Consider the following 64,009-nt stretch of genomic DNA (forward strand, 5'->3'; position numbering starts at 1 on the left):
TTAGCCCAGACTCACACCTCTAATCCAAAATATACTACATAGGAAGGGCCTGGTCAGCCTGGGATACAGTTTCAAAAACAAACCCAAACAAAGATGGAACAAGCTGTGCGACTTCTTCTTTAGTTTATTTTATTCTCATGCAAACGTCCCAGAATATATTAATACAAGCTAAGCCGGTCACCTCATCAGTAAGCAATCTCATCATAGGAACCACTGTTATATTTTTGGCCTGTGTGCTGACCAAACACTGTTAGGAAGCCAGGACTATACTTCAGATTGTGAGGACTATATGGCTTGGTGGGACGAAAGAAAAAGCAAAGGAATTCCAGTAAATTGGAGAAACAACCCTTCAAGTGATTTCTCTCCACGGTGACTAAAGATGTCTTAACACAATGTTCCAGGCCTCTAGCACTGTCATCTGAGGGTTTAAAAACTAAACCATGTGGATGGGTTTTAAACATCCGTCTAGCCAGGCGGTAGTGGCGCACACCTTTGATCCCAGCACTTGGGAGGCAGAGACAGGCGGATTTCTGAGTTCGAGGCCAGCCTGGTCTACACAGTGAGTTCCAGGACAGCCAAGACCACACAGAGAAACCCTGTCTCGAAAAACCAGGGGAAAAAAAATCTGTCTAGTACACCTTTTTCTTCCACTTGAAATCTCCAGCTAGCTTCCTCTGCCCGACAGACTCAAACCCACACTTACCAGCATTCTATTTACGACACCATCCAAATTTAGTTCGACCCATGGAGGTTCATCCAGACATATTGCTGGGAGCGGTCAGCCACACAGGCGTGAACATTTATTATTACTTTATATTTGAGTATGTTTATTTTTACAGAGGTCTATATTTGTTCCCCTGTCACCTGATGTCCATCTACTTAAGTTATTCATCAACAGCTTTATGGTGATACAAAGTTCCCTGCTGGTAATGTTTCTTTTTTTCCCCCCCCCCAGAACCTAAGTTTTGCTATGCAAGCACTCTACCACTGAGCCATATCCCCAGCCCCATAACTGGGTACCTTAATCTTTTACAGGCTTACTGTTCTCTGACAAAAGGATTACACCCTATCCCTAGCCCCATAACTTGGTTCTATTTAACTATGTGGTTCCTTAAATCTCTTACAGGCTCACTGTTCTTTATAGATAAGATCCTCACAGGATTGCTTTAAAACTAAATATGCCACTTAAAGGAATACACATAAGATAACCCCTAGCACAATGTTTTCAGTATCAATAATGTGCTACTGCCGGGCGGTGGTGGCGCACGCCTTTAATCCCAGCACTTGGGAGGCAGAGGCAGGCGGATTTCTGAGTTCGAGGCTAGCCTGGTCTACAGAGTGAGTTCCAGGACAGCCAGGGCTACACAGAGAAACCCTGTCTCGAAAAACAAACAAACAAAAAAAAAGTGCTATTATTACTCAAAAGACCAGCTAGCGAGTTACTTTTACACGTTTCCCTGAAACTCCTCTGACAGAGGGATTTAACGTCTCCTTCATTTATTTTTCCCTCAGTTCAGTATTACACTGCTTGGCTGTCTTCACTACACAATGTACTCCCTGATGCCAAGTGCCTTGAATAACCCATCTTTGTCTCAGGCGAGCATAAATCACCTGATCACATGAGAACTTCAACTACCTGGTGCTGGCACTTTAAAGTCTAAGCTGACCACCGTTGATACCCAATAATGTACCACTGATATGACTTAATAATCACAATAAAACCACTCTGAGAAAGTCTGGACTGAGCTGTCAGGGTGGCTGATGGCTGTGACCTCGGACTTCTTCACTTAGCATTTCGAATGCCGGACCAACACCGACCCCGCACACTTCGGGAGCGAACGGCGAGGAGCGAACACCGATGAGACCCCCGGAGGGGCGGCGTGGAACGCGGGGATCTGCATTCTCTGCATCCCCGCTCCAGGCACGCCAAACGCCCATTCCTCCACCAGGGTGAAGGAAGGATTGAATGGGCAGCCCTTTGCTCCTCCTCCGCTTCCCGCGGAGGTAGTTATGTCGCTAACAGGTGAGAGCCACAGTCTTGGCCGAGGCGTCCCCACCAGGACTGACCTGTCCATGGTCGCAGCCGTCTCCACCTAGAACCTTGCAACTTTGACTGCAGCCCGGCCGCCGCGTTTCAGCCTTCCCGCTCTCCGGAAGCAAACCCTTCGACCCGGAAGCACGCCCTGGCTAAGCCCGCCCCAGAGAAACAGGTTCCTACTCGGCGCACGCGCGACTTTCGTCTACAGCCGCAGGCCCAGTGGGCGCAGGCGCGGAAGTGTGCCAATGCGTGACTGCGTGGCTGGGCGGTGCCAGCCAGGCAGGAAGGGGGCGGGGAAGGGGCGGAGCTTGGGTGTGGTGCCTTGTGGAGCGGGACGTGTGGGCGTGGTCTGGGTGGGGCGTCCTACAGGAAAGCCGGAAGTCTATAACCTGGACTTCAGGAAACTGTCGGAGAGACTGGATTCAGAGCTTCTGTTTGCGGTTCTGTGTCATTCTACAGGATCTAGCCTATCTCAGGGCGCTCACCTCTTTCTTTGAACTGTGATGTAGTCTCATTGGACGGGTTTTGAGGTTGTTTCCTATCGTTGTTATTTATTTCTCGTTTACAGAATCAGCCGTTTTTTAAGAAATCCAAAAAAAGCAAAGCATAAGAAAAGCCACATGGGTTCACGGCCTGTAATACGAACATTTGGGGGAGACTGAGGCAGGAGGATCACCATGATTTTGAAGCAAGCCAGCACTAAGAAAGCCTGACAATAATAATAAATAATAATAGCAATTGTTGCTGTTATTATTATTATTATTATAAATTTTAAAAGTTTTGGGCATGGGGATACTTACCTGTTGCAGCACCTCAGAGTGTTAGTCTCAGGTCCTCCAAATGTCTAGAAATAAGCTGTGGCTGAACCATTTCTGATTTCTGGCCGTTAGATAAAAACCAGCGTTCCTCAGGAACTTGTAAAATGCGTTTTCCATCGGTCTTCTTAGTTACTCGTCCCCACAATCCCGACTCTGCACTAACTTCTATGCTCTGCTCTCTCATCTTGCTCACAAACTCTATCTTGAAGAGCTCCAGCAGGCCCTGGCATTGCAGACACAGCACCAGCAGGTGTGGCTCCTCTCCCTTTCCCCCTCCCTTGCTAAACCGTTAGATTACATTCCTAAACCTAACCACCAAGGTCTCTTCCCTTATTTGGCCACATCCTTATGCCTGACTAAAACTCCAAGGTCCAAATATCAAAATTCACTAGCTGGCTATCATGTCCACTCAGGACTTACCGACTAGCACAGCCTTCTCCCTTTTCTCCTTAAAAACCACTCCTGCAGAGACACCTGCTGCTTTCTTTGGCCAATCCAGAGGCAGCACCCACTGCTTGTCCGTCTGGGGTAATACATTTCCTTTGTGCTGAGAATTTGGTGTCTGGGTGTGTTCTGTGCTGACTTCCAGGTTACTTCACGTCTCTGGCCGACTTGAATATCCTCTCCCGTTCTCTAGCTTCCCCAGTCCTGGCCATGTCCAGTCTGTTTCTCTTTCAGCTCTGGACACTTCCAGATGACTCTGGATCTTTTCTCTCTCTTACCCACATTAAAAACCTTATCCCTAACAGAGCAGTCATGGTGGCAGTTTCTTTACTGTGCCCCCTCCCATGCACAGAGTAAGGTAGAGGCAGGGATCAAGGTCATTCTCAGCTCCTTCTAAGTTAGAAGCTATCGAGGTTTTGTCCTTCTAAGTTAGAAGCCATCGAGGTTTTGTTCTGGTTGTTTTTTTGTTTTGATACCCTGACTCAAAAGAAAAGAAAAAAGTAGTTATATAGTATCCTTTCTAATTCAAAGTGCTGTCTGAGTAAAAAAGCAGTATCTTCAGCACCTGAAGAATTCAGTTCAGTTTCTTTTATTTCCACTTTGAAAGCAGTCATTATTTATTAGTGACCAGATCGCAAAAATAATGCTAGAAGGACCAGCCAGCCAGCAGCTCGCCCTGCAATTCTGATGATCTAAGTTCTGTCCCTGGACCCCTGGTAAAGATGGAAGGAGAAAACCAGCTACACAAATTGTCATCTAGCCTTCAAACTCAGCCCCATCTCCATAGATGCTCCATTCACACACAAACACACATGTGCACATACACACACACACACCCCAATATACCACACCACACACACATATGCCATACACACATACCATACAATACACACACCACACACATACATGCACACGCACACATGAATACATGTATGCACACACAGCTCATCTATTTAAAAACCCTGTTGATATGATATTTCCTGTTTCAATTACTAAATAAAAATCCTTTGGTGTGGATGAGCTCTTCCATTCGGCCACAACAAATTAGATTCAGCAAGATAGAATCACTTCAAGGGCTGGAGAGATGGCTCAGTGGTTAAGAGCACTGACTGCTCTTCGAGAGGTCCTGAGTTCAACTCCCAGCATCCATATGGTGAGTTGTTTTTTTTGAAATTTTTTTCATTTACTTTTTTAAAGATAGATTTATTTATTTGTTTATTTATTTATTTATTTATTTATTTATTGTACACTGGTGTTTTGCCTTTATGTATGTCCATGGGATGGTGTCAGATCCCATAGGACTGGAGTTACAGACAGTTGTGAGATGCCATGTGGGTGCTGGGAATAGTACAAGGGTCCTCTGGAAGAGCAGCCAATGCTCTTAACCGCTGAGCCATCTCTCCAGACACCCCCCCCCCAATATGGTGGTTTACAACCATCTGTAATGGGATCTGATACCCCCTTTTGATGTGTCTGAGGACAGCTACAGCGTACTCACATTCATTAAAAAAAAAAAAACAAAAACCACTCATGAAAGTTCCACCTTACTAAAACAAGGCTAAATTACCCCGATTTCCAGGGAATTAAAGACAGAGAAGGGAGACAACCAGATTTTTCACATAGACCAGTTTTGATTGGCATAGTCAGAATGTCTCTGCTTTAGTTTTACAAGAAAAGTAACCCCATGCTAACTACTCAGTTTTCAGTTTGTTTGGCCTTGCTGTTCTGCCCTATGCACATGCTCACTTTGAGATTTCCATTCTATTTATTGTTGGTTGGTCCTTGGACACATTTGGCTACCTAGCCTACACTGGCCTGGGATGTAGAGTTGCAGCATCCCATCGTAGACCGCTGCGGTGGGGCCCTGGTGGGAGAGTCTGCAGCTCCCCTTTCCTGCTCTTCCTGGCCTTTCTCTGAGCAAGCTTCTTCTGCTCAGCTCACTGGAACACGTCTCTTCTACAGGGTGGACTGTTGCCTGACTCTAGGATTGTAAATAAAGCTAATTAAAACCTTTAATTTAAATGTATGTACATTTCTCCTTTGATAGTAGGCTATCTTCATTCCCTCTCTTGGAGAGTATTATTTGAAGAGTCACAAGAAGTTTATTATATTTGTCAGGTGACTTAGTATTTATTAAGAGAGAAGCTAGGTTGACTGACCATCACCCTGGCATCTGCTTGTCTTTACCTTTCAATGCCACTGTCATGGGCCTGTGTAGCTATGCCTGGCTTTTACATGATGTGATGGTTTGTATATGCTCGGCCCAGGGGATGGCACTATTTGGGGGTGTGGCCTTGTTAGAGTAGGTGTGTCCTTGTTGGAGTAGGTGTGGCTTCTTGGAGTAGGTGTGTCACTGTGGGTGTGGGCTTTAAGACCCTCAACCTAGTTGCCTGGGAGCCAGTATTTTGCTAGCAGCCTTCAGATGAAGATATAGAACTCTCAGCTCCTCCTGCACCGTGCCTGCCTGGATACTGCCATGTTCCCGTCTTGATGATAATGGACTGAACCTCTGAACCTGTAGGCCAGCCCCAACTAAATGTTGTTCTTTATAAGAGTTGCCTTGGTTGTGGTGTCTGTGCACAGCAGTAAAACACGTAAGTGCTGAGATTTTAACTCAGGTTCTCATACTTGCAAGGAAAATGCTCTTACTGAGCCATTGCTCAGATCCCAGTGTTTAATATATACATATATGTGTGTACATAAATATATATACATATATATGTACACATATACATAAATACACGCACATATAATCATAAGAGTTTGGGGTAAAGAATTAACCTTATGTTCAAAGAAATAAACTGTTAGAAAATGTACTGGAATCCAGCTAAAATTTTTTTCAACTTAAATTTTATGTTTAAAATTTATATGTATAAATGTTTGCCTCCATGTATGAAAGTGCATCATGGATATGTAGGGCTGGCAGAGGTCAGAGGGAGCACTGGATTCCCCTGCAATTTGGAGTTGCAGCCAGTACCACGTGGATGTTGAGAACTGAATCCTGGTCCTTTACAAGAACTGCAAGTGGTCTTAACCACTGAACCATCTCTCCAGACCTCCCCCTCCCCTTTTTTAAATTACATTTGTTTATTTGGGGGCAGGGCACATGTCATGTAGGGACTGTGGAGGTCAGAGGACACTTGGGGACAGTTGGTTCTTTCCTTCTACCACATGAGTTTTGGAGATTTAGCTCAGGTCATGCAGCCCTGGTAGCAAACACCTTCACCTATAGGCCTTTAAAATTTTGTATTTAAAAATTATAATGATGATGATGTGTGTACCTTGGTGTAAAAATGGAGATCAGAAGGTCAAATTTATTTCTATAGATACACAGAAAGACACTGTCTCAAAAAAAAAAACAAAAAACAAAAACAAAACCTTAGTTCTACCCCCTGGACATCTTGCCCACTGAACCATCTCATGGCACTTTGAACTTGTAGACACTAACATCACAAAGTCCCCTAAAATATTTACATCATACACAGCCGATCACTTTAAAATTCTGTGAAATAGGGCTGGTGAGATGGTTCAGCAGTTAAGAGCAATGACTGCTCTTCTGGAGGTCCTGAGTACAAATCCCAGCAACCACATGGTGGCTCACAACCATCTGTGATGAAGTCTGATGCCCTCTTATGGGGTGTCTGAAGATAGCTACAGTGTATTTACATATAATAAATAAATAAACTTTTGGGCCAGAGGGAGCAGGGGCCAGAACGAGAGGAAGAAGAAAAGGGGAAAAGAATTCTGTGAAATAAACTCCTTGTACATTGTATCCATGCTAACTTTTTGTTTAGGGTAGACAGACATATCTAACTTAAACAAAAAAAGCATGCACTGGAAGGGTATCAAGAGCTCATGGGAAGGGGTGGGGAGCTGGGAAACACAGGAGCTCCTCTGAGCGGCCAGCCTGTAGACACAGAACCAGAACTTTCTGACTTGCCATACTCCTTACTTTACCCTCAGCAGCCTCAGTTAGCAAATACAAGGACACTTCACTTCTAAATACTCCTGCTAAATAGAATTGATGGGATGCCACTCAACAGACTGGATTAAACCAGAAAGAAGTCATTCATGCAGTGGCCACAGAATCACACTGCATCTAAAAACAGCGGAGAGGCTGGAGAGATGGCTCAGTGGTTCAGAGCACTGACTGCTCTTCCGGAGGTCCTGAGTTCCTAGCACTTACGTCATGCAGCTCATAACGGCCCGGAATTTCAGGAAATCTCACACCCACTTCTGATCTTGAAGACGCCATGAAGACATAGAGACACACAAACACATAAATAAAAACAAAAATCCTCAAAATGAAACGAAGCAGGCCAGGGGATTTATAATAACAATTAGAAGTTAGCCAGTAGGATAAGGTAGCCTCTTCCATTTTAAGCTTGCAACAAAAGTAACTTTGACATAATCCATCTGCCTTTTCTATTTCTGTTCTATTTAGCCCTTTTCTGTTTAAAGAGCCAACCCTTCCGTAGGGCTTTGAGCCTCCCTCCATTTTGTGTGTTAGATGCTGCCCAACTCATGAGTCACTGATAAAAGTCAGTCAGATGTTTAATATTTGTCTTACTTAGGGTTTCTATTCCTGGCAAGAGACGCCATGACCACAGCAACTCTTAGAGGAAAAGCATTTAATTGGGGCTGGTCTATACAATTCAGAGGTTCAGTCCGTTATTGTCACAGCGCGAAGCATGGCTGCGTGCTGGCAGGCATGGTGCAGGAGCAGAGAGTTCTACATCCGAATCGGCATGCAGCAGGATGAGAGACACAGTGGGCCTGGCTTCAGCATCTGAAACCTCAAGGCTCATTCCTCCAAGAAAGCCACACCCACCCCAACAAGGCCCCGCCTCCTAATGGTGCCACTCCTTATGGGCCTATGGGGGCCCAGCATTCAAACCAGCACGCTATTCTCGTTGAAATTGTTTTTCTTTGACACTTCTAAAACCAGATGTTCTGCTAGTCACAAGAGTCATTCAGAACATCAATATTGATAATATGACATAATTAGAGCTAGGTTTGGTGGCACGTGTTTGTAATCCAAAGAGCCCAGGAGGCAGAGAAAAGAAGACTGCCAAGAGTTTGAGACAAGTCTGGTCTACTTAGTGAGTTACAGGCCAACCAAAGCTGTGCTATCTAAGTCATGTTTACATACATACATACATACATACACACACACACACTCATGTACAAATACACACTTGAACACACAAGCATACATACATACATATACACACACACACACACACTCTCACATACACATTCGAAGTAGTTACTGAAATCAGCAAGGATGTGCTTGATTTGTATGGCAGCCCCTGTCATATAGGGTTTAGTTTTTCTAGCCTTTGAGTGTGTTCCTGCAGCCTTTGATGTACTTCCTGTAGGCCTACTTTGGAACGCTTGTCCCCCATCAAGTGATGCTCTGTGACAAGAGGCCAGTGCTTTCAGTGCCCCTGGGTCTTCAGCAGAGGCCTTTCCACCAATGAGTAAGCCATCAGTGTCACTCTCTGTTTGACTGACCGCATTGCCATCCACCTTGAAGCTCTGGCCTCTTTGATCTCCAAGATCTTGTTGAGGATGAGGTCTGGGTAGATGATTATCCTGGTGGCTGTGGCTCTTAGCAGTGGCCAGAAACTAGGCCTGAACCTAGTGTAATCAGAACTATCTTTTCCCTCTATCTTTTAGCAAAGTTTTGCTGAAGTGGTAATTGCTGTTTTCTTTTTTAAAATGATTCATCTATTTTTACTCATGTATATGTGTGTGTGCCTGTGTGAGTTTATGTATTTGTGTACTTTTGAGTCTACGTAGCTCTGTCTGTCCCGGCGTTTGCTATGTAGATCAGGCTGGCCTCAAATTCCCAGAGATCTGCCTGCCTCTGCCTCCTGAGTACTGGGAGTAATGGTGTGAGCCACTGCTGCCTGTTGCCTGTGTGAGTTTGTGTTTGTCACACGTGTGGAGGCCAAAGGGCCTCCAGTCCCCATCAGCTGGAGTTACAGGCAGTTGTGAGACACCTGATGTGGGTGCTAGGAGTCCCAGTAGGGTCCTCTGGAAAAACTGTGTTAAGTTCTTAACCACTGAGCAATTCCTCCAGCCACCGAATGGTTTTCTTAAGATGAAAACGTGTCTCTCAGAAAAGTAAGGAAATGTACAAGAGCAGGAGAGAAGACTGGGCGGTGGTGGCGCACGCCTTTAATCCCGGCACTTGGGAGGCAGAGGCAGGTGGATTTCTGAGTTTGAGGCCAGCCTGGTCTACAGAGTGAGTTCCAGGACAGCCAGGACTACACAGAGAAACCCTGTCTCAAAAAAAAAAAAAAAAAAAAAAAAAAAAAAAGAGCAGGAGATAGCTAATGAAAGGATTCCCATGATTCATTTAGGCTCTCTGTGACTATAATTCCAGGAGATAAAGCTTGGGTGTGGTAGGCTGCACTGTAACCCCAGCACTTAGGAGGGAGAGTCAAGAAGATTACAACGTCTAGGCAAGCTTGTGCTACAGAGTGAGTCCCTGCCTCAAAAATAAATAAGATAAAAGCTGTAGAGACATAGGTAAAATATTAAACCCTAAACGGAATGTTAAGGCCTAACATTAAGGTAACATTAAGGTAACTGTTCAGGTAACAGTTACCTGGCTAGACTGCCATGGTAAAGAAATTTTCTCATATGTTTCTGCGCTGTTACTAGGAAACTTTCTAATACTGAAATGGATTACATACAATTACATGATTGATTATTATGTTCTGTGCCTGTGGAAACCAACCACAATAGAAGTCAGTGGAAGTGTTTTATATAGTTACCCACAATAAGCTTGGACCCAGCAGGACTTCCTGCACTTCGTATAAGCGTTTATAGTATAAGCTGCCCCTGGGATGGACCCCAACATAAGAGAGAGACACCTGCACCAATATAAGAAGCTATTTGAAATAAGACTTCTATTTTGAGTAGTGTTCTAGTAAAGTTTAAGTCCCCAAGACCTCCCTGGGAACTGACATCCTACTTGGCAGAAAGAGACATGTAAATGGGTAATGGACATCCTGGTTGGCAAGTTAAGATATGAACGTTAGACAAGCCCCACCATGATAGACAAGTTAGAAGATGAATATTAGACAAGGCAAGTCCCCTGCCACAGTTCAGTACCCCAGCCAATGCGAGCAGGATAAGTGTACAACAAAGACATGTTCCTAAGGAAACCCCCTATCCATAATCCTAATTGGTGAAATAACTTGGCACAGATGTTTGTGGATTTTTAGGCTTAAAAACCCTTTAGGATCTTAACTCCAGGTCATGGTTCAGTTCCTGAATCTGGACCATGGTCCTTGGCCAACCAGTCCTGGGGTATATGTTCAATAAACTATCCCTGTCTGACTGAAATCGGTGTTTGTGTGGTTTGTGAGGTGATTCCTGGACCCCAACAAAAGCTAGCCACTTGAATGCAGCTAATTGACAGAATTAATTATTGTTTATGTCAGCACTTTTTTATATTGGCTTTTTATGTAGTGAAAACAAACAGTAGGGAGCATATTGCACAATTAACATGAACAGCTCTTGTGACAATCTTTCATCTTCATTTTTGGTAACGGGGCTGAATATTTCGAAGATAACACTCCTTTGGGGGCAGTGGTGGCACACGCCTTTAATCCCAGCACTTGGGAGGCAGAGGCAGGGGGATTTCTGAGTTCGAGACCACCCTGGTCTACAGAGTGAATTCCAGGACAGTCAGGGCTACACAGAGAAACCCTGTCTCAAAAAACAAAAAACAAACCACTCCTTTGGTTTTCATTTCCATTTCTTCATGCCTTACCACAATTTGACTTCTCCCTGCTCCTACTCACACCTTCAATCCAAGAGCTTTCTGCTTGAATATTGTCAACAGGATTAAATAAACTCAACCATGGGTCAAGAGGAAGAACAAGCAACCAGTTGACAGGAAGTAAATATAGGATTATTAAGAAAAAAAAATCATAGAGAGTAAGAGAGAATCAGGAGGATGGATAGAGAGAGACACAGGAAGTAGAAGAGAAGACCACTGAGTTGAAGGAGGTTGTTTGGGATGGCATGAGCTGGGACATCAGCTGAGGAGGAAGGTCAGCTGGATGCTTTCTCTGCTTCTAAAGGATAGCAGGCTTTCACCCCAGCGTCTGGCTCCTGAGTCTTCATTGGTAAAATACAATTTTGTTAAAAACCACACTGTTCTAGACAAGGTCACCAACAGGCTCTGCAGGTTTCTCTTCCTTTCTCCCCATGGAGGCCCTGATGATATTGTTGGCTAATCTGCCTACCTCCTCTCCTGCACTGAGATGGCTCAGTGGCTTTTCCTGCTTCCTCAGGCTTTCCTTGGCTTACTTCCGCTGCTGGCTGGAGAAGTCTGCCCTTCCCTTAAATACTCTTTTCCAGGTCAGAACTAAGCCCTCTTTAATTCTCCGATATCTTTAGCTTTAACCACCACATGACTCCTGACAATGCCTTGATTTTGTCATTTTGATAATGATTTGATTTTGCAGCTGCCCTTATGAATATATTGTACATATTCACCATACACACACACACAAACACACACACACACACACACACACACACATGTAAAATGGAGAACCTGCCTCTCCCATAATTTTCATTTTGACACATGGACGCTGTAACAGGGTCCCAGGCCTTAGCACAACTGACACCATGATGAAAGTGCCATTCAGTACCATTCAGGCTGTAGTAAACTCAGCATAGACAGCTCCACCTGCCAAAACTAAAACAAAAACCTAATCCATCAAAGTCCATATAGTTCTGGGAAAGTCTCAAAATGTACTAACCTTGGTCTTCAGCTTCTCTAGTTCCTCTTCTGGCTAACTTTTCTTGTTAACTGAAGCTTGTCAACCCAGAACAGGATCTTTGTGCTTAAAAGCTCACCCCAAGAAAGGCTCAGGGCTACACTGGGATCCCTGGCTAATAAAGACTTTCTATTGGCTTAAACTCAAGTCTGAGCAGTCTTCTCGGGTGCGTGGATATCTCACCACAGTCATGTCCTGATACCTAAGCCCCAAGTCTTCAATAGGACCCCAAGTCCCACGAGGGCAGAGGTTCTGTCAGGGGCTGTACCCCAGGGGTCAGCAGAAGGGTAGGTATTCTCTCTTGTCCAAGCGTCTGTTTTGTTACCAACTCTTTAAAATGTATTGTATTGCTTGTGCTTCCTCCATAGTCCCAATTTATCACAGCGCTCAGGAAAGGCCTCCATCCTCTCAGTAGAGTGATCTCCAAAGCCAGCCTGGCCGTCAGTCACCTTCCAGCATTCTATGGCCACTTGATACATTTTCTCTACTCTTTCCAAGGATAGACAGAAAGATTGGCGAGAGGAGAACCTTGTGGAGTTGGTGCTGGGGATCGAACTCACTTTACCTGTGGAGCTAAGGAAGCAAGCTTGCCTGGAGGGTGAGAGCAGTCTCAGACGTCAGGGTTCCTGAGGTTGAAGATATATGTCTGGTGCCGGGGATCTAACCTGCAGTATTCGATATGGCACACAAAGGCTCTAACACTGAGTTACACCCTCAGTCTGAGAAGGTATTTATTTATTTATTTATTTATTTATTTATTTATTTAATGTATATGAGTACAATTATAGCCGTCTTCAGACACACCAGAAGAGGGCGTCAGATCCCATTACAGATGGTTGTGAGCCACCATGTGGTTGCTGAGAATTGAACTCACGACCTCTGGAAGAGCAGTCAATACTCTTAACCACTGAGTCCTCTCTCCAGACCCAAGAATGTATTTTCTTAGGACGGGTATGAGATCTAAATATAAAAATAGCACCAGAGAAAAATGCCTAGGAGCTTGGATCTCAGAGCTATATCGCCTAGGGTCATCAGTCAGCTCTATCCCTTTCAGCTGTGTGGCCTTGGTTGTAATAATCAGATCGTAGGATTATTAGGAAAACTGAATGATCTGTGTGTACGGCTTAGAATAGTATGGGGTACTATAATATCTGTGATGCGGTGTAATGTTCAAACACAACCTTTCCTTTGTTCATCACTATTTCAGCTTTAAAAAAATTAGATGTATGTATGTATGTATGTATGTATGTATGTATGTATGTGTTCATGCCATAGTCCCATATTGGGGAGACAGAGGATAACTTATAGGAGTCGGCTCTTGCCTTCTACCATGTGGGTTCTGGGCATCTCACACCAGGCTATCAGGTTTTACAGCAAGTACCATCACTGTCCCATCTCTAGGAAGATCACTAGCCCACTGGTCAACATCAGACTTGATACACTGTGCCAGAGATATCAGGTGTTTTCTGAAATACTGGACCAGTAGCAGAAGTATTTTTTTTTCTGTCGGAAGAGTTCAGAATAGTTAACATGTTACATTTACATGTTTGCAAACTCTCCCTTTGTCCTCCATATAAAGAGTCAATTTTTCAGAAGAACCCTTTGCTTATCCATTCATAAATATTTAGCCATCTGCTAAAAGCCAGGCCCTGTGCTTGGATCTGAGCGGCAGAGACTGAGGGGAAATGGTCTGTTCACTCTTAAATCCCCTGCGGCCAAGTAAAAAAGCCAGGCACGGCTGTGTCTAACTGACTTAAAAACAGCAAACAAACAAAATGAAAAAAACAACCAGCTTCCCCCGTGTACCAAGAAGTTAGCCATCAATCAGTAACCTGAAATGAAACAGAGCTGAGCTACAAATGCATCTTCAGAGGAACCCGCAAAACTCATACTATAATTGTTCCTCAGACCTAAGTAGGTCCCAGACCTTAGCACGACTGACTCTATGATGGAAGTACCATTCAGGACATAAAACTCAGCCTGTAGACAGCACCAACCATCTGCCAAAATAAAGACAAAGACCTAATCTATCAAAGTCCATAGTTCTGGGAAAGTTTCTAAGTGTACTGACCTTGTTTTCGGCTTCTATGGTTCTGATTCTGGCTAACTGTTCTTGCTAACTGAGGTATATCAACCTGGAATGCGACTTTGTGCTTAAAAGCTTACCTTAGGATAGGCTCGGGGCTACCCTGGGATCCTAAACATCCAGCTTAGGTGCCAGCTGGCTAATAAAGACTTTCTATTGGCTTAAACCCATGTCTAAGCAGTCCTGTCTGGTGGATACCTCATACATACAAGTATGAAATGATCATGTCATTTGCTTTCATTTTGTCACATATACACTTCACAATACTACATGACACCCCAGTGGTACCGTTATTATCTTCTCACAGGGCCCAGAAGCAGGACAAATTCCATTTGTTAGCTTGTTTCATAGACATCTTTCTTTCCTCCTCCTCCTCCTCCTCCTCCTCCTCCTCCTCCTCCTCCTCCTCCTCCTCTTCCTCCTCCTCTTCCTCCTCCTCTTCTTCTTCCTCCTCCTCCTAGAATCTAGCCTGGAATTTCCTAGGTGAGACACACAATCCGTGAGCTCCTAGCAGTCCTCTAATCTCCACTCCTCAGTGAAGTGATCACGGGGTAAGTCACCTCGCCCGGCTGTTTCAGAACCTCTTTTTCCTTCTTTTAAACTGTGTTCAGCTTGAAGATGAAAGCAGAGTGGAGAAATGTGAAGTGTTTTGATTTTAAGTAACTCCATTATGAGTGATGTTTTAAGTCTTTGGGTTTGCAAGACAATTACTCTACCAGCTGAGCCATCTCCCCATTTTCCTCAAACTTGTGACTGTCTTCCTGTCTCAGCCTCTTTAAGGCTAGGATTACATACCCCGAATCAAAAGGCTTTTGTAATACCAATAAATATTACGTATAAAACAAATGTTAAAAAAAAAAATGACATCTGAGCTGGGCGTTGGTGGCGCATGCCTTTAATCCCAGCACTTGGGAGGCAGAGGCAGGTGGATTTCTGAGTTCGAGGCTAGCCTGGTCTACAGAGTGAGTTCCAGGACAGCCAGGGCTACACAGAGAAACCCTGTTTCAAAAAAACAAAACAAAACAAAACAAAACAAAAAAACCCCAACATCTGCATTGATCAAGGTTTTGTCAACTTGACATACACCTAGACCATCTCTGGGACGAGGAACTGCCTCCATCAGATTGGCTTGTGGGCTAGGTGGGGGCGGGGCAGCCTCTCGATTCATAGCAATAGTAATCTTAACTAGGACACCTTTCCTCCCACGTTGCTTTTGATCAGTGTTTATCACAGCAACAGAAATCAAACTAGGACGACGTCTGATAGACTTTTAATATGAAATAATAAATACCAGAACGCTTCCTAGAATTCTGCCATTAATTTAATGCACTGCTTTGCAATATAGATATTTTTAAGTCGTGTGGTGTGTGTGTGTGCATGTGCGCGCGCATAAGCATGCCATGAAATGAATTCAGGTTGTCAGAAGCACTTTCAGGCCATGCTGCCCGCCCGGTATTGTGTTGCGTTTTACACCTTTTCACTGTGCTTTTGCCTCTAGTACTGTAAGCACAGTGTATTTGGTGACATTCTCAAAGCAGTGCGAATCTGCTGACAAAAGACTGGCCAGACAAGTAAATCAATCGCAGTGACCCCTCTCTACAGACACTGCAGGCCTCATCCATAGTGGAAATGATCTCAGGAGCAACTGAAAAACGAAAATCGTTAGCAGGGGACGTTCTCTAGCTAAACCACAAAACCCATTACTGCGCGCTCAGCTTCCGCGTTCCCGTCTTTACGTCTCTGCAGACACAGACATCCTGTAAGCCCTGCACACAGCCACACTCTTTGGAGGACTTATTAGAAAACAGTCTGGCTGTTTGATTAGGACAGCTTTTGTTCCGTCTGGGTGGTATTCTGCGAATTCGGCTGGCATGGTCTTTACTCATTGGGAAATGAAAGTCACACTCAGGTTTTTTTTTTCTTCTCTGGTCTTCAGTGCTACCATACCCTTATTCTGCCTGGTTTGAAGGGTCTGGGAAAATGCCGGAGTGTCTCTCCAGAGTCTGGAGGGTCCTCTCCTCTGCTCTTAGGAACACAGGTGAATCTGGGCATGGTGACAGATGCCTTTAATGCCAGCATTTAAGAGGCAGATAGATCTCTCTGAATTTAAGGCCAGCCTGGACTATATAGTAAGTTCTAGGCGAGCCAGGGCTACAATGAGGCCCCATCTCAAAACAAACACACAAAATGAAACAAGAAAACAAATCAATAAAAAAAACACAGATGAAGCCCGAGTGGTGGCTCAAGCCTGCCATCTCAGCACTCAGGAGACTGTGGCAGGATGGTTACAAGTTTGAGGCTAGCCTGGGCTACATCTTAAAACACCACTACCACTTGTGAGTGAGGTTTCTCATCTCTGGAGACTCCAAGCCTCAGAGGCACAGGCCGGGTAAGATGGACTGGGAGTGAGGTGCAAAGGGACAGCAAACACTCATTATCGCCTGAAAACATGATATAACTTCAAAAAAGAGAGTTATTTTTATTTATGTGCAGTGTGCATGCACATGTGTGTTCAGGTGCCTGTGGAGGCCAGAAGAGTGTCAGACCCCCTGGAGCTGGAGTGGTTTATGGGTGCTGGGAACTGAACTCGGTTCTTCTGCAAGAGCAGCAGACTCTCTTACCTGCTGAACTATCCTTCCAGCCGCCTGGATAGTAACTTTGAGAAACAATGTAACAAAACTGTGACAACTAGGTGTTACTAGATAGTATGGTTAACTCTGTCAATAGTAAAATACCTTCTAGAGCAGTGAGCTTTCTCGACTTGTGGGTCGGCAGGGGTCCCACATCAGATATCCACTTTACCGTTCATAACAGTAGCAAAATTATAGTTAGGAGGCAGCAGTAAGATGTTATGGTTGGGGTCACCGCCCCATGAGGAACTGTATTAAAGGTTCCAGCCTTAGGAAGGTTGAGAACCACTCTTCTACAGAATTCAAGAGGATGTACTCTTAGGGGTTGTTATACAGTTCTGTGGCATAGTGCAGCGTCTGGTTCAATCCCCAAAGCTACAAACATAAAGAAGTCAATTTAATTCACAAATCAAGAGCAGAAATTGACTTGAAAAAAATGCCTTGTAAGTGCACATTTATTGACATCTGAAAGAAAATTATGTGGGTTCTAAAAATAGAAGTGTATTCCAAGCACGGAAAGATGGGCCCTGAATCTTGACCCTTCGAGGAATGCCCTTGACGTCTGCTTAGAAACTTGAAGCCCTCAACAAAGCCCAGTAAGAAAATTCATGCTCCAGAATCCATCCTGGCCCCTTATTTGCAATTTAAAATGATTTGAGTTCCATCTTGAGGAAAAGCTGACAACCCTAGGGCACAGAGAAGGATTGCTTCTCTGTCCTTTACAAGATTGACCTGAGTTAGCTGTATAAAAAGACTGAATTTCAGGTAATATCGGAAAGCTAAACTCTTGGCTTTTTTTTTGAAAGATTAAAAAAAAAATCCTAAAGTCACAATGCTGATTGCATTATTTGTGAAATTTAAAAGTATTTTTACATAAGGATAACATAGGAACGTCAAGGAAGAATATATTCTAGTTATCCATAATTCTGATTTTACAAGTCACCCTCCACATATCTATATTTACATATATCTATATGTATAATATATAATATATATTTACATATAGATACATATGTTTACATGTAGACATATACGGAACTCATCTCAAATAGAAAACTTGACAACTTTTAAAATATCTTTTCACTTGTTTTTCCCCTCACTGAAGCATCTTAGGAATCAAACCTTTCTGTAAAGACAAAGTCTTGCCAGGAACTCACTTTGTAGACCAGACTGCTTCCAACTTACAGTACCCCTTTTCTGCCTCTAGAATGCTGGGATCACAGGCATGTGCCACCATACACTTGGTATGCCCATTTCCCAGCCCCCTCAGCCCCAAGACAGGGTGTGTGTACGTGTGTGTCTGTATCTCTCTCCAGGCTGCCCTTGAATTTATGATCCTCCTACCTGAGCCCCTGGAGGGCTGGGACGGCAGGCATGACCCACCACTAAACGTCCTGTCTAACTTGCATACTGATTACTGATGTATGTACGCTATGCAGCAATCACCCATAATTTGTTCAATTAGTCTTCCTATTGATAGGCACATGGTGCCAATGTTTAATCAACTTGGTATAAGACCTCTTCTCTTTAGGGTCACCTGGTGAAATAGGTATAGTTTGAATTTTAATCACTATTTACATATAGTTCCCGATTTTTGGCTTACCTAAAAGTTTCTCTAATTCACACTTCACCAGCAAGGACTTCTTATGCTCTAACCTTGGGCCTCTCCTTGTAGTTTTCATCCATATGTGAAGCTCTTGAGTATTTACGTTGATTGACGTTTCTGTGGCTATTAAAACACCGGTTTATGGGCCAATTGAATTCATTTGTGTTTCTGTTTTTTTTAGGTTCACTTATGTGTGTGGTTTCCTGCATGTGTTCCATGCGTGTGCCTAGTGCCCAACAGAGGCCAAAAGGTGTTAGGTCCCCTCCATCTGGAGTTACAGTTGTGGGCTGTCATGTAAGCACAGGGAATTGAACTTGCATCCTCTGGAAGACCTCTGGGTGCTCTTAGCTCTAGTCTGGTTTGTGATTTCAGACAAGGTTTATGGAGTCCAGATTGAAAGTCACTATGACGCCCAGGCTCTTAGCCTCCCCACAGCTAGATTATCAGCTGTATAACCCTCTGGCTGATATAAATGTGTAGTCATCTTATACATATTTCTTTTGGATTGATTCTTGACAGCTCTTATTTTCTGTGTATGGTAATCAGAGGACAATTTTGTTCCACTTCAGGAGTCCAGGGAATCCTCCCCTTCTTGCTGATGTTTGCTCCACTGGGGACGCCTTCTCCCAGCCTTTCTGACATCAGAATCTAGCTTCTTAGCCAGGCTAACTCCAGTACTCAGGAGATAAGAGACAGTCGACTCTCTTGAGTTCAAAGTCAGCATCACCTTCAGAGCATCTGGGGCTACACAAACATACAGAACCCAACTCCTTCAGTCTTCCACACATAGTGAGGAACAATGATTTCCCAGGGATCTCCAGGCCGTCAGCACGTCAGGGCTGCTGAGACGTCCGGCTTCACCGACTGGCCACTGGGTTCTGGAAACCCGTGCAGCAGAAAGCTAGTCCCTGTCGGAGGTAGTCCCCTGGCTCTATTGAGCACATCAGTCTAATACGACCTCCTCTGAGACACCTGCCACTGTCAGCCGTTTCTCTAAGGATACCAACTAATACAGAGTCATTACAAAATCTGGTTCCTAAAAATTATTACCTGTCCTTTCCAGAGTCAAGCAGTCAGGACATTGATGGCAAATTCCACTGTTCTAGAATGAAGTTTAGGAGTGACTGAGCCTAAAACGACAACAAAACATAACCTTCCCTTTGACTACGTTGGGAAGATGGACAGTGTGCAAGTGACAATTCTGACAGCTAGAGAAGGTGGCAATGAAGATATATCAACTTTCTAGGCTGACACGCTTGGTATATCACTGTATCCACCCTGTTTATGTGACATCCCGAGGGCAACCAAGTCAGTACTTGTCGTCGGCCACATCCTGTCTAGATGCCTTGGCTAGAATACTCTGTACTGGTTCAGAGCGAGTGGGTGGATACCACTTCCTCCTGAGGAAGTCCTTTAAATATTGGTGCAATACAATTCGTGGCATGTTAGTGGCTGACAGTATTACAGTCTCTATTTTTTTTTTTTTAAAGACATGGTCTCACTCTGTAGCCCAGGCTGAGATCAGCCTGCTTCTGCAGTGTTAGGATTAAGGTGTGCACCAACACATCTGATTCCAGTTCAGACTTTATCAGAACCATGCCGTGCTTTACTGGAGTCTACATAATTATGGGAAAAAGCAAATTTTTTCTTCTACAATAACTGATGATATTTGAATCAGACCTTTGGTGATACACACCATCACTTGGTAGAATCAAAGTTTATTTTCAGGATGTGATTATAAAAGCAGAAATCCCAGCCCTAATGTTGGATGCACACCCCACCCCCAATCAGTGAATAATCTGAACTTGTTCAAATCTTCATGGTGGTAGGGATCAAACCCAAGGGCTCATACAAGCTCGGAAAGTGCTTTATTAATCAACTTCACATAACCCACCAGAGAAGGTCATTTAATTATATTTTTTCCCTAGCTCGAGGACAATTTTATCAGCTTAAGAGAAAAATACAGTACAGAGAAATGGAGGAAAAGCCATGCATTTTATGTCAGGCATGGAATAGAAAGATCATTAAGAAAAGAATATTGAGAATGGAAGCGGGCTGTATACTGGGAAGGAACTCCAAAACCAAGGTCATTTAATCCTTCCACACCCATCTCCCTTTTGGAGTTCGTACATCGTCTTGGGCAGAGGCTTTAGCAAGGAGCCAGGCTTAGTCAGGGCAGGTGCCCTTCTGTCTCCTCCTCCTGAGCACTAAGAATTTAGGTGTGTGTCACCGTACCCAGATTACCTCTCATTTCTTGAAATAAGTCCCTACTCTCAGGCAGCAGGACAAGGCAGAATTAAGATCTCTCTAAACACCATCATTCGGATATTTTCCTTTATTATGGAATGTCTCATGGGTTAGTGACTCATGGATGTCTCACCTAATCCTAGATTTGCTCAGAATCCCTACAGAGCGCTTTAAATCCAGGACTGCCTGAGGTGCTTCTGACCTTTACAGAGGTCTGTGGATTTAGACTCTGGCAGACAATGGCCCCCAAAGGTTAGGCTGACATCCCCATCAAAAACCTTTGATGCTACCTTCAACTGGAAAAAAGGGGCACCTGCAGATGCAATTAAAGGTTTGGCAAATCACAGTGGGTTATCCAGATGGGCTCTGAATGGCACCACAAGTATCTTTAAATGCCAAAGCATGGGCTCTCTTCCGGCGCCTGCCTCTAGCAAGTGTGCAGTCCTGTTTTGATTTGGGGATGTGAGAATGTACCTCTATGGCTTTCCATCACCACGTCTGTTAGAACATCCCTCCGTTTAGGACACAAATGTTTCCCCAGAGAATTAGGTAGACAGAGCTAAAGCTCATAATGAAAACAGTTAATAATTTATCTTTAAAACATTTCTGGCAAAGTACCAAAGTACCATTTAAGAAAAACGAGGATTAAAAAAAAAAAAAAAAAGGTATGGCCATTTTTGGGAAAGCGTGTGGCAACGCTGCCGTGTCACATCTGCTGGTGGCCTGTACCGATAGCTGTGGCACGGCTCAACCTGGATGCTTGCTTGCACCAGCCCTGCGGCACTTTGTAGAGATTGACACAGGCCTGGTGTCTTGGATCAGGAGTCAATCCTCCACTAGGAAGTGTGACCGAGAGCAGTGACTGAGGTGTGTGGTGAGAAGTGATGACCACCCCTCTGCCCAACCATCTTTAATTCAAACCTGTCCGTGCCAAGTCTGCTTATACCAGGCTTTCATGCTTAGTCCTCATGAAAGCAAGTGTCACCCATACTGATTAGGAGGGGCAACTGTTCAAATGTGGCTACCTGGGGAAGACAATTATTACTCATCCTTCCCCAAGGTTTTTTTTTCCTTAGATGCACCCTAACTACAATCCCTTGCCAGCTTCTCTACTTTATCCCCATTGGTACCCAACCCCTTGGCTCCTCACCAACCCCAGACCTTCGTTCCCAAGCCGTTCCGGAGGTTCTCAACCTGTGGGTCTCGACCCTGTCTGAGAAACCTCTATCTCCAAAAATATTTACATTACCAAAAAAAAAGAAAAAAGAAAAAAAAAGACGTTATGGTCGGGAGTCACTATACCATGAGGAACTGTAGTAAAGGGCTGCAGCATCCAGGAAGGGTGAGAACCAACTGGTTAATGATTAACCAGTTCTCTAGTCACTCTTAATTTTTTGGGTTTCTTTTTTTACCAGAGCAATACACCCAAAATCACTTCAGGGTTAAGTCTAGTTCAATGGTTCCTCACTGTCTCTGGAGTAACTGCCTTCTCCACAGCATGGTCACGTGACTGCAAGTCTTTCACTTGGTACTGTATCCGACTAGTCCTTCCCACTGATGAGAAACTCAGTAAGTCTTCGGCAGATACGTTTACTTCTTCCCTGTACCTGGAGCACATTGCAGGTTTGACAGTAACAGTGCCTTGTTCTGAAATGATCCTCACAAGGCACATAGACTACACCACACTATAAATAGAAATCTGAATGGGTAAGAGGCAGACGACAAAACCGTGAAAGACTTTCTGTTTTCTGCCTTATTTAAAAACTGCTGTGACCTTTTAACTTGGGTTGTACGTTACTCACACAGAAATCCTCTAAGGTAACTGCGTAGTTTCCAGAAATGTCAAACGCTGAAGAGCTAAAGGCTGCAGATGGACAATTACCTCACTTCCCAACAACAGTGAGGAAGACGAGGCTAGCCTAGGTCCATCAGAGAGGGGCTAACCTAGGTCTAACCAGCCATCAAGCCAAACAGTAACAGTTCTGCCCACTCTTCCCAACAGATGAGATGGCTGACAGCAAATGAGAAAAAGCCTTGGAACTCGTGAAACTCGATAGCAGGTTTCCCTAAACTAACCAGACCATCGAGATGGAAGGCTCTGGCAGGTTTAACATACGGCTGACAGAGCTTTGCTGGCTGCACTTCTCCACACAGGCAGAACACTCGTGTTGTCTTCAGCACAGTGAACCATGGCTGGAATACAGCAGACCGGCTGGGAGGCAGCAATCAGGTCGGTATCTCCAATTCCAGATAAAACCTTTAGTTCCTAAGATCAGTAACTTACAAGCTGCTAAAAGGGGATGTATGGAAAACAGGTTTAAAACGCATAGGATACGTCGGGCGGTGGTGGCGCACGCCTTTAATCCCAGCACTTGGGAGGCAGAGACAGGTGAATTTCTGAGTTCGAGGCCAGCCTGGTCTACAGGGTGAGTTCTAGGACAGCCAGGGCTATACAGAGAAACCCTGTCTCGAAAAACAAAACAAAACAAAACAAAACAAAATGTATAGGATATATAAAAACCCCAGGAGTCAGAAAACAGATCTGGTTAGCAACAGTCATTTTGTGCCTACTAAGGTCGGCCAGGTGTGGTGGCCTGCACCTGTAGCTTCACCATACACTGCTGAGCAAACATGGCTAGGATGAGATCAAGGCCGTCCTTGACTACACAGCAGGTCTGAAATCAGCCTGGACTAAAAGAGACCCTATCTCAAAACCAAAGCTAAGCAAATAGAAATCGGTCATAACAGTACAGACCGATGCCTGTATTGTGTATGGAGCCTCAGCCTAAGCGAGCTGGTTAAGGGTGTGGGAGGGGGCTCCAGCCACTGTCAGCCTGGGTACCAGTCCCCAATGCACCTCTGCATTTTTCTTTCACATCGGCTCACCACAATGGTCATGTGTATGTCAAGTGCGATGCACTGTAAGCTACAACTGATTTAAATAATATATCTGTCTTCTGGACCACAAAGTTAAGGCACACTGGCAGTTTAAGAGAGACAAACCAGTAAATGCTTAGAACTATTAATTATAAAATACACCCCCATTTCCCAGTACTTCTTTGTACATGCTGGTAAAGTACACAGAGCTACACCTCCAGCTTGGGGTTTACACTCAATGAACACACATCATGAAGTAGCTAAAAAGAACACTTGTAGCAATGTCTTATGTTTGTAATCCACACCGAAGATGAGATAGTAAAAGAAAGCAAAACCTAATTTTGCAATGGAATTTTTAATGTCAATTTATGGTAAAGTCTTAATTGGGGGGAAAAAAACCCTGAACATAGAAACCAAACAGTGCCTAGGGACCGAGAGGGCTACATAGGAAGCACGGTGCTTGCCCTGCAGCTGGGGTGCCACCAGTAATCTCAGTGCACAGGAGGCAGAGAGAGAGGACCAGGACAGTGTAGCTAGCTAGCTAGACCAGCAGAACTTACAAGCTCTGGTTTCAACTGAGAGGTGGTGGCCTGATGTAAGGCGGGAATGACTTCAGAGAACATCTGATAAAAATCTCTAGCCTCCACACACACTGGAACATAGCATGTGCACCCACACATGCAAACAAGTATTACACATGACACACAACTCACACAGATGCAAAAAAAAAGCTAACCCCAAAGTTTATGGTTTTCCCTCAGTGTCCAGCTTCTCCAGCTGTTCTCGGGACACGACCAGGTCTCTGTTCCTTGTCCTTTTTATTATCTTCCTATTATTCCATTCAGGGGCGTGCATCTGCATGTTAATTCCCATACCTCATACGCGGCTTCTACTTCTGTACAAGAGAAACGGTGTTTGTTATAAAGCACGGCCCTTTAGGATTGTGTCACGGAACACAGGGACCTATAGGACTGCACTAGCATTCACTCCTATGGATGCTGTCAGCATCCACCTCTAGCACAGGACACAGACAGCGCAGGTGGTGCAGCCTTGCTACAACTCACGGGGCCCTGGGTTTGCTCAACAGTACTGGGTGGTACTGGGTGTGGACAGCTTGGGTCACACGAGAAAGGACACCTGGCCATGGTCACATGGAGGGAATCAGACTGGTAGACTAGAACTCCAGAAAACCCAGTTGTGGCTCTGGATCCCACAGTGATTCACTATATTAAAGTGATCACGCCGTGCCCCTGATCCTTGTTTGCAGCTCAGTGCTCCCCAGCAGATCCCTTCTTACCTAGGGTGATCTCGAGGCCGGCACAGCTGCGGCACATTTGATGTCTGGAGTCCTTTTCTTTACTGTAACTGGGTTATCACAGCTAGTGGGTGTTAGTTTAGCATGATAGGGCAAGCCCCATAATACATTACCTGGCACAGAACGTCAAGTGTCCAAGTTAGAAATCTTACAGGCCTGGATTCCAATAGGACAGCACTTTGGTTGATCTCGGTTACACTTGCTATTGCTAAGCTCGTGGATGGAAAGAGGAAACTGAAATGACTTTAGTACCCCAGTTTTGAGGGCATCCCCAGATAATTATAAAAAAAAAAAAAACAAAACCAAAAAAACCAACAACCCACGCTTTACTAAACTATGTGTTTCAAGGACTAAAAACCGAGAACATGTACAAGATTTACTTTAGGCCTTTCAGTGCTTGCAACTCTGTAATTTAAGTACATTAACGAGTAAGACCATCTTAAAATGAAAGCCTTTAATGTCCCATTTCAAACAGCACGTGTTGAGGATTGGCACACCTGCAGACTAGAAGGTACCCTAAGCAGTTGCTCCAGCAGCTGGTAAATACTATGAAAAAGTTTAAGAGCTTCTTTATAAATTTCACAGAATTCAATTATAGTACACACAAGACAAAAATGATAAAAGTAGCATGAATCCACATCAAAAATTGTATAACCATACTAATATTTTAAGCATAAATGGTGGAAATTTCTTTGTATTAATTCCCCAAAGATTTGCATTCTATTGGGAAAAAAATCCATAAGGTAGTACCCAAAGTATTTGAATCCTTCCCCCTTTCCCACCCTAAAGAGTTACTGAACACTAGCCAAAGGCATTTGTTCACAAGTAATACTGTTTCTTTTTTTTTTTTTCTTTTTTTTTTTTGGTTTTTCGAGACAGGGTTTCCCTGTATAGCCCTGGCTATCCTGGAACTCACTCTGTAGACCAGGCTGGCCTCGAACTCAGAAATCCACCTGCCTCTGCCTCCCAAGTGCTGGGATTAAAGGCGTGCGCCACCACCGCCCGGCCGAGTAATACTGTTTCATTTATAACATTCTTTCTCAAGGAAACGTTCAAAGGGTGGTTTTATATGGATAGTGTCAAACAACTCTAGAAAACAAAACCAAAACTGAACCCTGATATCTTTCATTCATCATTCTTGGAATTAATTAAGAGTCTGGTTTACCTATATGTTATAAATTATGAAATCACACTGTGTAAAATAACACCTATTACATTTAAAAAGGTAAACCCATATTTATTTACTAGCACTGTTAAAACATTACACAAAACACATTCAAGTGGCAAATAACTATAATGCAAGCCCTTGCACGGCAATCCAAATTTATTGAACTACGGATGCTAAGTTATACAAAATTGCACCACTTTAATTAAGGCTTTTAGTTTACATTTGGCCACCTCAAAGTCGTTGTAACATCAGGTTGGTCAATTTAAATACTGTGGCTCCCTGTTGGATGGACACACAATCTTTACACCCAAACGTTAACGCATACAAAGCAACAAGGCATTGTTAAATAAAACAGCAACACTTACTGCAGATTAGGCCTTGTGACCAATTACACATGATTAAAAGTACTCCCCACATTCACATCCACAGTACTCGTCCACCAGTTAACATCTCAACCGAAACGTTACACATGGGAAACAACCACTAACAGGCAGAGACACTAACCCTGTCTATTTGGTATTGCAGACACACGTATGCATGAGCAAGCAAGGGAGGCACAGTGAGAATCTACAGCTGCAGAAGCCTGAAAATGATTTACAAAACTTGTTAAATCATTAAAAAATTGTTTGAAAATATACACTTCTTGTTGTAGACCCCCACTGTACACACAACTATAAACATTGTTCCCTATGTAAACAAAAAAGGAAACATAGAATAAGGAGATTTGAAAAGTCTGGACATTTCCTTCCCAACAGATATTAAAGGCAACGTCTTTAATCTAAGACATTATACTGAAAGGACTATCATATTTTAAAGACAAGATCACTGTCTCCACAGGTTTTTGAAAAATTAAAAAAACTATATAGCTGTGTTAATCAAAGCGCTTATTTTGTATAATACAATGATAATGACCTTGAATTTAAAAAAAATTACAATAAGCTACAAGTATCAAAGAAGCAAAGTTATCTGGAGTAGTCTATATAGGAGCTCTTTGGACTTTCTTTTATTATGCTAAAATAGTGGTGCTTTTAGGATTTACATTATTGTACTCTCCAATACAAAGTATGGGGTGTGTTAAAGTATACAGTACACCATTTTCATACATGTACAACATTGGTGGATGAAGAATGTCTCTTAGCAGTAATACTGGATGTAGCCTCTGGTTTTACCAGCTGCATACTCTAGAACTATTATATAAGTAAAAATCTCTCGTGATACTGGAAAGTGATTAGAATGTGCAAACTGATAGAGTAGCTTTCATCCGCCTCTTACAGGGTACCACCACAGGAAAGTCCGTTTAAGATGTTGGTAGGTTTAACAAAGTTGGAATGCTGGCACTGTTGAATTGGGCAACAGTTCTTCAGACCTGTGGAAGGGGGAAAAATACATGCATTACCAGAAACAGTACAATAAAGAACAAAAGGAAACAGTAAGAAGTCTTACTGTTTTCTAGTCTTTTTTTTTTTTTTTAAAGATTTTTTTATTTATTATATATGAATACACTGTAGCTGTCTTCAGACACACCAGAAGAGGGCATCAGATCTCATTACAGATGGTTGTGAGCCACCATGTGGTTGCTGGGATTTGAACTCAGGACCTCTGGAAGTGCAGTCAGTGCTCTTAACCACTGAGCCATCTCTCCAGCCCTGTTTTCTAGTCTTTATATTAATGACAGCTAAGACATTTTTGCACCTCTATTCAAAAAAAGATGGCAGTCTATACTGCTGCTGTCCTAGAAGCCAGACCAATGAAAACTCTAGGCCAAAAAGAGAAGGGGAAAAAAAAAGTTATGCACAAGCCAGGTGAGGTGGTGTTCGCCTTTAATCCCAGCACTTTGGAGGCAGAGGCAGACAGATCTGAGTTCAAGGCCAGCCTGGTCTACAGTGTGAGCTCTAGGAAAGCCACAGCTACACAGTGAAACCCTGTCTTGAAAAACCAAATCAACCAAACAAAAAGCTCTGTGCAAATTTCTGTATTACTTTCCAAAGATTAAAAAGCCAAAGAAATTGGGGGCTAGAGAGACAGCACAATGGTGAAGAGCACTGGACGATTTTCCAGAGGACCCAGGTTCCATTCTCAGTACCTACAGTTGCTTACTACTGCCTTAACTCCAATTCAGGGGCTCCAACACCCTCTCCTGGCCTCCCTGGACATCAGGGACACATGTGGTACTCATACATACATGCAGGCAAAACCACCTCCCCGACCCCAAAATAAATCAATCTTTAAAAAAAAAAAAAAAAGAAAAAAAATCACATTAAAATTTATGGTCAAACCAATCTTACTAGAATAATTAGGGTTAATAGACAAACGGCAGTACTAACAAACTGGGAAAAAAAAACCCTTTGTTTCCTTTTTAAAATTTTTTTTTTTTGAGACAGGGTCTCTTTGTGTAGCCCTGGTTGTCCTGGAACTCAGAGCTCTGCCTTCCTCTGTTCACCAAGTGCTGGGATTATAGCTGTGCACCGCTGCTGCCATCACCACCACCACCACCACCACCAGGCTCCCTTAGTCTCTCTTTGGTTCTCCCTGCTGAGGGTCCTTCCTCCAGCACTGCTGACGTGCACCTCACAGCTCAGCGTTTCAGGACAAGCTTGCTCTAGGTTCTGACTTTACAGAAGTTGGTGCCTGCCCTGTTGTTTGCCTCTTCAGAACCCACTGCAGCATAGCTGTGAGCATGGACACAGAAGCTGGGCAAGCTGCTGAAACACTGGCTGGCTCTGCCAGTGTCACTCACAGCAGGGCGTGGCACTGTTTACAGTCCTAGTTAGGTGAGTGCCTGTTTTGTGCCTGACCGTCCCAACCAAAATGCAGGAATACTGGGTTCTTGCCGTGAGGGCTTGTTGTAGGCATCCTCCTGACTGAGTAGAGATCACAAGCCCTAGTCGGCAGCACACCATGCACGTGTTAAAACAGCTTGTCTCTCTCTTATATTATGTCTCAGTTACCTAGACAGAACTAAGAGGGAAGAGAAGCTGGCTCTGAACAGCAGCTTCAGGGTCCCGCCAGGATAGAAGCATGTGCTGAACCAATACACGCAAAGCACCTTACTTCTTATGATAGGTAAATGAGATACGTAATTTCAGTTACTAGGATTCCCACACCAAGTCATGATATCTATCAGTAAGGATTAACACCGTTTAGGGACAAGAACGTAACGTACCTGGCTCAGAGCTACAATGCATTCAGTACATTAAAGCAGCTGACACGATGACTTTTTGCGGGCCTTCCCAGGCACTGGAGTTTTTCTGTTAATTTGCCGCACTAGGTCATAAAAGATCTGCAAACAGATTATTATTATTATTATCATTATTATTATTATTACTATTATTATCACTACTACTTGTTTTAAGGAGAAAAAAACAAACTCAAAACTCAAAAATGAAAAAGTGAAACAAAAAACTCCTGGCAATTCCCACGGCTATAAAAAAAATGTCCAGAACACAAATATTCTTTTGCAGAATGAGTATAAAGCCAGTGTTCTTACAAGTACCAAGTTTTGTTGTTTTTTTGAGAAATTAAAACAGTTTCCCTTAAGCTGAAGAATTCTACTTAACTCAGATCTCCTACAACAAAGCAGGTCCCCTTCACTGTCTGCCTCAGACGGCTCCATGCCTTTGCTCTATGGGGCTTCGCCTGCTTCAAGAACCATGCGATCTTTCTGAGTTTTAGCCTTTTATATAAATTCTCTCAAATGCTCAATGAAATTAATGGTTTCTAAAATGAGCCTTCTGCTTAACTTTCCCTTTAACAATAATTTCACTCTGTATGCATTTCAAAGAAACCGAAATGTTGTTACTTATTTGCATGTATATGCTGGACAAGATTTTTTTGTTTGCCCTATAAGAGTATATATTAACTTGGAGTTCTTCATAACACTTTTCTTTAAAATTTAATTAATTAATTAATTTTTGGAGACAGGGTTTTTCAGTACAGCCCTGGCTATCTTGGAACTTGCTTGGTAGACCAGGCTGGCCTCCAACTCAGAGATCCACCCACTTTAGCCTCCTGAGTGCTGGGATTAAAGGCATGTGCCACTACCATCTGGCAAAAATTTAATATTTTTATGTGTGTGTTTGGGTCATGAGTTTATGTGCACGATGTACACGCAAGCTCCCAGAGATATCAGAAGAGGGTGCTTGGATTCCGTGGAATAAGAGTTCCAGATGGTTATGAGTCACCATGTCGGTCTTGGGAACTAACCACAGGGTTTCATACTGTAAGCTCCTCGGTGCTGAACCCCCTCCCCTCCCAGCCCTCGGCACTCATTTACCTGCACTGAGTAGAAAAGCTCTTCTAAGTGCACGCGCACATACCTCGTTAACGTTTATCTTGGACTTTGCAGAGGACTCTAGGAACGCGCAGTTGCTCCACTGTCTCGCTAGGTTCTGACCTTGCTCCTTTCCTACAACTCTCTCATCTTCCAAGTCGCACTTATTACCAACCAGAATCATCGGGACCTGTGAAGACAGTCGTGAGGGTAAGACAAATCATACACAACGATGGCCCAGCTAGAAAGTGCTTACAAAAGAGGGGAATTTACACCACAGAGAACCCAATCACAGACATCAAAATAACACTTCTAAAAGAAGTACAGAGGGCGTTACCATGAAAGGTCGACAGATTTCAACACTTCAAAATGATTAAGGGTGTGAACCAGCTTCACGTTTTTTTGGTTTCTGACACACGTTAATGAATTGCACAATACAAAAAGGAGAAATTAAGAAGGTCCCTAAAGCAGAAACTTCAGCTTCTCACAGTCCTTTATGTAACCTCTCATTTTATATGCTATGAAGAAATAAATCAACTCAGTAAAAAATCAACACTTATTAGAGGCCTCTCAAGTTTGGTTATATCTAATGTTTATAATTTTAAAAGAGCAGTACAGGGAAAAGTAATGCAAACCACTAATGGCCATTAAATTTTTTTTTATAAATTTCTAAAAAAATTCAAATAAAGAAAATAAGAATTTAAGCTTTTAAAAGAGATTTTAAGGGCTGGAGAGATGGCTCAGCGGTTAAGAGCACTGACTGCTCTTCCAGAGGTCCTGAATTCAATTCCCAGCAACCACATGGTGGCTCACAACCATCTATAATGGGATCTGATGCCCTCTTCTGGTGTGTTTGAAGACAGCTACAGTGTACTCATATACATAAAATAAATAATTCTAAAAAAAATAAAAATAAAAAAAAAAAGAGATTTTATAAGATATTTTTTACATAAATAATTAATGCAACTCTAGAAAAACAAAACCTCCTTGATTCTCAGTTACAGAAGCATGGGAAATGACAGCATCTACCATAAAGGCCCTTAGCTCTCTCAATATCAGCTTCCATTAACCCTATGACTTTTTTTTTTTTTTTTTGAGATTAAGAGTCCACTATAAAGCTCTGGCTGTCCTCTGCCTCTCGTGCATATCCATCCGCCCAGCACTACAATGGTGATCAGAGTGTGGTGCTCACACCTGCAGCGGCATCACTGACAAACTTGTCAGAAATGCAAACGCTCAGGCCCTACACTAGCCTAGTGAGCGGAAAGTTCTGTAGCAATTCCTACTGTAATTCTGATATAAGATCAAACAAACGTAAGACCCAATGCCACAGGTAATGAGGGATTAAAGCCATCTTCCATTATGCCTCAGTCTGCAGGGACACCTAAATCTAATCTATTAGAACCGAACATACTGGTTGTTTTCCTTTACCATTATGTTCCTTTTTCAATACAGAGACATACTATAGGCATATGGTCATAGATAAATGTGGCTACATCTTATGTTAAAAGGATTATGCCCATCAACCCAGCACTTGGGAGAAGGCAGGAGGACTGCTCCAAGTTCAGGGCCAGCCTGGGCTATAGGGAGAGTCTACTGTGAATGTGGCCACACAGAGCTTGCTCTATTAACATTTCTCTCTCACATCCCCACTACCTCTACACAAACGCATGGCCTAAAAATAGGAGATATGAAGCCAGGCAGTAATCCTAGTATTAGGAGATCAGACAGGAGATCTTACCTGAGCAGCAAACATTTAGACTGCTTTAAAAAAAAAAAAAAAAAAAAAAAAAAAAAAAAACTAGGAAAAAAATAGATAAAAGCAAGCCAGGTGGTAGTCACAGACATCTTGGTCTCCCAGCACTTGTGAGGCAGAGGCAGGCAAATCTCTGAATTCAAGACCAGCCTGGTCTACAGAGTGAGTTTCACAATAGCCAGGGCTACACAAAAAAACCCCTGTCTCAAAGAAACAATTAAGTTGAGTATTTACATTTTAAAACTGAATATTAACTAGCAGTTTGAAATACACGTCAGCATTCATTATGAAGCCTGCTTACATCATCAGTGTCTTTAACCCGAAGGATCTGCTCTCTCAGGTCTTGTAGGTCATTAAACGTGGACTGTGCTGTGATGGAGTACACCAGAGCAAAGCCTTGTCCGTTCTTCATGTACAGATCTCTCATGGCTGTAAACTGTTCCTGTAGTAGGAAGTGTCAAAGGCAACAATGTGTTCTGATACCACATTAGATCACTTAAAACCTACACTAACAGCATAATGAAGAATATTGTAGCATCACATAACACTTCATAAAATTATATATTACAGAAAGATATTGCTTGAAAAATTATATTAGAAGTTCTTTTAAAATTATACCAGATGTACATACAACAGATGTTCAACTGGAACAGAAATACAGTATCTCTAAAAGCAACCTTTACCCTACATAAGGTGCTGAGCACCCTCGTCTATCCCACAGGTACAGGATGACGCAGGGCCATCGTTCTGTGGGGCTGTCTGCATGCAAACTTGTATTTTACTGTTTTATCTACACTTCTTCACTAGAGTGTGAGCATGTGTGGAAAAGAACTGTGTCTGATGTTTTTGTACCCAGAATCCTTCCCTTACTTTTGGATACCTACAAAGCTAATTGGTTGTTATGGTCTCAATGACTGAATAGTCCCAAGGGCTTCATATGCCAAAATTTAACTCTCATTCTGAGGTATCCAGGGGGGCAGAAACTTAATCCCATGGACGTCAAAGGTGAGGCCTTTGGGACGTAATTAGGGTTCAAGTTGTTAGGTGGAATAGACTTACAGGATGGGGAGAGACACAAGTATGCATGTTCTTGTGTCTTGCTACTTGTTACACACTGCCTTGAGGTTCTGTCAGGAACACAGCCACCACCAGACTCAGTTCCTAGACCTTGTACCTCCACAACAAACTAAAACATGCCTACATTTACCAAGTTAGTTGGCTATAGGCATTTCATTACAGTAACAGAATTGACAGTTACTTCAAAGTACTTCTGAGGACAGCTACCAAACATAACAATTTTATAACATCAAAGACTGCACCCGAGCACTGTCAACATTATCTGAAATATGTAGTAAGACTATCTTAAATGGACTAGTACAACCACAGACCATGAAAATTTCCACTCTAGCATTTAAAAAATGTCTTTGTTACTGGTATACTGCATTTAGAAAGAGCAACATTTAAAAACCAGTCCTGTACACTGCATATCTTTGATAATTTCATTTTACATACCGTTCCTGCAGTATCCAAGATTTCAAGCATACACTGCTGTGCATCTACTTCAACTTGCTAAAGAAAAAAATAATTAAAATATTCCTTTATTTTTAATGCATGTAAAACTACTTTAAAATACCCCCAACAGTAAAAAGCACAACAGGTAACAAGTTACAGGAACTTTACAGGGTAATACCAAACAATACTTAAAAACTATCTAAGTCACTGTGGCAGTTTTACTAAGCATGGTTTATGGCATATGAATGTGTGACTCCCACTTGGTGCTGCTATCTGGGAGGTCTGGGAGTGGCGGAAGTACAACCCCGAGGGCCAGCTTGCTCTCTGCTCTTCCCCTCATGCCGTTATGACTGTGGCCTGCTGCCATGATGGACTGTAACCCATGAAACTGTAAGCCCAAGTAAACGCTTCCTTTTTCAACTTTCCTTGTTCATAGTGTTTTAGCACAGCAATAGAAAAGTAACACAGTCAGCAAGCTTCAAAGCACCCTAAATTCTAGCCAGGTGCCAATTCTATGTCCCAGTAAGTCACTCCACAATGTGACTCACCCAACACTAACTTTGGAATAGAAATGTCTTCAAAACAGACACGTAGGAAAGCAACAGTTCAACAGTGCAGCGTGACATGCCTGCCAGCTTTCCTGGAACACCCTGGGTGTGCCTTTCTCTCCCTGGACACTCTATTGTCTCATCACTGGGACACAATTTCTGGAGGCAAGGAAGCCGTGTCATAATTATGAAATAAAGTGCATATCCGTGTTATCCTTTCTAACATTTTCTAGGAATAAAATTTATTTAGAATTAGATACAGAAGGAAAAGACTACTTCTGCTTCACAGCTAGGCTGCAGGAAGGAGTTTCTAGTTTTGTGGTAGGCAAGTGGTAAAATGGAAACGCAGATGTTCGTAAGTGGAGGGCCAGGTGCTTCAGAAAAGTAGAGGGACAACTCTCACACTATTAAATTAAAGATGTCTGCATACTGTTTTATTAACATGTGCCGTGTTAGCAAACACCAGCCTCACTTCTCTGCTGTGGCAGTCTCAAGGAGGCATGAAGTAGCAAGGATGGGAAGCCACTGGAGGCCACCTCCAGAGGACTGAGAGAGCTGAAGGCTATCTATCAGTCTGTCCAGTGAGGGAGGCCTGGGGATATGGGGCTGCTCCAGTCACAATTCTCAGGTCAGAATAAACTTAAAAGGTCTACAAACGCCTGTGTATAGATGCTTATGAATCACTGGCAGTAGTGGGGAAGCAATGACAAGAAATAGCATATGAATTTTCCATTAACAAACATCTTTTCATTTTAATTTATATAAAACATTTGATATTTGAAAACTAAAAAATGAATCTTTTCATTTGTATTAAAACCAAAGGCCTTTAGAAAGTAACATACCTTTCTATAAGAATCTTCTATCGTGGGATCATATTTTTCAACAAAAATTCCTTGAACAAACTGTACAGTCTGGAAAAAAATTAAAATAACATTATATTCCAAGAAGAAGAACAAATCAGTCTGTAAACTTTTATTTTTTTAAATTATTTATTTTTTTTTAGATTTATTTATTTTTATTTATATGAATACACTGCAGCTGTCTTCAGACCAGAAGAGTGTATCAGATCCCATTACAGACAGTTGTGAGCCACCATGTGGTTCCTGGGAATTGAACTCAGGACCTCTGGAAGAGCAACCAGTGCTCTTAACCGCTGAGCTATCTTTCTAGCCCTTTATTTTTATTTTTTGAGACAGGGTCTCATCATGTATCTCTGGCTAGTCTGGAATTCAATATGTAAAGCACTCTGGCCCCAAACTTGCAGTGACCCTCTGGCCCCTCCTACCCAAGTGTTGGATTATAGGTCTGCACCACTATGTTCAGTTTAAATCTGTAGTTTTAAATTACAGTTAACCATTTGTATCTGTGGGTTCCATAACCAACTACGAATCAAAAGTATTTCAGGATAAAGACAAACCAAACTGTGTGTGCACTGATCATATAAAGTTTGTCACTGTTAACTACGGCGTAACAACTACTCGCTATACTATACAGTAAGTACAACAGTGACTCAAACAGCATTTGTGTAGTATTGGCATTGTAGTTTTAACCCACAAACACAGTCAACACATCTCTCTACCACTGCAGATACAAACAAAAAAGCAAATCAATATTATATACACTTTTCAGTTTTGATCTAAGGGTGGGTCAAGTTCTACACAGGTGGTCTTTTTGTTTGTTTTGTTTTTCAGACAGGGATTTTCTGTGTAGCCTGGCTGTCATGGAACTCACTCTGGAGACCAGGCGGCCTTGAACTCCTGTAGATCTACCTTCCTCTGCCTCCTGAGTGCTGGAACTAAAGGCGTGCACCACCATGCATAGCAATAGGTGGCCATTTAAAATGACCAAGTAAGATGGTTTATCTTATTAACAGTAAAGAGAAAGTCAATACACAGTTCCCTGCAGCCCAGGCTGGCCATTAACTCTGGATCTTGTTTCAGCCTCCAGCGCTAGGATTGCAGGGGTACACCACCACTCTCCTCCTGATCCAGGTTCTTGGCTAAATTCTGACTAACGTGAGCGGATTCTTTCTGTCTTATCTATTCTCCAACTCTCGTCACATCAAACTGTTTCTTCTAAAGCTCATCCTTGCTAGGGAAAATATGCCCATTAAAACAATACAAAACTAGATATCAAAGGCTTAAAAAAGACTAACTGCAAATATATATACACACTCCTATTTACAAATTAAAAAAAGTTAATTTCTCTATATTGCACTAACGTGCAAATCTACACACATGTATAGGTTGCTACTCTCTGGAAAGCCTAAACTTAGTTCTCATATAACATGAATGCTACCCATCCAGATACACCTAGTAACTGTTTAAAATTACAAGAAAAAATCTTATACTTCTTGTAAAGTTACAGGATTTTACCTTAATCAAACCAAGACAAATAACCAAAAGCATATTTTAAAAGAGCTGGGCGTGGTGTACACACCTATAATTCCAGCACAAGTGAGGCCTGTCACACGTTTAGGGCCAGTCTAGGGTACCTGGCAAAAACTGTTTCAGGAAACAAAAACCATAAACAACAAAAGCTGAGCTGTAGCTCCGCTGCAGTGCTCTGCCCCTGCGTGAGGCCCTGGGCTCTGTCCCCACAGAAAATCGATATGGCCTGTAACGCTACAACCTCAGCATTCCTGCAGTTATGTAAAGGCGGGGGAATTAGGAATTCAAATCAAGATTTGTGTTTGACTATTAAACCTGAGAACAAGACAAAAACTACCTCAGTAGAAAAGAGCATCTCCAAGTACAAAGCTTACACTGAGCAAGACCGACTTACCAGAGCCGACTTCCCGACACCTCCTGAGCCAAGAACGACTAGCTTATATTCACGCATGATGCACACTTGTTACACTTAGTACCTTGTTAAAGAAGAAGAAAAACAATCTTAAGTCTTGGTATTTATGTGCTTTTTGTAACACAACCAGAGCAGCAGATTTACATAAAATGATTACTAGATTAGACTCCCATGGGAGCGCCGTGCAAGTTCAGTACAGAGTTAAGTTAAAAGTGTGCGATGGCTCAGTACAGGACTTGCTGTCAATGCCTCGGCAACCCAAGTCTGATAATCAGGATCCAACTCCACAAAGCTGTCCTCTGACGTTCACACATGTGACACACATGGTACATGTACTTACACATGCATGTCACACACATTCATAATAATAAGGTAAGATACAAAGAATCACAGACAATACTTTTAGCTCTATTTTATTTACAATACAGAGAAGTATAGTAAATAGCTTATCGACTTATGACACCACTTTGTTTAGGCAATGCATATACCCTTCTTGACCAGTACCAGCAGGCACTAGCCACACAAACAGTAAGGATACTAAGACCCACCTCCAACACACACACAAACTGTGAGCATCCTAAGACCCACAACTTGCATCCAACAGCACACTCAATCATAAACAATGGGATATGTTTCTAAATCTCCTCTAGCAAGTCTCAAAGAAGTCCCGTTTCACGGACAAAATATAGTCCTAGATACATTAGGAATAGGATGAGAGGGCAGATCTGGACTGAACTAGTTTTGGTACATCGTGTGGTATGGTAAACTGTGCTCAGTGAACTTTTAGAGAGAATTCCTAAATACTATCTTAGGCCTACCCATGGCTGGGCATCGTATATGATTAAATTTGGATGCATCGCGAGAAAGGCAATGAGCAAAGCCTGCCAAGCAAAACAGAGACCCCCACCCCACTCCTAATGCCCCCTTTGCAATCAAACACCTCCTCTTCCTCCAAGAGCCCATAAAGCAAGGCCTGAGACAACGACCTGGAGCCCAGAGTCCCCCTAACTCAAAGAGCCTACTCATGTCTTTGCAGTACACCTGACCTGTATTACTGCTTTGCTTTTTCCTTGCTAGCATGCAATCTGTGTGCACTTCCTTCAATTCACTGATTGAGATCCAATAATCTGGAAGCAAGCATTAACACAAACCTCAGTTAGAACATCCAAAGGGAAAAAGGGGGTTGGGGTGGTGCTGAGAGACATCACCAAGGGCATTCTAACTCTTACAAGCTAACAGGACATACCTACCAGCTTAAGACAGTAGCAGACAAACAACCCAAGCCACCTACAACTACAACTGTAAGTAGTTGAGAACAGGCATATACTCAACGAATAGAGGGAAATCCCTGTCCCCTGGGACAATGCTCTTGAAGAATGAGTGTGACGGATAGGGACTGGAAACACACCATCCAGGCACGACGGTACATCCCTACAATCTCAGAACTCAGAAGACCCAGGCTTGACACTACCCTGAGCTACACTGCAAGATTCCAGCTCTGCGGCTCTCCCATTCTTCAGTCCACACTAACTTACTCCGCCTCTGGAAGTTTGCCAGTCTGTAGGTTTCACAATTCCCCTCAAATCATAAAAGCAGCATTTGCTCTGCCTAGGGGAAACAGCTTTCTGATATGGTCAGTTTTTTGCTTAAGTAACTAACAATTGCACGTTTATTATGTCCTGCCTTCTCAGGCTGAAGACCCTCACACAGCATCACTTCAAGAAGCTCCTTAGGTCTAATTTCTTCCCTTTTTAGCAGCACTGTGGGAGGCTTCCCTCTGACTCCTCAAGCTTATCTCTCTGAACTGCTACCTTAGGCCTTTGTAGATGGCAACTGGCTTTTTGATTCTCAGTATGAGCTGTACCATTTAGTAAATACTTTAGTCATTTGTTCCATTCTTTAACTAATTAATTTCTGTTCATCTACTTGTGAAGTTTTGTCTTATGTTTGTTTTGGCCTGGGTGGTCTTGCTTTCACCTGTTAAACAGAGAATGGAGGAAACAGAGGCCCCATAAGCTGTTCAAGCTGGCCCACTGAGGACTGAAGATGTGTAACACCAACCATCTGTTCAGGCAAACATAAGGGACTAAGGTCCAACTTCACCTGGATCACCTACAAAACCTTGGTGGTAACAATCATTTTATCAGTTTGTAATTTTTTTGTCTTCTAACGAATACTTTGTTGGGGAATCTCACAATCTATTAAGAAACACTTTTTCCCCTCTTTGTTTTTTAGAGGTAGGGTCTCATTCCAGACGAGGATGGCCTTGAACTCATGGTTATTCTCAGCTTCCTCAGTGCTGGGTGAGATTAGCAAGGTATGTGCTAAAGGAAGATATTTATTTTTTAAAGTGTAAGCATTGAAAACATTTTAATTTATAGGAATATATTATATCCTGTGAAACACGTAGCTCTTAAGCATTAGGTGAAGTTCTGCCATATGCCCACATCCAAGTAACCTACACCCCCAGTAAGGTTTAGAACGTTTAATTATTACTAGGCACCTTTTCTTAACCGTGGTAGTATCTTCATTTGTCATAAATATACCACCACAGCTACATTTCCTTCTGCCTCAGAAATGGGCTGCACACTTTAGGGCATCTGTTGAAACATGTTCTAGAACTTTAGCTACACCAACTGAACTACTCCTCACATATGAAAGCAGTTCACAGCATCAGGATAGGGGATGTAAATAACCCAGGGATACACTGGTCATAGTGTGTGCCCCCCCCCACTAATGTAATGTAATGTTGGCCTCAATTATATAATGAAACCCTATCTGAAAGCACCTCCTCAATATGTTTTTGTATATTTTTCAAATATGATACAGATTTTTAAAGGTCTGAATATAATGTCACAATTTGCCTATATATATACTGCCCATAACTAGGAAATCTATTAACATTATTGGGTATTCAACCAAAGGAAGATATAAAGACCTACATTTTCTTCTTCCTTGTGGCTTGGTAGCCCAAAAATCTCCAATATGCTTCATACAGTGAAAACCCTTTTTTTCTAATTTCTAAATAGGGCAATGGCATCCAGGGCTTTCTCTCCAACTATCACCCCAAATGAATGGGGGTGAGGGGAGAGAAAGAATGTGTGTGTGTATGAGAGACAGAGACAGAAACAGATTGTGTGTGTGTGAGAAATGGTCATGGGAATTAAGCTTGGGAAGTATAAAAAGCAGGACAAAGTAGGGCAGGTCTTCTTGTGTATGTTAACTCAGAGTCATTTCTCCAGCCTCAAAGGGCAAGATTTTAAAGGCCTGATTATTTTTCCAGTAAAATTCTATGCCAAAGAGTCTAAAGTAGCTACAGACAAACGTTTCTCCTTAGAATATTGGTAACAAGCAGTTTTCTTATTCTCAAGTTGTTTAGTTTAACTCTCCTCCCTCAATTGGAATTCTGCGATGTTAAATTACAGAGGGCTATGTAAACCCCGTAACCACTAGTTCCCGATGTCAAGTGATGCTATTCTCCCACTAAACTCGTCCTGGAAGAGAGCTGTCTGACTTCTCCTTTCCGCCTCCAAGTCCCAAAGTAGCACCGCACCAATTTCAGATGACTACCAAGTTCTCATCTCGCTTCCAACAAAGTTTAACTAATTCAATGTCAGGACACAAATCCTAACCTGCTGGGTGCAGGAACAGAATTCAGGACTGAGCAGATTTAAAAATTATCTTTCAAGAAAAAAAGAGGCCCAGATTCCTGTCAAAAATAAAACTCTTAGCCAGGTGTAGTGGAGCGTCTGTCCTTGGGAGACTGAGGCAGGAGGAATGGTGAGTCGGGTTACAGTGAGGCAGCCTCACAAACCAAACACAAAACAACACATAAGAAACCAACACGAAGCTCCTCACAGCACTCTGCCCGTTCTGACCAGATTAATACCACAAATAGGGAAATGGCCTCTCCTACCATTTTCATGGGTTAGTATTAGTAGTTCCAGTAAATAGGGCTAATCCCTACCAATCCTGCCAAATCTTTCACTAAAATATTCAGTAACAAAACCTGACCTGCAACTTAAGATCATATATCTTCCAGTTTTATTACACTCGTCACCTTTAAGTTCAGTACCTGATTGCAAGGGAATATATTAACTGTACTACAGATTTCTCAGCTGAGTGACCAGATAAACAAGGTAGTGACCCAAAACAAACAAACAAACAAACAAACAAACCAAAAAGCAAAACAGCAACCAACAAACCAAAACTGTTTTTTCTTATTAGACTCAGTTGTAAAGTCTACAGGTAAGCACACTTACTTGACATGCTATCTGTATTGAATGGTTTACATAACTGGATTATGGATATTAACTTACTACTTGCTATAGATATTAGAATATGACAAGGATTTTAGTTAATTTTATGATAAACTAAAAAAATACAGTAAAAGTTAAGACTGGGCTGGGCATGACCTTTGTCATGTTATTCAACCTTTCTGTATGTGTCATTTCCTTATTGGAAAATAGGAATAACAGAATCTCTTCAGAGTTTTTAAAATCAAATGAAACACACTGCCCAAAATGTTAAGCGACTGAGCATCACAATAAGTAAGCAGTTGGTACCATCAACCTGCTTGTTCTAGAGCTCCTGTCTACCCAGCTGTTTGTAGTACTTGAACTTCAGACACCCGAGGAGTTTAAAAGTATCACTGACCTCCACACATCAAGGTGTGCCACACTCATCCTGCACTCATACACATTTTAGCTACCATACATGTGGTGCACGTTGGTAATTCCACTACTCAGGAGGCTGAGACAGGAGGACCTAAGGTTAAAGCCAGTATGGGCTAGATATCTCAAGAAACAATACGAAACACAAAGTATCCAACTGTAAAGCAAACAGTCTGGCAGGAAGCAGTCAGCACTGGTGACCCATCCTACCTCAGGATCTTCCATTCTCCACTGCATTATCTTGCAAACACTTCTCATTTTCGACAAAGAAAAAGTGTGACACAGGAAGATGAACCAAACACACAAGTCAGTTATCCACTTGAGTTCCCATGATCAGAAGAGGACATTAACATTTTTGTGTTAAGACAAACTCTCATATAGCCCAAGCTGGCCGGGAACACTATCCTCCTGCCTCAGCCTCATGCATATTTTGGATTTTGGTTCCTGTTCCTGCCCTCTTCCTTTCTTATAGGTCTAGCCTTAAATCCAGTTCCTCGTTATCATGTCAACCACTCTGGAGTTCTGAGACTACTCATGCAATTGGTGGATTTAGCTGCCAACTCTGCTTCTGGCAATGCCATCAGGGGTAGGGACATGTTGAACAGTTATGTTCTACTTGGTCTTATTTTTTTAATTACTTTATGTGCATGACTGTTTGCTTGCATGGGTATGTGTATACTGCCTAAGTTCCTGGCCCTGGAATGGGAGTTAGGGAAAGTTGTGAGCTTTCATGTGGGAACTGAACAGGGAACTGAACCCAGGCTCTGCAAGAGCAGCAAGTGCTCTTAACTGCTGAGCCCTCTCTCACCCTAACTTTATCTGTGGATACAGTCTGCAATGGTTAGTAGCTAACTTACTCTAAGTTATATATCTGCTATTACAGACAGACATTAATGTTGGCACCCTATGATTTATCTAACAGAAGCACATACAGATGCCAAGCCTAAGGAAGAAGGAGGTACAGAGTTTCCTATGCATGCATTTACACTCCATGTATGTCTGTGGCCAATAGTTAAACCACTGTGAAAAGAAAGAGGAGGGAACTTTCAGGCTGTTTCATACATTATTAAACTATCACCCGATAAACTATATAGTTTACAACCAAAATTTGTGAGTCAGAACACCCTCTAGCAAAGCTAAACTATGACATTAGAAATAGAAAAGGCAGAGTGTCCCAGTGCCCGTCACTCAACACTACTTACTGGGTATTATGATGCCTCGGAAAAGTCCATGTGAAAAAGACAGCTACAGAATAAAATAAATTTTGGTAGGCATTGTCTTACATTTCTTAATTAGAAAGGAGAACAGAGAATACTTGCTTCCAAGAAGCCTTATAGGAAAAGACAAGAAAGAGAAAACAGGCTAGGGATATGGCTCAATGCTTGGCATAACCTAGCATTAGGGTATGAGTTCAAACCTTAGTGCCACCAAAGGTGGGAGGAATGTGTGCTAAGACAAACACAATGATGACTTCAAGTGGAAATCAGGAATTTACTTACAGAGAAGAACTACAGTGTTTCAATTAGAAAAGAATACACCAGGACCAAACGGAACAAAGGTATCAGAGGAAGCCTAACATGGAATTACAACTCTTCAGAATGCTGCCTGACCATCACAGGCACAGGAAGAGGAAAGAAACAACATCAAGTATTTACAGGAAGACAGGAAAGCTCTGCTCTGAAAACTGCTCAGGGGCCTTGACTCAGTGAGCAATACATCAGACAATTTGAAGGGTACTATATTATATTGAGAAACGGAAGATACTTAAAATCAACAAAAGGAATTCTAATAGCACAAGTAGCTAGTAGTAATTTACATATTTAAGATCAATATACGGCCTACTTTTAAAACACATGAGCCTTTGTTTGCAACAAAAGCCTATTTTATAATAATGAAAATCAGAATAAAAGGGCCAGAAATAATATACCACAAACAATATACCATGTACAGGAAACTGCAAGAAACTGACCAAAGGGACCTTTAAGAAAGCTGGTGTTTCAACTTTATTCAAACAGTATTATTTGAATATTAAATTAAGTGCCTGGTGTGTGCAATGAGCATAGATAACCGGACACACACATTTAGGCTATTTTCCTACCTAGATGCTAATGGCTAACTGACACCACATAGCATCTGATGGCCAAGGCAGACTGAGGTTGCGGTTAGTTATACTGCTACAGAACACTACTGTATGTCTGCCTAAGGCCTTACACACAGTAGTAGGCATCCCTACCTCACCTTAAGAACTACTTTTAGGCTAGCTGTGGTGATGCACAAATTTTAATCTCAGCATTGGGAGACAAGGGCAGGGGGATCTTTTTGAGTTCCAGACAGTAAGGGCCACGTATTGAAACCCTGTCTATAAAACAAAACAAACACAAGAATGAACTCCTCGGGTGTCTGAAGTTCAAGTACTACAAACAGCTGGGTAGACAGGAGCTCTAGAACAAGCAGGTTGATGGTTACCAACTGCTTACTTGTTGTGATGCTCAGTCGCTTAACATTTTGGGCAGTGTGTTTCATTTGATTTTAAAAACTCTGAAGAGATTCTGTTATTCCTATTTTCCAATAAGGAAATGACACATACAGAAAGGTTGAATAACATGACAAAGGTCATGCCCAGCCCAGTCTTAACTTTTACTGTATTTTTTTAGTTTATCATAAAATTAACTAAAATCCTTGTCATATTCTAATATCTATAGCAAGTAGTAAGTTAATATCCATAATCCAGTTATGTAAACCATTCAATACAGATAGCATGTCAAGTAAGTGTGCTTACCTGTAGACTTTACAACTGAGTCTAATAAGAAAAAACAGTTTTGGTTTGTTGGTTGCTGTTTTGCTTTTTGGTTTGTTTGTTTGTTTGTTTGTTTTGGGTCACTACCTTGTTTATCTGGTCACTCAGTAAAAGGCTGAGTTCAGGAATATATATATATATATTTTTTCCACAGGAATGAATATATATATATCTCCAATGTCTTCCACAAGGCTAGGGACAATGGCTACAGAAATATTTTGTTTCTCATTATGACATAACTAGGACTAAATGACATATCTACTATGACTGCTCCCAAATGCACTAAGAAACCAAGAGAATGCCTTGGTTTTAGGTTGTAGACTTGTATATGCACAATTATATATACATACATTCTAAAAGGAACTTCAAGACTAAGATATTCCTAATGTTAGGTCACTAGTAAATCTGCCAAAAGTGTAAAAGAGAAAACTAACCATGAAACAAAAAGCAGTGGTAGCAAAAGTACTTCCCATATCTTTCTACTAATTTAACATTTCAATTTAATCAGTAGCTTATGCTAGCCACTTATCCACACTGGCTTGATTAATTTGACAAGTCTTTTATATTTCTCTGTTTATGCAAACATGCTTTGGATACTGAGTAAAGGCCACTCAGGAAAGGAAGGGGGGTGGCAGAACCTGTTTCCCTCCACCCGCACACACACACACCACCTTATTTACCTGTATAATTACTAGGTTAACAAGATGCAGTTTGGGGGATGGAGAACTAGCTGAGTGAAGAAGAGCCCTTGCTGCACTTGGAAAGATGGGGTTCACCTCCCAGCACCCAACTTGGTGGCTTACAACCATCTCTAGCTCCCTGTCCAGAGGCGCTTCGTCTGAGGGCATCAGGCACACACACTGTATACATACATAGGTAGGCAGATACACATCAGAGTAGATGAATCTTTATAAGCTATCTTTAAAGCATTCATTAAAGCTTTTCACCCCCCAATCCCATAGATAGAGGTTAACATTTTTTTCACATTAGCATATATATCAAGTGAAAAGTCTGGATGGTAGTCTGTTACAATCAGCAGAGCGCAGAGACAACAGGAAATGTGGACAGATACTTCCTGTTAACAATTCTGAGTTTCAAAGTATCCACTTGAGCTATTTACTTCTTGTCCCTATACATGGTGGTTCTGTCGGGGATTTAAAAACTAAAATCTTTTTTTAGATTTTATTTTATGGTCACAAGTGTTTGCCTCCATAATGTATCGTACCACCTGCATGCCTAGGGCCCAAGGGTGTCAGCAAAAGGAGGGTATCAGATGCCCTGCAATCAGTTAGCAATGGTTGTGAACCACCACGTGGGTGCTGAGAGTTGAACCTGGGTCCTCTACAAGAGCAACAAGAGCTCTCAACTGCCACGTCATTTCTCCAGCCCACATGGAAGACTGAAGAACACTTCTTTCACTACACGTGTATTCATGCATGCATACATCCACAAGCAAGAGCACCCGCAGCACGTGGACATTTGCCTGTCGAAGTTCGAGGACAACTTTAGGGAGTCGGCCTCTCCTCCCAGCACATGGATCCTTCCTGGCATTGTCTTGCCAGCCCTCCATTGTAGGGTTTTAAACAAATTGTGTTAGTATTATCTTACAATATTCTTATTCTAATCTGAATTCTTATTTATAACTAAGTGGATTTTATAGCCCTTGGAAACCTTACTGACATTATTTCTGAAGGAAATAAATGATATGATAAGGTAGTTTTTAAGGCTTAAAAACTGTATAAGATAACAGCTTTCAATTTTAAACTAAAAAAAAAAAGAAAACCAACAGAAAAAAACAAAAAAACCCCAACCACCCACAATGGACAGGCACCAATATACACAGGCTAGCCTTAATTATCTCTAGAAAGCTAAAAGGACTCTAGTTACCTTTTCTAGGCATCAGGAGGTTCTTCAATACTAAGAACCCTGAAGATTCACCAATACACAGTGCCTTGCCCTGACAGCTTTGAATATTCTTGGGAGTGCTGAGGAAAGCTATGATATGCGCACAGGGACCTGAGCTGGAGCCCCAGTATTAGAATGGGAGGGAACGCAGGAGCAGCCCTGTGGCTTTCTGGCTGAGGCTTTCTGGCTGGTTTAGCACAAGTGTAGGCTCTAGCTTCAGTGAAGTCTCTTCCTGAGAACTTAAGGTGGAGAGGGAATGAGGAGGACTCCCACCACAGGCTGACCTTTGGGCAGCCTGGGAGTTTCTAGTAGACGGTTTTTAAGACGCTTGAAAGTAGCACTTTCACAATCCTTTTCCAAAGAAGACATTATTATCAAAGACTTTCGAATCCATCTCAAAACCGACTTTACATTTCTAAACAATCCCAAACATACCGGGCTTCACATCTGTTTTGGCGGCAAACCCTGCTCTGCTATTTACTTTCCCTAAGCACTGATGTGAGTCCACTTCTGCTGTATTCACCTCATTTAATGGGGTCACTCATGCTTCATGTGCACAGAACCTTGTCATCTCACTACACTAGAAAACAGTCACCCTAAGTCTCAGTATGAAAATACCTACCAACAATCCAGGGACAGAGGAAGTCTGAGTTCTAGGCCAGCCTGTGGTCAATCAGGCCAATCAAGGTTATAAACTGAGAAACCCCATCTCAGAAAAAAACAAAACCAGAAACAACATAGTCAAGTACAATCATTGTAACACTTTCAAAAAAGGAGTGCAAGCAGCCACTCATGATGAACCTCAAGAAAGGCAAAGCATTCAATTCTTTATATACATTTTTTTTTCAATTAAAAGTTTTTAAAATGGAAGGCTGGAAAGACGGCTCCAGCATGTATCACTCTAGCAAAGGGCCCAAGTTCCAGCACCCACATCCGGCTAGCAACTTCCTGGAATTTCAGTTCCAGGGCTCTGCCCACCTCTTCTGACATCTGCGGGCATCTGTAAGAACGTGGTTCATACACACACACACACACACACACACACACACACACACACACACACGGGCACATACAGATGAAAAGTAGTCCTGGTGACATTGCCTGTAATGTCAGGACTCAGGAGGCTGAGGCAGGACTGCTAGGAACTCAAGGTCAGTAAAAGCTCTAACTCACCATCGGAAAACAAAACAAAAAACTCAGCCAACGAACAGGAACGCTTCACATTCCAGAGAAACAGTATGAGTTTTCTGTCACTAAACGATGGCAAAAGCCCTGCCATGGTGTACACACCTGTAATCCCATCAGGAAGCTGAGGCAGGAGGATTTTCAGTTTAAGGGCAGCCCTTGTTACACAGGGAAGCCCCAAAACCTCAAAAACAACAGCAGCAGCAGCAACACAGCCAGTAAAATCTAAGATTCAAGTGATAGTGCTTACTGGAAGGAAAGAAAGCACAAATGTATAAAAGCTAGCTAAGATGGAAGAAATCGCACTTTTTTTTTTTTTTATAGTAACCAGGACTGCATAAATAGTACTCAGTGGCAACCTGTGACGAATTTGGCTGTCCTGGACATAAAATGTGACTTCAGTATGTTCCCTAATTCAGAACCGTGACAACACCTGAGCACTTAAGTACTTAATACAGGCAGCAGCAGAGTGCGCTTTTTAACTCTCCTCCTCCGTCACCGGGGTTAGCTCATGGAGGCAGAAGCTCTCTAGTACTAATCCCTGAAGTGGGCACTGAACATCGATCGATTCCTTCTCTAAGTCAAGCCGCAATCCTGTTCTCTAGTGTTAACTGTCCATCCAAGAGTGCTGTTCAACGGCCTGACTTCTCTTCAGATCACCTAATCTCTGCCTTTTACTCAAGGTTTCAGTGGAAAGGAGCAAGTCTGGCTTTTTAACCAATTTATTTTTTATTTTTAATTATGTATGTGTATGTAGGTAGGTATGTGTATGTGAGTGCTTGTGTCCAAGGAAGAGGTCAAATCATCAGACCCCAAGGCTGAAGCTGTAGACAGCTGCTAGGCACCAAAGCAGGTCCTCTGCAAGAGCACTCCAAGATTCCAATAGCTGAGCATCTGTAACTGAATTTTACATTGTGTGTGTGTGCGTGTGTGTGTGTGTGCTGCACAAGAGCATGCAATGGTGTGCATGGGACGTCCCAGAACAACTGTGGGAGTCAGCTGTCTCCAGCACATGGGCTCTAAGCATCCTACTCAGGCTTGGTAGGAAGGTGCCTTTAACCTTGCTCAACTATCTTGCTGGGTGCTTTTAACCATGCTTTTTTTCAGGTCTTGCTTTGGCAAGGCTAGTCATATGAGAGAAAAAAAAAAAGATACCACTTTCTATAAAGGTATTATAAAATAGGCCAATCTATTCCTTTGTGGTGTAAATAGATTCCAAGAGGTTATAGGTTAGGGTCTTTTACTATCTGTGTGTTTCCCAGGTGTCCCACGTTGGTAGTTAGTAGTGGGCTGGCTACAATTCACAGACATTCTTTCTCCTTCCACTCTGAGAGCTGAAAGCCCTGGAAATCTTGAATTCCTCTCACCTTAGACCCTTAGATTTGACCCCAGAACTAAAACGTAAGTTAACTATAGAATAGTGTGCCCACAGTTTACTCGCCCACCTTCCTAGCTGCCTCCACAACCTGAAGCTAGTTAACAGATCTAGAGCTAGGTTATTCTAATCTTTTACAACTTCTCACTGTTTAAATAAAACAACAACAACCCCCCCCCAACTTCTCACGGTTTAACAAGATCACCACAACAGTTCCTAAGTATAAATAAAAGAAACAGAAGTTTCTCAAAAGGAAAAATGTTGCCACCCTGGAAGCCTCTTCGAAAAACGTCTGTTTAATGTAGATACAACAACTCTTCTCATGCCAAGACACAACATTAAAACCCATCTAAAGCTGGTCTACTGGAAGCGTGTCAGTAGCCACAGCTACTTAGGGTGAAGTAGTCAGATCATGGGAGCCCTTGAGTTTGAGGCTAGAGGCAAAAGAAGCGACAAGCCAAACCAGAAATAAGTTTAAAGAAGTAATTATCTAAATCTATGTGACCAAAGATGTAACAGACTGCCCAGAAAGACTGCAAAGAAGCTCCAATAAGCCAATTACGTATCAGTAAGGATTCTGAAACAAAGTCCCAGCACTCAGGATCTCTTGTTATAGCTTGTACTGGTCATTTTACAGTAAATCTTCAGTAATGGCTCATTTCATTGTGAACTTTTTTTCAAATGTTCTATAAGTTTCACAGAAAGATGTTTCCCTCAACACTAAGGCTCTCAAGTATCAAGGGCCCAATGCTGAGAAAAGCTTTCCAAAACCCCAATTTTTGCTTAAGAGCTATTTACAATCACCCATAGATACTGTTATTACTTGCCCTAAGACAACAAGCAGGTTTGTTGTTTTCAACACCAAGTCAGGGGTTGGAGTTGGCTCAGCAGTTGCGAGCACCAGCTGCCCTCCCAGAGGACCAGGGTTCCACATCCAGCGTTCTCAGGGCCCCTCCCAGGGCCCCTCCCTCACACCAGGCTCTGACTCCAGTCTGAGGAATCCAATGTCTTCTGGCAGCCAGGGCACTGCACTCATGGAGTGAAGACATTCCAACACTCATACATACATGTGCAGTTCAGGGAACACAGGAGATGACTCAGTAGTTAAAAGCACTTGCTGCTCTTGCAGAGGACCCAGTTCAATTCCTAGCACCCAGGTAGTGACTCACAATCACCTATTTCAACTCCAGTTACAGAAGATTCAACACCGCCTTGACCTCTGAGGGTATGCATACACCGACATGCAGGCAAAATACTCACATGTACAAAATAAAAATAAACCTAAAAACAAGTGGCTGGTTCTGCTCCTGAGACTTAATCACTTTTTTGGAGTCATATTAAAAAGACCTGTACACAGGGAGAGGCTTCATTTTTCAAACAACTTAGTTGGAACTCTTCTCTCTCTTTTAAACAGTCAGGGCAGAAAGGAATATAGCAGAGCTCTCATCCAGTTCACTCCAAAGAGTCACAAGTTGTGCTCACCATTGCTCTTGCACCATAGAAACAAACGTCAATACAGTAAGAAAGAGGGAAGGCTATCTTAGAGTCACAGTCATCACAATCATCACCATCATCATCAGTAGCAGCCTTGTACTCCCCAAAACATCTAAGCTACCTGCAGGATTCCTTAGATTATACTGTGAAAATCAATGTGCGAAATGATTCCTATTTAAACCTCCTCAAGTATGGGGATACAGATGTTATGTCAGTCCACATACGCTGAAGCAGGATAAAGGATGGCAGGTTAGAGGCCAGCTTGGGTAATATAATTTGCTTTTCTCAAAAGCAAGTCAACTGCTCCAAAATCACAGCTCACAAGCCACCGTTCATTGCAGTATGCTTTTCAAGGATCCTAAGTAATGCTGGAGAAGAGATGCTCGAGAGGGCAAGTGATACAGGAGTAACACTGAGGAGTCCTGTCTGATGACCTGTAACAACATTTACAAGTGAGACTTAGCCTCAAGTCCAACATCTCCATGTCACCTTGCCAGGGAAAGCAAGGAAGAAAAAGCTTCAGAGAAGGAAGATCGTGTTTTCCCAAAGCACCAGTGCAGTGGAGAACAGACTCTTCTCTCCTTATCTTCTGTATTGCAAATATTTTAACAAAATGGTAAAGCCAAACATCTGAAAACTCCCTAATACCAACACAGAGTTTGTGCAGTATCTCCAAATTAGAGAAATCCTAAGATTAACGAAAACTAGTAATAGGGAAACATACTTTTCCTTGTCCCCTTTTATCTGTATAGTACAAAATCTAAGACTTCACAGAGAGCTGGAGTTGTATTACTGAGAAGCTAACTCATTAGCTAGAAACCTCACGTCGTACCTGTGTCTAACGCATTAATGTCCTACCAGCACAGCAAGCTAACTTAGCACACGGAGTACTGAATGGATATACAGGGTACTGGCTGTCTAAAACTACTAAGTGGATGAGAAGAGTTTGCATTTGTAACAATTTTTTTTTAACTGAAACCTCCAGTTTCATTATGAGAACTTAGAAAGTCCCCCGATTTACTACAAAGTGATTAGTGCTTTGTCTAACAAGTGCAAAGCCCCATGTTTGAGCTCTTCTCTTGCAAATCATCATCGTGATTATGAAAAACACGTTGTAATGTGAGGATGAACTTCAGAGGACAATTAGAGCCCAGCTTAGCCCAACTTTCTACTTCCTCCCCAAGCTCCACTTGAAACTACTAAGTGGACAGAACATTGCTTTCATCTTTTTTCCTGTCACACAAGGCAAAGAGGAAAACCACAGGAGGGAGAGATAACCCACAAATGAAGCAATCAATTCCCTTTTTATTTTCAAAATAGGTATGGTTTAAGTAAAGAAAAAGATGCAGAGACACAGTCTCATATAACCCAGGCTGGCCTAGAACTTGCTGTGCAGCAAAGGCTGACAGAAGGTGTTTTGTCTTTGCCTCCTCAGATGCTGGGCAGAGACACAGCCTCATATAACCTAGGCTGGCCTAGAACTTGCTGTGCAGCAAAGGCTGACACAAGGTGTTTTGTCTTTGCCTCCTCAGATGCTGGGATTACAGGTACAGACCACCTCATGCTACGGCTGGGAGAAAAAAAATTACATAGTTGCTGAAATAAATTTTAGCTCTCCCACTTAAAACCGCCTTAACTCTGCAATGTTTGTAACAGCTGCTCTCTGACATCTCTGACTGACTATCTGCATGGCATATTCTAGGTCAATCCCCAACCCTGGGAGAGTTTACCCAGCAAGTTACCTTCTGAAGGCCTGACCTAGCTTGGACTGAACAGCTTCACCAATATAAAGTAGCACAATGATATGAAACAGTAACTAATAACCAGAACTCTTAGGAAGCAGTTAAGTATGTAAGAATTCAAACTCTCTGTAGTTAGAGAACCGTAGACATGAGTATATTTCCTAGACATGAGTATATTTCCATTCAAGCATCTCCAATGTAACCAATCTTAAGTACAATATTCCAGAATATTACCACTCTGTATAATAAAAACCTGATGGAAATTTTGTAATCTGTGTTGCAAATATTTTTAGAGAATTTGAGTGTACATTTAAAACATTGTAACATACCCTTATATTTTCCTTTCTTTCTTTGGTTTAGGGCCTTAATCAACTGCAGTGTACCCTTAATTTGAGCATTAGGAGTAAGCATAGCACTGTTTATGAAGTGTGAAAAATAAGTAAAATTCTTTTTCTTGATCAATTTTAAAATTGTGCTATTTTTAAGGTGACAAAAAATCCCCGATTAACTTTTTACAAAATACAAATTTTATTGCAAAATCTATTGCCAAAGGGATCAATCTTAGAATCCAGTCAAGTGGTTTCAAATAAAGGACAACAGATTACACAGCAAGTCGAACTTTTACTATAAATGGATAAATTCCTTCTAGTGTCTCTTTTATTTATGTGTACCAGAGTCTATCTGTGTGTGAATGAGCGTGCCTGCCTGTGGGTATCTGAGGAGACCAGAAGAGAGGCTGGTGGATCCCCTGGAGCTAGACTAGTGGTTGTGAAGACACTGGCACAGGTGTTGGGAACCCAATTCAGGTTGGGGACCCTCTGCAAGTGCAACAAGTACTCTTAACCCCTGAGCCATCTCCAGCCTTTTATTCTATTCTTTGTAACTACTGTTCCCAGTATATTCTTATGATTTCTAAGGAATTACTCTAAAGACTTTAGTCCTCAAGTGGTAATCAGAACCTTTCAACACCACTGCAAAATATCTACAAGTACTGCAAAGATTAGCTTCAGTATGAGACAGCACAATGCTGCTTACAGACAGTTGAATAAAAACTGTATCTAATGTTACAATGCACCAAGCTATGACTTAAGACATTGTTCTTCAAAAAAAAAAGAAAAAAGAAAGCAAATAGAAACAAAACAGCACACACACCCTTCACACATGTGTGAACCAACCAAACCAGAAGCACAAAACATATTCAGTCACAACTAAAAAGCCTTCGAAAATTGAGGAATTTTTTTTTTCAGTGAGGAGACTGAACCTAGCAACTTGGACAAGTGAGGCAAACACTGACCACTGAGCCACATCACCAGCCAGAAAGATGAGTTTTTCAGACTTTTAGTGACCACATGTTATCATTAAGGAGAAATAGCCTTTGACTATTTAGTGCATAATAAACACTAAACTAAGCTAACAGCAGTTCAAATCTAAACACTTTAGATCAACACCCACCCCTTACAATTTATTTTCTGGGAATGACACATGTAAAACCATAATGAGATCTCCTTGACATTCAATTATAAAATGCCAAATGTAGGGTGGTGGGAGGTTGTAAGGTGGTGGGAGGTGGACGTAAGGCCAGCTAAGTCCTCTCAGTTGGTTGTCACACGTTAATTTCATTCCATAACTATTAAGTACCTAAACAAAAAAGAGCTGAACATGAGCTTTCCATGTCAATCTTCAGACTTTACATTTAAAACAGCATGTACAGTTACATGTCATCAATCTCTGCATAAGCATTAAGGCCTTCAAAGACCTTTACAAACAGAGATCAAGTTATTCATGTATTTATTTATAGACATTAGCCCAGGCTAGCCTTGAATTTATGGTAATCCTCCTGCTTCAATCTTTTAACTGCTGGGATCACAGCTGCAAAATACCATGCCTGTCACCACTTAAAACAAAATAACAACAACAAAAAAAGGATTCTTTATTTCAACTTGGTAGCCCTTATGGGCCCTTTGTGGGAAGGCTCACTTCCCCTGTACAGCTCAAAAGAAAATACTGGAACCATAAATGACCAATGATAAAAGGATCAACTTGTAAAGTGAGAGATCACCAAAGAAAATGTGTAATTCTTTGTAGAATGATTACGCTGTTCTTCTCCTTGTCTCTGAATTTAAGTCCCAAACATCCCTATGTGCCCAGGTAAAATGCTAGGAACTAAGAATAAAGGAGAATTCCTATTCTCATGGAGTTTTCACTTAACTCTACTTAACTTTCATCCATAAGTGTCTATGTAACAGCAACATGCTGGTCACCTGAGGCCTGCAGAAGAAATCTATCCTGTCCATGGATCTGACAATTTGGTAGCACAGATAAACACACACAGAAGTGACAGAAGACAGGAAGTGAGACAAACCACGGAAAGAACAGTGGTAAGACAGACAGAAAAAAGGAGAAAGACACGTCCATCATTCCTGTGCCCCAGACCACAGACTAAAGATTAAGCCGGCTTAGCATGGAGGCCCTTCAGCTGTTAATCTGAGACGAGGTACATTACAACCTAAACAACCGTATATCCTTTGGATTTTACTTTGCAGCTTCCACAGATAAGGTCACTGAACTATTCTGTCAAAACAAAGTACAAGGGAATATAATGTACTACAGAGATTAAAAGTATGGATCATATCAAATAAGACTGTCATTCGGGATTCTGTGTCTTTAAGTAAAATTGTTCCCTCCCCAGAGTATTAACTTCCTCTAACCAAAACCAGGGAATGACACTACCCAAGTGGTTATTCCATACCATTTAGCTAAGGCACTCTTGGGGAAGAGCATAAGGAGACCAATAATCTCAACGAGATGTAATTCACAATAAAAAAAAAAAGTCACATTGCTTCCTGTGGATTGTCTTTTATGGATAGACCACTCACTGCCTTACAATCAGCAGATTCAGGTAACTGGTTATCTTATCTATTTTAGGCCTTAGTTTCCTCCTCCATGATTCGACAGGGTGGGACTGGATGATTAAAGAGTCTCTTTCCGGCCCTTAAAAAGCCCCATGACTCTAATATGACTTAATACACAGACTTCAAATCAGGTTTTAAGAGTGGTACGAGTTTTAAATTAAAAGAATGTCTCCATTCAATTAAGATACTTCTTGCTAAGATAAACTCCTTTTAGGCAAGTCCCGACAACATTCCAATTACACAAAAGAAAATTGAAAAAATGAATTTACAAGTTAGAGGCCCTCGGTAATATATTAATACACAGTGCCAGCAAAGCAAACATCCCAACGAGATTCGATTGGCTTTAAGATATTAAAAGCCCAGCCTGCATCGTAATGTCAACTTTCAACTCAGTTAAAAAAAAAAAAAGTGAGTTCTCATTACTGTAATAAAGAAGTGCTTGTATGCAAGGAGCCAGGACTCGCAGGGCCAAAATATCTTTCTAAAGCACTGGAAGGTGGGAGGGGGCAAGCGAAAGGAAAGCAAACCCATCTGCTCAAAACTCTGAAGCGAAGACGTTTCCTCCAAAGGCATCTTCTCCTCTCTTCCCCATGCCCACCCCTCCACCCCAAGGAAAATCCCGAGGGCCTAGTTCCCAAATTCACAGCGCTGATAAGTCAGTTTCAGAATCATCGAGATGGCGAAAAAAAAAAAAAAAAAAAAAGGAGAAGAGGACAAACTTCCTGGATTTTTCTCTCTGCAAGAGAAAAAGAGATTTCCTCTTGCTGACGAAGGGAAAGGCCCCTTTAACATTTTTTTTTTCTTCCTCTCGCTGCACGGTGGCGGCTGCCAGACTAGGTGGGGCTCGCTCCGCTGCCTTCCTCCTGCCACTTCCCGCAACAAACGAAGCAAGCCAGCCCCGATCCGGGCAAACTTTTTCCCCCTGTCAGGCTCGAGTCCGCGGGGCGCCGGGGAGTGGTCTCCCCGCCTCGCAACGCTGCTCCGCCCGGCCCCGGGCTGGGAGAAGCCCGGGTGTCCGCAGAGGACAACTTTCTGGTTTCCGCTCTAACTTCCACCCACCCCGCGGCAGGCGCCGAGGCGGGGAGCGGGGCGCGGCGGGGAAGGCTGCGGGGCCGCGGGCGGGCGGGTGGGGGTTCCTCGGGCGCTCACTTCCTCCGCCATATTTCAGACATTTGACCCCTTCCGCAAAGCGCGCTGCTCCCCCGCCGCGGTCGCCGTTCCTCCCCGGCCGCCCGGAGGCGGCTCGCCCGCCGAAGCGAGCGAGCGGGAGCGGGGGACATCCCCGCAGCCACCTGCCGCGTCCCCGGGTCCCTCTCGCCGCCGCGGGGGCCCCCACGGCTGCCCCGCCCGGCCCCGCGCCGCACCCCACCGCTCCCCTCAGCCGGCGCCCGGCCCCCCGCCAGCCTCGCAGCCACGCGTGCACTCCGCGCCCACCTCTCGCGCTGTCACCGGGTCGCCGCCGTCGCCGTCGCCCCGCGTATCCTTCGGGTCGCTGCTCCCGGCGCCACGGCGGTCTCTGCCGCTGCCGCCGCCGTCGTCGCCGCCGCCGCTGCCGCCGCCGCTCAGGCTGCTTTCCACGCCTGACTCTGGGCGAGGTTTGGCGGTGTCGCCTTGACGTCAGGCGTTCAGCCTCGCTCTCGCTTCCGCCCGCGGGCGGGGCGCGCAAGAGCGCAGCCCGGGAAGGGGCGGGCCCGGGGGCGGGCCCTGGCCGAGGGGGCGGGGTCCCGGCGTGCTAGTCTTGCTGTGGGCCTCGCCTGGGTTCTCGCCGGCCGGCTCAAGCCGTGGCCGCTCTCCCCGCCCTACGCCTCGTTGCTGCGGTCAGCTTCGCCCCCGCTGGCTGGCTGGCTGGCTGGCTGACATAATCGGTGTCAGTCTCAACGGAGCGCATCCGTCTCGACCCCAGCCGGATAACGGGGAGCTCAGGGCTTGGAAACCTCTGAAGCCTTCGCGGGGCCTCCAAATGCACACAAGAATTCAGTCGCCAACGCCCCCAGACCGTCGGTGTTCGCGTGGTCCTTTGTGCTGGCTGGGGAGAGTAGCTGGAGCAGTAACAGAGCAGCAGTTCCCACTCCCAGAGCGCGAGGGCAGCTTTTCATTTTTTTTTTTTTTCAAACGGCCTTTCTTTAGGTTTGACAAGTATTTCAGCCGGTGGTGTGTTAAGGAGGGCGAGCTGTCCAGATCTACCCTTGCCAGACGCAGTTCACGAATGGGTGATTCCGAAGCACGCTTATGGCCTGTACCTAAATGAACAGTTTATAGAATTAAAATAATTGGTTCATGGAAAAGCATGCCTGGGGCGCCTTCGTGACTTTATAGATTACTCATAGGTGTAAGTCTATGATGTGACTCCGAAAACCACTGTCCCAAAATGACTTGTTCCAAAGAGCACGAGAATTTACATAGACTTAGGTAATTAGAGTATTTTCACACCTTAGTATGAGAATCACACATCAGAGCTTTGTTTTGAAGACTTTATGCTCTGATTACGCTCTCTCTTAGTCCTCCTGGCTGGCCTGACCTTGCTATGTAGACCAGGTTGGCTTTCAACTCAGAGATACACCTGCCTCTACCTATGGAATGCTGGGATTAAAGGCATGTGCCACCACTGCCAGCTATTGAAAAGGTTTCGATGAATAAAACGATTTGAGAGGGAAGCACGGAGGGAAGTAGGCGATTTAGCTGGACCTGTGCAAATTATTCTGGAAATTTTACGCACCCTAGAAGAGAAATGGAGAAGTGACAGCTACTGTAACTCGAGTTAAGTGATCGAATAAGAAAGAATTATAGCTGGGCCTCAGGACACGAGTCTGTAAGAGCTCACCTCTTCTGCAGGCTGAGGAGGAGGTGGCTTGTTGCAAATTCTAGGTTGGCTGAGGCCACAGACTAAGTTAAAGGCAACCTAAACGGTTTTGGGAGATTCTCAAAGGGAGTGGGGGGTAGGGATGTAGCTCCAGTGCAAGGTCCAGTGCTTGTCTAGCAAGCGTCTGAGTGTGGTAAATTCTATCTTTAAAACAAAAAAAAAAATGGAAAAACATAATTAACAGTTGTGTGTGCTTCTGCATGCTTGTGTACTTGTGTGTGGGCACATAGAAGCCAGAGGTTAATGACTGGCCACCAATCTCCTGTCTCCATCCCCCTAGTACTGGCCTCCACTCTGGATTCTTATGTGACTGCTGAGGAACAGAACTAGATGGAACTTAGAACTCCTGGTTCTCCTGCCTGGGTAACAAGCACTTTGGCCCACTGAGCCATCCTACCTCAACAACAGTTTTTGATAGCAGCATTTTCCAGTTGCTTAATGGTTTATATTATCTGTCTCGACCCCAGAGGATAACCTCTGGTCAGGGTGGGGGGTACGGGGTCTTGGGCGAGGTAATTGAAAATTACTTACTTCAATAATTGTTCTCTTTTTTTTTTTTTAGAAAAAAAATACATGTATATGTCTTCATGTACACCAGAAGAGAGAGTCAGATCCCATTACAGATGGTTGTGAGCCACCATGGGATTGCTCAGAACCTCTGGAAGAGCAGCCAGTGCTCTTAACCACTGAGCCATCTCTCCAGTCCCCTATTTTATCAGTTATTGAATGAAAATTTGACAAGTCTGGAAGACTGACATTTTTGAGCAAAAGTACTGATTAGCCATGGGTTGTTTTGTTTTTCTTTTTTCTTTGTTTTTGTTGTTTTTAAACACTTTGACATCTGGGCAGTTGCTTTTTCTTCCTTTGAAAGAAGAGTGGAGCCAGCATTTGTAGTTATTCAAGATGAAGCGCGTTTATTATCTCACTAGGCCCATACCCATCACAGCATGTATTAAATCGTGATGGGCGCCGAGAGAACCGCACAACTCTGCATCTTGTTGCCCTGGACTCACTTTTGAATGTGAACCCCTTGTCCTATTTACCTGACAGACCAGGGTATCTGGCTTGTGTGCAAACCAAACTCATTACCATTGTCACCAAACCCGTTTTCTCTCCTTTTCCTTTGCTAATTGGATCACCTTCTTTCAAATCACCCACTCTTCAAGCCTGTCACCCTCCTCTGCCCCCCCCAACCCCCAATGGACCACCAACTGGTGCGTCTATGAGCAGCAGTTGGACAAAGTCTTCCAGGCTCCTTTTGATACAACTCGGCTCCTGGACATTTGCTGCCTAGTAGCTTCCAGCCGCCTACTGTGACCCATTTTACACATTGTTGCTAGATACATTATCTAAAAGCCAGCTCAACAAGTCACTCCCTTCCTCGGGAGCCTTTCAAGTACTCTTCTCTACAAAGAAGTGAAGGCGTGTTACACTTTTCTCTTTCACTTCCAACTGCCTGGTCAGAATGGACTTCTCATTTGGCTCAAGCAAGTAACTCTCCCACCCCTCTGCTGGGTACCGGTGATTTCCTGTGTCCCATCACTCCAGGCCCATCTATTTCCTGCAAGAAATAGCATCTTTCTCCTGATATGTCAGCCTAAATGTGTTTCTTTTATCTATCTATCTTTCTTTCTTTCTTTCTTTCTTTCTCTCTTTCTTTTTCTGAATCTCATAATACAGTATTGCTTTTCTTTTGTCAGCAGTGACTATCCCTCTAAACAGGGGTTTGCAAACTGTTTCTCTCAAGGGCCAGGTAGTACCTATTTAAGTCTTTGGAACAGAGGGTCTGTGTTGTAGCTTCTAAAAGTGAACAGCTGTTCAGCTTTTCAATAGTAATGCAAAGGCAGCCGTGAACAGTACAAATAAAGCCAGCAAGATGACTCACTGCCTAAAAACGCTTGCTGCCAGACCTGATAACCTAAGACCCACAAGGTGAAAGAAGAGAATTAATTCCCACAACGATTTACCCTTTGACCTCCATACTCATAGCATAAGTACACACAAAAACACACACACACACACACACACACACACACACACTAAATAAGTTAATGTAAAAAAATACAAAGAATGGATATAACTGTAGTTCAATAAAACTTTACTTATGGGTGGGGGGCTGGAGAGATGGCATAGCCATTGAGAAAGCTTGTTGCTCTTGTAAAGGAGCAAGGGTCAATTCCCAGCACCCACATGGTGGCTCACAAGCATCTATAACTCCAGTTCCAGGTTCAAAGCCCCTCTCTGACCTCCACAGACATCAGGCAAGCGTGAGGTGCACATCCATACATACACTCAGGGAAAAGTCGTACTCAACTCGTACACATAAGCTTAATGTAAAAATCAAAAACAAAAGCGCTTTCCGCATGGACCTTAGAATGTGACTTCCATATAATTTGTATCTGTCACAGAGTAATGTTCTTTTTTTTAACCACTGCTGAGCTCTGTGTTGAGCCAGGTTCGTGGGTATGAAACTTATATAGTAGCCCTTGCACTTAAAAGAAGCCTATGGCTGGTTTAACAGTGTAATGTTACTATGTTGACATTTTAAAGATTTTATTTTTAATTAATTAATTAGGTCTTTAGAGACAGAGTTCTCTGTGTGTAGCCCTGGCTGTCCTGGAACTTGCTCTGTAGACTAGGCTGGCCTTGAACTTGCTCTGTAGACCAGGCTAGCCTCCAGCTCACTGGGATCCACCTGCCTCTGCCTCCTGAGTGCTGAGATTAAGAGAGTGTACCACCACTGCCCAGCGTGTGTTCTTACTTTGTTACTCTTGGCTTCTGGCATGCTGCTAATCACATAACAGGCTTTCAAGATACATTTGCTGGAACATTCTGTTTCTAAAGACGCGTGGGACAGTGGGAGACTCTAGAATGTCCACTCAGCTTCATTTGTGAGCTGAGTGGTCCTGGGTCAATTCTGTAACCAAAAATTCCGTAATTTTTGTCTTGTACCTGTCTCAGAGGGAGATGATATCATCCGCCTTGTAGAACTTTAGATAAGGGGTAGCAAGGCCTCAGCCCTCAGGACAAGCAGAAGCTTAAAGCTAGTTTTTCCTCATTTAGGAAAAAAAAATTGGCAGAGTGTTCACCTATAGACATTGCTGTGTTTAACCTGACACAATATTTCCAATTCTTTATGCTTTTTGCTTCCTTAAAATTTGACTTTAACATTTATACTTACTTTAGCTTTATTTCAAAAGCACACAAAAGTATGAGAGTGGATTTTTTTTTCTTTTTCTTTTTTTTTTTTTTTGAGACAGAGGTCTTGCTATGTAGTTCAGCCTGGGCTCAAACTCCCAAATCTCCTACTAACTTTAGCCTCCCACGTGCTGGGATAACGGACATGTATCACCACACCTGGCTCCAATTAGTAGATTTAAAAATAAGGAATCTCAGCTAAAAGTGGTCATACCCAGTGCTCCAGGCTGAGGCAGAAGGCTAATGAGTGAGTTCCAGACTAGCCGGAGCTCTATGGCAAGGCCCAGACTAAAACCGGAAAGGACAATGAGGACCGTAAGTAAGTGTATTATTTCTTAACAGCTATGATCGTCAGCGTAAAACCAGGCTCATACTATTTAGCCTTCAACCAAGCTTGTTTGTCAGGAGCATTAACATTTCATGACCTTGGATCTTATGTTATTTCATTCACAAATGGAAAAATGGAAAACTGAGCCTTTCAACGTAGTGCGTTGTTGGCTGTTCCCGTGTGTGTCTGTGTGTGTGTGTGTGTGTGTGTGCATGTGTCTGTGTGTGTGTATAACATATACACCTTGTTCTGCTCCTTTGTAACCATTCTCCTTGGCAGGAGTTGGACACTGAGAAGAATAAGCAGATTGCTTGTTCAATGAAAACGTGGGGGAAAAATCTTGCTTATGTCCCCCGTCCATTTCACATTGTGTTTTTGGTCAAAGATTGCATTCCAGAGTCTACATAGTTATTTTATAAATTCTGTCATCAGGTAATTACACAGGAGACCAGGTAAGGGCATATGAGGCTCTGCAACTGTGGGAAAACAGCTGAGAACTTACTAGGGTACTTTGTGTGCCTCTACGATTTCTGTTTAGGGGAAACCATATACTTATATAAAAGAAAAATGAAGCCTGGCACATTCTACTCTGTGTAATAACTATAATAACGGCTTACTTGTCGCCAGATATATTTCAAATTGTGCCTGAACTCTGCTGCAGCAGTTGTGGGTTTGACCAACAAACCTGCCTACACCACATTAAATAAATCTAACAGTTGCATAATTTTGTCGTTGCTAATGTCTATGATCTAAAGCACAGATTACACCTAAAATTTCCCCTGCTCAAGCCTTAGCTGAGAAAACCTATAAAAATGAAAATGACATTCCGAGAGCCATCAGAAAACCACCGCAGAAGCCAACTTCATAAAATATACTCGGTCATGAAAATTTCATAAGCAATTTAAAGAGCTGGGCATGTCGCTCCAAGGAAAACTGTTTGCATCCCGTGTGTGTGAGGCCCCCTGTTTCATCTTCAGAATACAATGGGGGTGGGGGGGAAGCCTATTAAATTAAGAGAAATTCAAAAGCCATATGTAAGGCCTTGCAGAATCCAGGCCATCCTTGACTCAAACAGTTAATATACAAAAGATGCTTAAGAGTCAGACACGTCCTGGAACTTTGATCATCAGGATGCTAATTACTTACTAGTCTGAATTTTCTCCAAGTCCTGTAGGAAGGTTTAAATGGCCCATCATACAGACGAGAAACCAAAACTTAATCATCCAAAGTCATATAGACTACATGGCAGTTTCCCTGCTACCTTCTGGCATCAGGCAGTCCCTGGCCCCTTTATGAATATCATATTTCAGCCAGAGAAAATTTTCTCATGTCTATTGGATACTCATCTGTTTTTTCCAAAGTGTGGTCCTTCTCCAAGGCACAGAAGTCTGTTCTGTGAATTTCTTCAATTGCTGCTGTGCTACTCATTCGATTCTATCATTGTCTGCCCTGAGTTGCTTCTGTGTCCCCTCCATCCTGAGACTCCTGAGAACTGAGACTACATCTCATGCTTATTTGTAGGTGCCATATTGCTGGGGCCATAAATAAGAAGTTCATGTCATTTCAGAAGACTTGCCAATCTTGGTAATAGGCTCTAAAGTGGCCATAGTTGGCCTGTGACCTGTGGAAATCATTTAACTGTCTTTGTTTCTTTCTAATTATTAAGCTTTAAAATCTAGGACTTTAAAGAAGTATTTAAAATAGAAGGTCAGGTATAAAATGGAAGAATGGTATAGCCCAGAGGACAGGGCTCCCATTTGTGAGGCTATGAGGTTGCTCCAGCAGGGCAACAAATAAAGAAAGGAAGGAAGGAACATAGAGAAGTGTCTGGGCAGGCTGGCTCGACAGTCATCGTATGTGTTGGCATATGAACTCCTCTTGCCTTGAGGAGTTTACTTGTAGTTTCCTAATGAGTAAGAACCGCAGAAGCTGTGTGATAGGGTGGTGTATGATTAAACAATGCAGAGAAGAAGACAGTCCCCAACGCAGAAGGGGTACACAGTAGCTGTTAGCTACCGGTCCTGTGGAAGCACTCAGTCAATGTGGTTCCCTGCTGCCCCTTGTGGCACAGTATTCATTTTGCAAACTGTAGGAGTTCCACAAGTCCTCAGATAGCCGTTGTCTTTGTTTCTGACAGTCCTCAATTCAGGATTGCTTGTGTTCTGCGTTTGTTTCTTTTTGTGTGTGTATGTTATGAGTATGTGGTGTGTGTGTGTGCATGTGTGAGTGTGAATGCACAATCACACGTGTGTATGTGTGTATGGAGGTCATAGATCAACCCTGGGTGTCTTTCTCAATCCCTTTCCCCATCTCCTTTTTCAGACAGAGTGTCTTATTGAACCTGAAGCTCACCGGTTTGCCTAGATTGGCTGGCTAGCAAGCTCCAGGGCCCCTGGATTTCAAGTAGCACTACTGTACCCAGCTTTTCTTTTCCTTTCTCTTTCTTTCTTTCTTTCTTTCTTTCTTTCTTTCTTTCTTTCTTTCTTTCTCTCTCTCTCTTTCTTCCTTCCTTTCTTCCTTTCTTCCTTCCTTCCTTCCTTCCTTCCTTCCTTCCTTCCTTCCTTCCTTTCTTTCTTTCTTTCTTTCTTTCTTTCTTTCTTTCTTTCTTTCTTT

General features: G+C 42.8%; 2 protein-coding genes and 1 non-coding gene across 4 annotated transcripts in view; 1 reads left to right on the forward strand and 2 right to left on the reverse strand.

Annotated features, from left to right (window-relative positions):
* Positions 1–2,971, reverse strand: part of Nup107 (nucleoporin 107) — a 43,044-nt gene extending 40,073 nt beyond the window's left edge. The window contains exon 1 of one of the 2 annotated variants that reach the window (XM_028759043.1): positions 2,068–2,157. In XM_028759043.1, the coding sequence (XP_028614876.1) occupies positions 2,068–2,075 (8 nt within the window). In that variant the 5' untranslated portion in view covers positions 2,076–2,157. Of the gene's footprint in view, positions 1–2,067; positions 2,158–2,838 lie in introns of those variants that run through there. The other variant, XM_028759044.1, reaches the window with a different exon arrangement.
* Positions 2,972–26,082: 23,111 nt separating this feature from the next.
* Rap1b (RAP1B, member of RAS oncogene family) lies at positions 26,083–56,588 on the reverse strand. The gene is made up of 8 exons (XM_028759083.1): positions 56,445–56,588; positions 36,910–36,991; positions 34,968–35,036; positions 33,578–33,634; positions 32,367–32,507; positions 30,356–30,499; positions 29,203–29,319; positions 26,083–27,405 (listed from the first exon to the last, which is right to left on the reverse strand). The coding sequence occupies exons 2-7, from the start codon at positions 36,964–36,966 to the stop codon at positions 29,233–29,235; spliced, it is 555 nt and encodes a 184-aa protein (XP_028614916.1). The 5' UTR covers positions 36,967–36,991; positions 56,445–56,588; the 3' UTR covers positions 26,083–27,405; positions 29,203–29,232.
* On the forward strand, positions 48,123–48,234 carry LOC114613774. Its single transcript, XR_003710232.1, has one exon. It is a non-coding gene; the product is annotated as a U5 spliceosomal RNA (small nuclear RNA).
* Positions 56,589–64,009: the final 7,421 nt, after the last annotated feature.

Source organism: Grammomys surdaster, unplaced genomic scaffold (genome assembly GCF_004785775.1).
Source record: "Grammomys surdaster isolate TR1022 unplaced genomic scaffold, NIH_TR_1.0 126271, whole genome shotgun sequence".
NCBI classification, from domain to species: Eukaryota; Metazoa; Chordata; class Mammalia; order Rodentia; family Muridae; genus Grammomys; species Grammomys surdaster.

Coding starts and splice junctions, on each gene's coding strand:
- Rap1b (XM_028759083.1), bottom strand. CDS start 36,966: ATGCGTGAATATAAGCTAGTCGTTCTTGGCTCAGGAGGTGTCGGGAAG. Junction 35,037..36,909: donor GTGTCGGGAAGTCGGCTCTG/GTAAGTCGGTCT, acceptor ATTTTTTTCCAG/ACTGTACAGTTTGTTCAAGG. Junction 30,500..32,366: donor GGGTTAAAGACACTGATGAT/GTAAGCAGGCTT, acceptor CTGTCTTCACAG/GTCCCGATGATTCTGGTTGG.